The 60,948-nt window shown below is 44.9% G+C and overlaps 1 protein-coding gene across 1 annotated transcript; it reads right to left on the bottom strand.

The window, feature by feature from the left end:
- Positions 1-2,752: 2,752 nt before the first annotated feature.
- On the bottom strand, positions 2,753-34,986 carry IP6K2 (inositol hexakisphosphate kinase 2). Its single transcript, XM_088454013.1, has 6 exons — positions 34,910-34,986; positions 15,400-15,690; positions 13,004-13,229; positions 10,839-11,011; positions 8,595-8,770; positions 2,753-4,885 (listed from the first exon to the last, which is right to left on the bottom strand). The coding sequence occupies exons 2-6, from the start codon at positions 15,599-15,601 to the stop codon at positions 4,373-4,375; spliced, it is 1,290 nt and encodes a 429-aa protein (XP_088310139.1). The 5' UTR covers positions 15,602-15,690; positions 34,910-34,986; the 3' UTR covers positions 2,753-4,372.
- Between the last annotated feature and the right edge of the window lie 25,962 nt (positions 34,987-60,948).

The following is a 60,948-nucleotide window of genomic DNA, read 5'->3' as shown; positions in this document are numbered from 1 at the left end:
TGAACATTATAAAGCGAATCACAGAATGTGACACACACAATGGGTAAATTGACAGCTTTTGCAAGCCATCACTTCCAACCCCCAAATTGGAAACTTCAATGATATTTAAAGCATTTTTCTTTTAAAATCATTGCCATTTTAGATTTCTGGGCTAACACCGCAGGAGCAAGCCGCCGTTTGGTAAATTATCCCTACAGTCTCCAACATCCTTTGGAATGTAAGCACTCACGAGCAGGGCCCTCTTCCGTCATGTGCTTCTCCTTTCCCTTACTTATACCCCTTTTACACCAGAGCTAAAACCCGGGTTATTGCAGGGTTAACCCGGGCAGCTCCTTGGTGTAAAAGGGGTGAGGGTTGGATCGCCGGGTCGAGTGACCCGGCAATCCAACCCAGGTAAATAGCAGGGTTTAACACGGGAGTAACCCGTGAAACCCTGCTGTGTGTATGGCACACTCCGGGTCTTGATGACCTGCAGTGCGCCACAAGCTGGCCGATTGGTCCGGCTTCAGTGGCGCTTGGAGATGACGTCATCTCCAAGCATCCACTTTCACGCCGGAAAAGCCAGGTCTATGCAGACCCGACTGGCGGCGCTGACTCGGGAATATCCCAAGTTGGCGCCAACTAAATTTCGGGTCTGATCTGGATAGGAACCCTGTTCCAACTCCGGGTCGGACCCGGAATTTTGGTGGAAAAAGGGTATTATACTATCATATACTTCCTACAACGGCACTTACTCTGTGTGCTACCGCCCTGCTGCTTATTAGAGTATTATAAACCATGCCCTTGTCATACATTGTTTTGTACTGTAAGTCCGTTTTCTTGTTTTGCTCATTTGTAAGGCGCTGCGGAACCCTTGCGGTGTCATAAAAAAAAAAATAAAGGATATCATCATGGGGGACATGACCAAATTAGCTATAAACTATGGCAATAAAAAGTCTGATTATAGCGGTCATTACACAAACTGGTTGCTATGGGTTACATTGTACTCAGTGGGCTAGTGGCACTATAGCAGTGATTCCCAACCTCGGTCCTCAAGGCACACTAACAGTCCTGGTTTTAGTGATATCCATGATTGTGCACAGATAGTTAAATCAATATAACTGAGGTACTAATTAAGTCACTTGTGCTCAAGTATGGCTATCCCTAAAACCTGGACTGTTAGTGTGCCTTGAGGACCGTGGTTGGGAACCCCTGCTCTATAGTCACCAGTAGGGGGTTGCTGGAGTTCAGAAATGTTACATACTTGGCGGTATTAAACTCAACGCAAATTGAATAGCGCCGGGAGGGAGCTCCCAGAGCTTTTCAACTCAGCGCGCTGTTATGTTGGAGAGTGGCGGTTCTTGCATTTAACCTGGGTGTTTAGGCGCGAGAATGGCATTTTCTGACTAAAGTGCCGGGCGCGTGGCTGTTAGCGCCGCACTAAGCAGGAAAACTGCTGCGCGCCTGGCACATTTGTCTAATTTCTCCTCGCATCCCCAGGGGGGTGCGAGAAGAAATCCTTAACCCGCCCAAACACCGTGTTGAATTGAATAGCTGCGGGAGCCCCCTTCTGCAGCTATTCAACATCGCTTTGAATTGAATTCTCCCCACTGAATAAGAAACCACCTATAATTAAAAGTTAGCACTAGTGCCAATTACTCTTACCTTTAAAAGGTAAGAAGTAAACATCTTAAAAAACGAGCAGTCTTATTTCAAAAGATAATTAAATAAAAAAAGTTTTGTAAGAGACTATGAATTATTTTTTGTTAAATTAAGCGAGCATAACATTGCAGTCATCCAGTCAGTGTACGATTAACGGAGCACTGACCAGTCAGAATCTGCAAGCACCACCTACGGTGCATCATACACAATTACCCAAGACCTGCTAGTGTATTCGAGACACTGAGAATACCTACGATGGACTCTGGGGGTAAAAGCCTACTTCTGACAATTCTACTCTGCAGTAATAATTATGGTTTAAAGGAAACGGCACTAAATCAGCCTGGAAGAATCTATGGCTCACCTGCTGTTATTTGAACTACAAGGCCCAGTGTGCTTTAACTTTTTCTAGCTGGAGTGGAAAGCTGGAACTTGTAGTTCCACAACAGCTTTCAACCTCTGCATCAGATAGACTGGCAACCTCTGGGGAAAGCCATAGAACAGGCAAGGCCAACCTGTGGCTCTCCAACTGTTGAGAAACTACAAGTCCCAGCATGCCTTGCAACAGTTTCGCTGTTAGGAAATGCTAAAACAGTAGCGGGGAATGATGGGACTTGTAGTTTCACAACAGCTGGAGAGCCACAGGTTGGCCAGGCCTGCCATAGAGACTGCTGACCATTATTTGCAATAGGGAAATGTAATGGTTTGTAATTTGCAGACCTGAAAGTTGACATCCAACCAGTGCACGCTTGCATGAGCTATATCTGAAGCTATATGCAACTTAAGGATGACACGAAAGTGATGACACTGTTGATGCAGAGCTATAATTTCAATGTTGCATGTCCTCCTACTTGTTACATTTATATATGAATCATGAAAATACTGTTCGTGGGTTAGACATCACAGAACAGCACCAGGAGTGGCAAGGATGTCTCACTCTAGCAAATCTCCTGTTTGTGCATATATTTATCTATGGGACCTCGTATGACGTATGGAATAAGACTGGTGAGCAAAATCTCTCAGTAGCACGGACAGCACACTCACATAAACAGGCCGATGGGGTAGCCTGAAACACGAGCACGTTGTGAGAGCCAAATAAGAGCCTTAACAAGAGTTACAAGTCATAGAAGATATTTTATTATTTTCCGAACACAAAAATGTATCCATTGCTGATTCATTAACGATGGGTGGCGGTAACAGGTAAAGCAATATTATTTCAGCAGACATAATGAGTTAAACAGCGCCTTGGAGACTGGAGGCCATCAAAACAATTTGCAGAAAATGCAACATATTAATTCACTATGAAGTACACGACCCTAGTTCCTATTGATCAGCTGCATTCTCATGAATATTGGTTTTTGGTCCTTCCAAAATGGCTTCCTCCTCTGTACGTAGGCGCTGGCTGCATTTAACCATTCATTCTGGACGTTATTGATTTTTACAGCAGCTGGTGGGGTCCACAAGGTACCTTTTTCTGCCTTAGGAGAAAACTCGCTGGAATCCAGTGGGCTGGCTGGAACATTTCGTGGTCACACATATTGCTATTAAAAGACCCATCAACAAAAGCGAGAAATCTAGGGAACCTAAAGAAATTGCCTTTTTTTTTTTTACCTCCAAAATAGGATGATCGTCTCCCTAATTTAGCAAATTCCGCAGGTCAGCTAGAGCAAAAAGTTGGTAAATATACTTAAACCAAAACCAATTCCTTATTTTACAGTATAATAAAAAACAAAACAAAACCCAACACATTCTTTGCAAGAACTAAAATAGGATAGTCAGTAAATGTTTCTTCAAAAGACTTTTTGCATTTCAGACCTGGGATCGAATGCTCAAACAACAGGTACCCGTTCTACTGGAACTAAGCCGGTCTTTGCTGTTTTTTTTTTTCCACTTTTTTTTAATTTATATTATTATTTTTCTGTTGTTCCCCAGATACATATCACAAAATATAAGTATTTGGTTTTTTGATATATTTAAAGAAGCAGAGAATAGTGCACATGGCGTGGAACGTAGTTGGGGTAAACTCAAGGACCCTAATCCAATGAAGACATCAATCCATTGCACCCAGTAATGGACCTTTTGCGGACAGCAGTTGGCATTTCAGATGTGTATGATTAAAGGCACATACGTTTATGAAGTTATATTATAGTGCTCCACTGCTATCGTAATCAGGCCGATGCCCAATAAATAGAAATATTAGATTTCAATGCTACGTCAGGCAACGGTATCCAATATAAGTTGTTCCTTTACAGTAGCTATTTTCTATATATAATAATGGATAGTCTGGTGTGAATATTGTAGTTCAGCCAAACATTCGAGGCCTTATCTATGTAACAGAGGGCCAGGCTACAACGCCCGCACATGGAACACAGTCCATTAGGTTTCCACAATCGGTAGTCACGCCCCGACAAAGTAGGGGGAGAGGGGAAAACGGCAAAAGAAAGGGAGTTTTATTTTGGGGGGAGGGGTATCACAAAACATACACACAGGTGTAACAGAGGTATTTGAATCATCAAATATGGAATGTTTTAGAAATATTTAAAATAAATAAGTATCACAATAATAATCAGTGCTCTGTCCAGCACAGCTAAGTAAATGCCCTCTTTTAGAACAAGTCTTCCGACGGGTGAGACCCGTCCAGTCCTGTAATGAATTTTACCACCACAAAGTGGCCATCATTTTGGAAAAGACATATTATAGTGCTTCATACAAGTCTGGATAACAAATGTCTGTTTTATTCGCTGTTTTCATCTCTTATTTCTTTAATAATAGCTATTAAATTCTGAAGTCCAAAAATGTAGCCTGTATCTTCCCCTTCGTGCACGACGCTGTCTTCCCTGTAAAACTTGCAGGTCGTGTGCGCAAAGTCTATCATTCGGACGTCTACAGTGCTAGTGGCGTGTTTGTTACTAGAGGGTTTGTAGGCGTAGGCCCCGGCAGATTCGTCCGAGGACTCCTCCGACAGATCCTCTGAATCTTCCGGGTCCGAGTCCATAGGGACCTCCTGTAATTCTTTCCCATCATATATAATAAGCAGTGAGCTGGAATAAAAACGATAGGACTCCTGTTGTTCTAAAACCATTTTAAGTTCGGTTAGTTTTTTGATTACAGGGTCGATCAGTTCCCGGCGCAGATTTTTCCCATTGTGAAAAAATTGGTAAAGTGCTTCTTTGAAACCCTGGACTGAAAGTTTCCTGCCGTGATATTTGTTCATGAACATTAGTTGCCCAGTACCGGTTTGGTAGACCTGAAAAAAACAAAAACAAACAGGAAATGAATTACACGAGCATTTGTGTCACGATAGACCTTCACGACCAACCATATTTCCAAGCTAAATTGACATTATAACAGCATTAGTTATTATATCCCAGCCAGTGGCGTAACTAAGGGCGTGTGCCCTGGGCCCGGTTGCACCTAGTTAGGGGGGGGGGGGGCGCGCTACTGCTGGGGGCACTAAATACCGAGGACCACTACAGGGGGCACTGTATAAGGGGCACTGGATGGGTGGAGGGAGGGTGTCACCGCTGGGGGCCTGCATAAGGGGGACCGCTACTGGAGGCACTGCATGCGGGGAGGACTACTGCTGGGGGCACTTCATAGGGGGGGGGCACTACATGGGGCACTGCATAAGGGAGACCACTACTGGAGGCACTGAATAAGGGGAACTAATGAGGGGCTGCATAAGGGGGACCACTACTGGGGGTACTGTATAAGGGGCACTACTATAGGCCTGCATAAGAGGAACCACAACTGGGGACATTGCATATTGGGGGTACTGTATAAGGGGCACTACTGGGGTTAAGGTGCATATGGAAAGGAATGTTCAGAGTGAAGATAAAGGGGTGTGTGTAATTTTAACAAGCCCCATTTTCAAGTGACCATGCCCGTTTTTCGCCCATTTGCCCTGGACTCCAAATACCCTAGTTAAGCCACTGGTCCCAGTACCAATGAAATGAGCTACAGCACACGTAGTGTTCCCACTAGGCTGTTTCAGCGGGGCGCCGCACCCTGCCATATTTCTTAAGGGCAGAAAGCACCCTGCCCTCTGGCGCGGCTGAAAAAGCCTGCGGGTTCTGTCTCCTCCCACGGGCCGCAGTGTCCCGCGGGTGGGAAAAACTGCGGTGCAGCGGTCAATGGCAGTGAATGGATGCCGGGCGCATCACAGTGACCGCAGCACTTGAGGGCTGCCCGACATGTCCGTAAGTGCCTGGCACGCCCCCCCCCCCCCCCCCAAGAGTGACAAAAAGGGGACGCATCATAAAGACTTGGCCGCGCCCCCTTTCTGGGCGTGCGCAGAAGAGCCTTTTGGCGCCGGTCCTAGAGTGAACACTAACATGTAGTGTTTGGTAAGTCCCCCAATGAAAGAATACATGGGCACATATTATTATTAACCGTTACTTATATCGCGCAAGACTATTCCGTTGCGCTTTACAATTATATTAAATGCCAATCACTTCTATACTCGTATCCAACAGGCCTGAAAAAGGACAGAATATCGCTATTAATATTTTAGAGTTTGGAAATATAACATGGCTAGGCCTAATATAGCATGGCTAGGCCTAACCCTTTAGATGCCCAATGGCTTTGTTACAATACGCTGTTATCAAATATTATACAGTGGCTGTAAAGAAAGCAGTTTCATTGTGGTAAGCGGCAAACATGCTAAGGGCCAGAAACCTGGTGTATTCTCTAACACGGGAACATTGTGTAAGTACACAATGGTTTCTCTTAACGGTGAATATAAACGTGTTTGCACAGGGATTTAGTAAATACGCTACGCACAATCCTAGTGCTGACAGATTGCCATCTGCCCTGCACAATACCAGACGTGAGCAAGAATTTGTTCTGAAATCGTCCGGGATGAGTTGAGCTACAGTCAGTCCTTTCACCTTGTTACATAAAAGAGTTTGCACTTCAAGACATAAATAGCAATGATATATCTATGTCTATCTATATACTAGGCTGATCCCTGTACATGGCACACATTGCTGCCTTATCCCACGCCAAGGGGTCGCCCACACAAGCAGTATCCCAAGTTATGCTCAAAACAGATATCTGCTGTGGAAATAGTGCAGCTTACAGATCCTGTCATTTATCAGCAGAATTCCTTACAGATCCTGTCATTTATCAGCAGAACTCGGTACAGATCCTGTCATTTATCAGCAGAATTCCTTACAGATCCTGTCATTTATAAGCAGAACTCGGTACAGATCCTGTCATTTATCAGCAGAATTCGGTACAGATCCTGTCATTTAGAAGCAGAATTCGGTACAGATCCTGTCATTTATCAGCAGAATTCGGTACAGATCCTGTCATTTATAAGCAGAACTCGGTACAGATCCTGTCATTTATAAGCAGAACTCGGTACAGATCCTGTCATTTAGAAGCAGAATTTGGTACAGATCCTGTCATTTAGAAGCAGAACTCGATACAGATCCTGTCATTTATAAGCAGAATTCGGTACAGATCCTGTCATTATAAGCAGAATTCGGTACAGATCCTGTCATTTAGAAGCAGAATTTGGTACAGATCCTGTCATTTAGAAGCAGAACTCGTTACAGATCCTGTCATTTATATGCAGAACTCGATACAGATCCTGTCATTTATAAGCAGAATTCCTTACAGATCCTGTCATTTATAAGCAGAACTCGGTACAGATCCTGTTATTTATAAGCAGAATTCCTTACAGATCTTGTCATTTATAAGCAGAACTCGTTACAGATCCTGTCATTTAGAAGCAGAATTCCTTACAGATCTTGTTATTTATAAGCAGAACTCGGTACAGATCCTGTTATTTATAAGCAGAATTCGGTACAGATCCTGTCATTTATCAGCAGAATTCCTTACAGATCCTGTCATTTATCAGCAGAATTCGGTACAGATCCTGTCATTTAGAAGCAGAACTCGTTACAGATCCTGTCATTTATAAGCAGAATTCGGTACAGATCCTGTCATTTATCAGCAGAATTCCTTACAGATCCTGTCATTTATCAGCAGAATTCGGTACAGATCCTGTCATTTAGAAGCAGAATTCCTTACAGATCCTGTCATTTATAAGCAGAATTCGGTACAGATCCTGTCATTTATAAGCAGAATTTGTTACAGATTCTGTCATTTAGAAGCTGAATTTGGTACAGATCCTGTCATTTAGAAGCTGAATTTGGTACAGATCCTGTCATTTAGAAGCAGAATTCCTTACAGATCCTGTCATTTATCAGCAGAATTCGGTACAGATCCTGTCATTTATAAGCAGAATTCGGTACAGATCCTGTCATTTATAAGCAGAATTTGTTACAGATTCTGTCATTTAGAAGCAGAACTCGTTACAGATCCTGTTATTTATAAGCAGAACTCGTTACAGATCCTGTCATTTATAAGCAGAACTTGTTACAGATCCTGTTATTTATAAGCAGAACTCGTTACAGATCCTGTCATTTAGAAGCAGAATTAGTCAGACAGGAGTCTAGGGTCGCTGCCCAATAGCGTCAAATCAATGTTTTGCTGCTCAAGACAAAAAAAATTGGCACTACTAAACCAGTATCCCCAGCAAAGAGTAATGCAATTAATCGCTGGTGGACACAAGACTAGGGTTTAACAGGGCCCATTCCGCAGTGTGTATTTTAAAAGCATGACATTGCGATCTGAGTGACACTCGGGAGTGAAAAATGCCATTTGAAAACTTTGCCAATAGGATTAATGATCTGTATTGTCCTGCAATGCTAAATGAAGCATAGAGCAAAAAGCTAGAAAATACGGCTTTCTCGTAAGTTACCAAAATAGTAGACTGTGTGAACTACACGTGTGCACCTCGGGGTGTGAATCAATGCTCGTTACGCCGGAGCAGAGGGCTTATCAAGTCATTATACCATAAGGGCCACAGTAGGAGCAAAAGGCAATTAAAAAAAGGCAATTAAAAACAAATCTAGTCCCATCTATTTGGTGCTTGTAAAACTCACCTGCATACCACACACCCGGACCCCAATGATGGCAGAAGTGCTTTGCTGACACTTCTGAATTTGATTGGCTTTCTTTTCTTCCGATGCGTCATCTCCGTGCTGCCGTGTCCCCATCTTCAGATCCAGGACGCAGGGCACCTGGTACCGACAGGTCAGGTTTTCCAATAAGATGAATTCTAACAAGTTAAGGAATATACATTTTTCCGGTTGTGTTTATTCGTCGCTGTGAATAGGGAGGGGCTTTATTTTCAGCGTGTCGTTTGCACTGCTCAGCGGCTGCGGCAGTCTACGTAATGAAGCGGACCGGCAACTTCACAAAGTAAACATTCTGCCTTCCGTAACAATGCAGATTAATGGCTGGTGTGGGTGAGAACATAAACACACATTGTTCTCGGGGCATCACAGGAACGATAACATTATTCTGTTATACCTTAAGAGTGACACCACTTTCTAAAAGGGATTACCAAAACTTCCACTGTGTATATTGGTAAGGGATAAAGGCTCTGCTAGTGTAAAGTTACTGGCTCCCAGTATTATCACTAGAAGCAGCCGGAGGCTCTTTCATTGGAGTTTGAAGGGTGCAAGAAACACGGGAGATCTTTGTTCTATTCAAAGAACAAGATGCGCGTTTGAGAGGACGCTGGGTATTTACAACTAATCAGCTTTCACTTCCTAGAACATGTCTAATCACCAACCATGCTTAAGATCTGATAAGCACAGATTAAACTGGCTGTGGTGTCACCTTTGCTAAAGAGAAACAACCTTTGCTACGTGCAAGACATGAGCTATATAGTGCAATAAATTCAGGATACAGTGGCACGCACTGACAGCAATGCCCACAGGAAGCCTGACGGCTATGGCCCCTTTTTAATTTGAGGCGAAGAGTCCTGGATTTTTCGCCTGCCAGACTTTCCGCCTACATCGAGTGTTTTTGGAGAAAACACTTCCCGCGCGCGCTTGTCGCCCTATCCAATTTCAAAGGACGCGAAAACGGCACCTGTCGAAACTGAAACAGGCGAAAAGTTGTCAGATTTGGGGAAATCAGCCTGACATTCCCCAAAAGATGCACTGGCATGGGGGATTACTATGGATACCCTTGAATAGCCCTGCTGAAGGTATTTGGGGTATTTAAATGTTCTGAATAGGTTCTAATTAGCGCCTTTGCATAAGTGGTGAGGAATAGCATTAAGCAGTTTTTTTTGTGAAAATAAGTAGTCCCAGCAAATTTGGGGTAACTGAAAATGGGGGGCATATTTCAAAGTTTAAAAAAAAAAAACTTGAAAATTCCACCTGCCGCAAGCACCTGCAATCCAAAAAAAACACCTGGGGCATACTTGAGGACCACCCTGGAGTCTATTTCACTAGTTTTTAACTTTGTCCCCCAACTTTGGGTTTTTTCGCCCCCAAAAGTACTTTTTTGGGGGTATTCTTAAGTGTTTTTTTTTGTATTTCTTTGACACCGTTTACCTTTGGGGGACTGTCTTAAGGCTGCACGGAGGTTTCCGCAAAGTTGCACCCCAAAACCCCAAATATGCATTTTTTTCCGCCTGCTATTAACTGGCGAAACTTTTCCGCCGGGTCCATTGCATTGACTCTCCGCCTAGGCGAAAAGTATTTGAAATTGAATACGGCGTAAAGTTTCCGCCTGGCGAAATGACGTCGCCCGTGATACTTTTTCCCAAAACTGACTTTTCGCCTCAAATTGAATACGGCCCTATGGCGGCAAGCAAAGGCAAGTAGTTTGATCCATCTCAACAGATTTTGAATACAGTAAAACTGGTTTATCGCCATCCCACAGAGTAAATACATCGGACAGATTTGTTCTTTCAGCTATGCAGTTAGAACAAACTGAAGCTGGCCAAACCATTGACATCTTAACGATTGGCCAATGGTTCTACTGGTGCCGCAATTGCAAGATATAAGCGGATGATAAAACGGCTTCTTTCTGGCAAATCAGAAGGCACGACAAGCCAATGGTGATGCTATTCCATCGTTCCTCTAAATGTGGCAACATGCATACAATCCAGTATAAAAATAAGATAATGGCTAACCTATGTATAAAATTCATAGCCAGACTACAAACCCCTGAACCCACTAAACCTGCCAAATATAAAAGTACTCGGAATAACCTTCTGCAGGGAATTCGTTACAAGCTGTTCAGTACAACCTGTCAGAATGTTATGCGAGGCTTCAGGAGCAGAACACGGATACATGCAGCCTATTTATATTAGCAGCAAAGGATACTATATTGGTTCCTGTGTTTAGCATTTTCCTTCATACGCTGGAGCTGTTGCTGGTGGCACTTCATGCTCCATGGGTTGTGCTTAAACTGTGAGCCCACGTTCCCCTTCTTCTCCACGCTGTAGTACAAGACCTCGGATTTCTTTAACCATTCAAATTCTTCTTCTAGCTTGTGGCTGGGAGAGTAAAGAAAAAGGGGTCACCATAAAGATAAAGACTTTTGCTTTCCTAATACACATATACACTGAATAGTTACATGGTTGAATAGCCTGTAGAATTCATCACCGTGTACAGAATGTACAGTGTGTGTATTATATTTCCGGGATTAATGTGGGGGGCTAGGGGGTGGATTAGGCACCAGCAGGTGCTAAGGTGAAACTCACGGGGAAGCTCAGAGCACTGGTGGCCAGATAGAGGAGGAAAATCAGAAAAAAGGAGCAATTTTCACCTTGGCAAAACCACGCTGCACGGTTTTCTATTTAAATTTATAGTTTATGAGGTTTACCTCCTCTTTCAACCATATTGCTACTGATCGGATTGATCCAACTCTCCAGTGCCCGGGCTATTTGTGTTTTGCACGGCAGGTGGGGCTGATTTACAAAGTGCAGAGGGAGTTATGCCGCATATCCACTACGCGATTAAACAGAATGATAACGACATCGTTATCGTTCAACCACTTGTTAATCGGCTGCAAATCGCGCAGTTTAATGTCAAAGATGACCAGAGCTGCGCGCGCCCGCTGGTCGTTTTTGACATCTAACGTCGCCTGAACATGCTGGTCAACCCGACGACGTCATCAGGTTGACCATGTTCGGTGATGATGGATGTGCGCTACACTGTGCGACTGAGCGCTCAGTGTAGGCACATCGCAGACTGTGAAACAACTGCAGTGTCGCTATCCTGCTCTCGTTTCAGTGTCGCCTAGTGGATGTTGCGGCATTAGAGTTGGCATATGGCGTGTCCAAGCTTAATTCTACATTTCAGTGTAATAACAAAGCCGCCCAGTATTTGTTCACTACATGCAAAAGCAGCCAAGTATTTAGCTTGCATTAAAAAAAAAATCAGAAATGCGTTTGCACCCCCGTTACACTGCAACGTGGTCTGTCCCAGGAGCAAATTGCTCCTATTTTTTTTTTTTTTCATTTATTTGCTCCTAACTCTGAATCGGGACCCGATTTGTGGAACGAAGGGACTGTCACCAATGAGCAACAGAATTTTTGGATATAATAAAGTGTTTGGTGCACATATAGAAAAACACCATCCCTCTGCCCAGGAAAGGGTCCCATAATTAGCATGCCCAGAATGCAAAGAGAAAGCTATGTACCCCTCTCTTCCCGGCAGGATCACTGCCCACATCTCATGGCTCTCAGTTGTGGCCAATGTACATTTCTGAGCGGGAATCAGAACACAGAGTCCTGATATACAAGTAAAGGTCCAGCCCCAGTAACAGCGGTTGCACCATCAATATTAGCTCAATTTGGGGGCTCTAATCAACTATTAACATACCAATCACTCTACTTTGGAAATCTTTTCCCAGGTGATTGGAGGTTGGTTGTTTTTGTGTTGTTTGTTAACATCTAAAAATAAAAACATCCAACCCCACATGACATGCAGGCACAATGGTGCACCTTACTGAAATATATTTTATTTTGTTGCCTAATAGAAGCAACAATTAAATAGCTCCGTCAGGTGCGAGGGGGGGGGGGGGGGGGGGACAGTTGCCTGCGCCAACAATTGAATATCGCCCTTGCAATGAAAAATCACTTTTTATTTTATGAATACTTGGATTTCCAACTTGTTTCTCACATCTGGTTTGGTCATTTCGCAATCAATTTTTTTTTTAAATTGGAAAACACACAGTAATTTCCTAACTTGTAGCAACAAACTAATTATATTACGTCAGGTGTTTTATCTACTCCAGTGTACCGCTCCTTGTAATAAAGGAGTATAACATCAAACTGCATCGATGTCCAAAGAATACTATGTGCATGGTCTTTAAATGTGAATTTGTTCAGTTACATGGAAAAGAAAACCGAAATGATGTCAGACAAGAAAGCTGGTCAGGAATCACTATAGACCTCTGATGCAACAAGGTCTCTAACCAGGTGAATGACTGCCTGTACACCGCTGAGTAGTCAGCGACCGTCAATGTCTCCTGCAAGACTCACCTTTTCATTTTCTCCTCCTTTCTGTGCTGTCGGACGCGCTCCTTGCTCAGGTTATCGTTTTCCAACAGATGAGTTTTTTTATTAGACCACCTGATCAGTTTACTTTTGGTCTCACTGCAGTCTGAATAGTCTACGTTTTCCAGGTGGTCTTGGTCCCGGTTTAAGGGATAGGCTATTAGGCATAAATTCCCATCTTCGTCTTCTTCGAAGCTAACGGACACCACACCTGCGGAGGTAGAGGGGAGTGTGCATTTAGTAACCAGAGGTGGAAGCCGAGACGCAACGTAACGCAGGGTTACATCGAGATCGGTTTTTTTTGTGTCTTACCCAATCCTTAGTATTTATCCTGCCACAGGCCAAATCTCATCTGCCAACCTAACAGATAGCAAAACAACTAAACATAGAAACACCCAGACACAGAGAGACAGCGTTTATATCAATAGATCTCAAGACAGACAAAAAAAAAAATGCTATATGTAAATTGCTGGCACCGATATACAAAAAACACTGACAAAATAATAACAGGAGACAATTTCAATTCATTCAAATATTTATTGAAATGAAATAAATATTCTTTATTGATTGCAATGAAAGAAAATAAGATGTAAAACAATTCCTATTTACATCTTTTCAGCAGAGGGGGGTTTGCATTTATGCAAAGCAAAAAAAAGCATTCAGTATCACAAAACTATGAAAGGGTTCATGGCATTTGATTAAGTGATGTGCAAGCATAGCAAAAAACAAAACAAAAACAGAAAAGAAAAAAAAAAGGATGTAAACAATATAGCAATCGCTACCTGGAATGGTTCTGCTCAGTCACCAGGCTTTAAAATATTGGTGTATTGTGACAACATTCCTTTTGCTGATTCGCAGTGATATTAATTACGAAGCAAAACACATATACAAAACAAGTGTTATATTCTTCGCGGTGAATGCTTTAAATAAAAAAAAAGTACCTTTGGCTGCACATACCAGACTCTCTAATGCACTTTCCTGATTTTTTTTTTTTTCCCTAATATATATATATATATATATATATAGTCTTTAGCATATCTGAATGTTTCAGCTGTTTTCCAGGAGTGCCATAAAAAGTCCTCAAAGTCCTTAACTGTCCCTCTTTCCTAGAGTCTGCTTTCGTGTTGCTCACATCCCTTAGGCCAGCTGAAGAGAGTGGCAGATGGACCTGGGACTTACTTACAGGATCTCAGGAGGGGGTGCAGCAGAGGTGCTCGGACAGTCTTGCTCTCAAGCACAAAAATGGAAGGACTAGGAGGATATAAAGGGACAAAGCGAGCTAGCAAACAGCCTTCAGATTTATCTCCGAGGAAAGCCAGTGTGCATCGCGGCCACGGGTGTTTGCCCAAAACCCTCCACCAACACATTAAAAAGACTAAAAACACCAAAAATTAGCGGAGATAAAACAGTAACAGCTCACAAGGTGACACGTAACATTTCAGTAGGTGCTTCTATAGTCTGTACACGTTTGTTAAAACATTTGCAATCAGCGTGAATACATCTCATGAAAAACACAAATCTGTTACCTGTACACTTACCATGCAGGAATATGGGAAAACATGGCTGACAGCCATGCTTAGGACACAATGACAGAGGAGTTATTATCCTAAGTAACTTCCCAAACTACGAATCGCCTTTCACTTGCAGTTAACCAAAATGGCTTAAAGAACAAAGCATAAGGGACTCAGGAATGCGATGCCCTTGAGAACTGGCATTTCCACTCGCATAGTGCTGGTGACTCATTCCAGCATTTGGTGCGGTTCTTTCATCCAAAAATACATTTCCCATTTCCTGTGAAAGGGAAAGGACCTGGAGAGTATAGGGCAATACTCTTACACCATGATGTGTGCTTACCCTTCCGTTTTACAGGCATCGTCAGACTCTAGGTAAAGCGAATCTGTTAAAATGTAACCGAACATCCCCGATCCCCAAAAAATATATATTATAAAAACCAAACCTTTTGTCGCAGCGAGAGGAAAAATAAAAAAAGTGTAAGGATGAGAGAAAAGAAAAATAGAAGAAAAGAGGAAAAAAAAATAAAAAAATAGCTGAGTCTGTGTGACCAGGTAGATTTAAACAGCGGTCTGGTCAGGTTCCACTTACCTACTGCAGTCTAAGGGAGACTTAGGGCCCACAAAAGCACAGCTTGTCTAAACTCTAATGCTTTTAGCCGGCCAAGACACCCAATGGTGATCTCCAACACAACGCATCTCAGCCTGTCCCTGACAACATCAACATATGTGAAAAAAAAAAGGCAGCATTCCCAAAAACCGCTTCTATAAAAGAAGTGTTTAGGGGCAACAGGTAATGGCAAGACAAATACACAACTAACAAGGCAGGCAGGCCCCCACCCCACCCCGCTCTCTGGAGCGAGAACGTACCTTTATACTGAGGCGTAAATTTCCTTATTTCGGTCGGGAGTGTTTCGTAGAACAGGTGCTCCCTTTGGATGAGGGGCTTGCAGATGGTCTTGTCGTTAAAGCGAAGGACACAGGAATGCCCTCCGACCTGGTGTAAAAAAGGTTCGAGTAGAACTCCCTTTGCGTAGTGCTCCACTTCCATGGCTCCGAAGGCTGGGCTCATTGTTACCGCACATTAGACAGGGCAGAGCAGCGCAACAGCTTCTCAGATGCTGTCCTTGAAAAGCGGCTTATCCCGTTTTTCTCAGGTCTCTGTCAAAACAAATGCAAACAAAAAGGTTCCCTCCGTTTAGACAAGTAGCAATGCTCAGTTTGTACAGGTTTGCGATAATCCCTTCCTCATGTCCTAGAGCCCTAAATGCACCGTGCGTCTGTCCTCTGCCAGGAACAATCCTCCTCTGAGCTCTCAGGCTCACAGCAGCCAGACAAATACGGTGATGTCACACACAAGAAAAACAATCTTCCCAGCTCCTCCTGCGAGGCAGCCGGCCAATCACATCCTACCTGGGAGGGTCCTGGGAGGAAAACTGGAGAGACAAAGGGAGGTGGTGGAGAGGGGGGGGGGGGCAGAGCTGCTGCTCGCAGTTGTTTTTGTCATAAAACGTTCACATAATACAGCAAAGCTCAACTATAAAACACTCAAAACAACAACGTGCTGCCTTTACAGGACACTGCAATCAGTCTGATCGTAAAAGGCATAAAGTAAGAACAGCCTCTGTATGCAGATATACAAGCAATCAGTGACACAGGATTATTAAATAAGCAATTAAAATAGATTCAGTAATAATAGCAAGTGTCTAGTACACAGAATTAATTAGAAGAGGGCTATAAAAACACCCTCTTATAAAATGGATTATTGCTAGCACACGCATAGTCACTATTTGTAAATTGTGCACTGAAAAAATAATAACACAAGTCCGTTACTTTCACTTAAACATGGTTTAAAATAAATAAATAAAAGAACCCGTAAAGCATCTCATGAATCACCATATAAACTAGAATGTGCCCACAGACCAAGTGTAGAATATTATGTAGTAGGAATACAATATACCTCTGATCACGTTGTCAGCCTGCCTTACACATGTGAATCTCAGTGCATATAATATATTATATATATATATATATACATACATACATACATACACACACATTGTTACTACACAAGTAGCACACAATGGGCGGAATTCAATTGATTTCGCGGCCCGCATCTCCCGTCTAAAGTGACAGGAGATCGCGGACCGCTATTCAATGGTGCCAGAATTTCACGCTGATCGTGCCCATAGAGGTCAGGTTTAGCCGCGTAAAGCAGCTAAACCCGACCAAAGTGCTGGGCGCGATCGCGAAAAGTGATGTTTGGGCGCCCAAATAGGACACTTTTCGCCGATTTCAGCCTGCACCCCTCTGGGACTGTGAGCTGAAATTGAGCGCTAGCAGCTGATCGCACCCAACAGGAGCAACAATAGAATAGCTCCGTCGGGTGCGAAGGGGGGAATAATCAATTGAATTCCGCCCAATGTTGTATGAGAAATGAGGGAAATCTACATGATTTAGATCCAGGCTTCTGGAAGAGCGTTTGGCACCTCTCGGTAGCCGCAAATCACCACATAACGTATTTACCAGTTTTACCATAAGTGTCAGAAGGACACAGGAAACAATCAAAGAGGATTTCATTCTAGACATTTACCAGCAGGGGGAGCTCTATGCTGTAATTCCGCTCACACACCTTTGTTTATATCGTGCAGAGTGGTGCTAATGATCAGATCATGTTGTTTTCTCTAAAAGAGCTACCAAAAAACCATGATCTTATTTACCATGGATTCCCAATGCTGAATACTAAAGGTGGGTACACATTAGACGATATTTCAGCTGATCCGCCGGATCGGTCCGATCTATTGTCAATATCGCCTAATGCTGCCCCATCCACTAGGCGATTAAACCTAGCGATGGAGCGATAACGACGGTCGTTATCGCTCCATCGCTTTGTAATCGCCCGCAAATGGGGCAGTAAAAGGTTAAAAACGACCAGCGATGCGCGCGCCCACTGGTCGTTTTTAACATCAATCATCGCCCGAACATTACGTTCAACCTGACGACCGCCGTGTTCGGGGATGATTGATCTGCATACACTGAACGCCTGAACGTTCAGTGTATGCAGTTCACCCCGCGGGGGACGACGGCGTCATAATCGTGTCGTCGTCCCTGCATCGTTAAATGGATGGGCAGCTTAATGTGTATGCACTATATTGGGCCATGCGCGCTCCCGTTTGGTCGTCAGTCTCATCGTCAGGTAGTCCCTACATGCAGCTCAATCTGACGATGCGACCGACGACCCCATACAGCGGAATGCGACAGGGGCTGACATATCGGGCGGTCGGGCACCGAATCGTTTGATGTGTACCGGCCACTCGATATGTCGGCCCGTCGCGTGGCTGGCTACAGACATTGTCCGATGTGTACCCAGCTTAAGTCGCAGGGTGTATTGTGCACATTAGTGGCGGGGAAAATACACCTATTAGCTAGGATACGTAAAACAAAAACCAGTGGACAAACCATAAAATACCCTTTCACGTTGCCCTCCCATGTACATAGGTTAGTTTCCATGTCTAACCAGGCTTCCAGATGTCTCATAGCCTCACCACCATCAGCCCTTGCTTCCCATTTAAACATGAGGATACAGCATAGTGGATTGCATTAGACCCTTTCCGCACTACTGGGATCTCTACCACTAAAGGCTGCCCATAGACAGCCCTATCGCGCCAGGCAGTTAGATCACATTGGACCCAAAGGGCAGCCTGTATGTAGTCATAACGGAGTCTTTTCTAGTCAACGTGTGACTGGTATCTGGCAGATGCTTGGCTGAGGACCGCATCGGACAATAGATGCGAGTCATGGTCTGCCCACACTAACTGTGCCCATTAGGAGCTGTCAGCTTGGTTATGTGTAGCAATTCAGCACCTGGGCGCTTTACCCAGCTCTGCCCACGTACGAGACACTTCACTGTCATAAACACAAAGCCAAACTTTTAACGCTCATGTATATATACACGTTTATAATCCAGGCAGGTGTATATCCTTTAACTGCTACAGGCATAGACATCATACTATATAAACTTCAAATAATCCTAGGTGAACAAAACTCGTCTTCCAGGTCTTAAGGTGCATACACACAACGATTTTTTGAACGATTATCATTAAACGATATCGTTTAACGATAATCATTTGAAAAAATCGTTCACTTTCTGAGTCAAACGATGAAAGATTATTGTTCATGCGCGTTCACGTTTGTAGTTTGTAGTTCAGTCAGACTTGTCAACTCAACGATTTTCATTAAGTTGATATGCAAAAATCGTTTGTAGTTCATAAAAATCGTTCATTACATTTAGTAAATGAACAACTTTAGTAAACGATTTTAGTTAATTTTTTCAAGGGAAAAAAAATCGTTTACTAAAATCGTTCATTAATTAAATTGTTGTGTGTGTATGCAGCTTTATTGCTAAGCAGGTGCTGATTTATCACCTTGTATACCAGGGAAAGCAATGATGCCCCATTCACTATACTGCTTGGAAAGGCAAAGGGTTATCTGTTGTATGTATACTACTCACTGTATGTGTACCATACATATGGTTACACATTAACTGCATGCAATACTATTTAAAGTGTAAATATGAAAGCAAATGTCCTAATAGACCTTACATGTATTATGTGTGTATAGAAGTCATCGGCCAGCTACAAGGAGTTAACTAAATTCCTAACAGGCTGCCGGGATCCCAATACACCCGGAGAGGAAAACATGAACAAGACGCGGGGCCACACCCTACGGATTCTCAGATTTGCTAATTAGCAGACTCAGGATGACGTGACAATTTCTAGCCTTCCACCATCTCCACAGACAAAGGCCTACAGATCATTACGGATGCATCATAATATTTTTGCACTGGTAGCTATAGCATACTGCTGCTTTAATGTGGCACCTGCCCACAGACGCATCCAATGTGTGGGCTGAACCAGTAGGGAGAATGTGGATTTGCTGGGAACCAGTGTGACTTCCCCATGACTAGATTCATGTAATTCCAAGCTACCAGCTTTCAGATACAGAGCAATGATGCATCAGGAGGACAATTTGGGCTGAATTTGTAAATTACTAAAATAAAATAAAATGTTTTTATCCCTTTACATCCACCAGAAATAAATCGTACCCATTGTTCTTCATAAAAGCATACGTGTCGATTACACACAGTCATTTTGTGGATTGAGACTGCATAAAAAACAATAATGTCAAATCAGTTAAGAATTAGAGAAAGGATTGAGGCATGAGGCACTTTGAGCCTCATGCCTTGGCGATATTCCTAGTTCCTAGTAAACTGATAGGCTGAAAATCAGTTTTGCCCCCATACTGGCTGCCCCCAGTGAATGTAGGTGAAGGTTACATGGAAACAAGGGTACTTATAATATACAGTGTGGGCACGGCTGTAATGAGCAAATATCTGCGGGCGAGGACGTTCTGCTTTTCCCGTGTTATACTCTGTACACATCATTGGGGCTGGTCTGGAAGCCTCGCTGTGCCAGAGACAGAAAAACAGAGCACTTGGCAACACACAAATAAACATATTACTTCACGTAATGAGTACAGAGGTTTTTTTTCCCCCCTTCAAGAAAATCAACAAGATGAAGAGGAAGCAGATGATGGCGTTTTCTAGCAGGCCAATGGCACCACATCTGCTTTTCATTTCAGGCCGTCTGAGTTGTCAATACTGCGCCCTTTCTACATCTCGGCATGGAACGTTAGTGGAAATGAAAGCTCTCCAAGTACCACTGTTACATTTATCAGAGAGAGAAATCGCTGGGCAATGCTGAACAAGATGCGCAAAACGGTGCCACCGAACCCAAGAAGCTGCCAAGTGGATTTACTTTTTCATTATGTAAATTGTGCCAATTCACAATTCAAAATGGTTTCAGGAGTTTGTCAAAAATTCCGTGGTGTCTTTTTATTTCTTTTGGAGATAAATTGGAGCTTCTCGTCCAAAATACGCCCCTCTCCGTTCACTTTAATGAGACTTTTAAATAAAGCTCATAAATGACTTAACCTCAGGAAAATGACGTCTGACTAATATCCCTCACACCTGGAGAGGCCTGTGGCATTTCTATAAAAAGGGGTTGGTGGCTGGAATAGGCCTAGGGGGGGATAAACAAAACTTTGCGGGACATTTGTGAATTTGGGGAAAAGAAATACTGAAGGATAAGAGGCGTTACAGCAGAATTACAGTGTCACGGCTATGTAAACCTCCACAAGAATCGCTAAATGTACAATATTCCAAATAAGACAGCATTAAGGCTGCCTCATGCAAACATCTCTTGGTGTAGTTTTCATTCTCAGCTCCCAGCTCTTTGGCCGCTGTCAATTCAAATGTTTTATACCCATCATCTCCGCAAAAGCTCGGACTGGAGAGGACGGTCCATGCAAATGTCTAGTACCGCATTATAGGTGCATTTCTTATCCAAATATGAAATGCTGACTTTACGATGCACCTTTAGCAAACCTATCACACAGGTGCTTTGGGAATCCATGTTTCCTTTCTTTATAAAAGTAAACCGGTAACACCGATACCTTTAAAAGCTAGTATTGCTGACATTATATATAAGAAATATATAGCAAATTCAATGGTAATCCATATTTAAACATGCAAAGTAGCAAACAAATGTTCAACATTATGTAACATGTAAATATAGTCATGAAAATGCTGCAACAACAAAATGAAATAACAGTTAAGGATGACTAGTTCATAGAAACTTACAGTTATGCGATAGAGTGAACCTGCCACAAGGGGGCTCTCTGCCTCATCACTAATGATCCTTCCTCACACAGTAACCAGACACTATGTAGTGATGACAGAACCATGTGAAGTGTGACATCACAGTTTCATTGTGACTCAACAAAAGGCAGGGCCATGTCATACGGATCATACATACTGTATTGGCAATAATGAGGTAATAGGCCTCCTCTGTGTGATGCTGTAACATGTTTTTCCACATTCACACTATCACAATAAATTGTAGATAGATATAATCACTGATAGATTGTAATTGAGTTACATAATATGCCAGTATATAATATATATGTAAAAGAAATATAATAAAATAGGGGGAGATGACTCAATCCTTGGAGAGGGAAGTTGGCCAAAGCAACCAATCAGCTTCTGTCATTGTGCTAGATAACTGTCAGACAGAAGCCGATTGGTTACTTTGGGCCACTTCTCCACTCTCTCTCTCTCCAAGGATTGGTACATCTCCCCCGTAGTGTTTTAGGTCGGGTGCAGTCAGCTGGGTCAACGCTCAGCTAAGACTAGGATCTAGTCTCCTGTAACCTGAGAACCGTTCTGCAATAGTCACAATGGCTAATTAATGTATTATATACACTAAAGGCCAAAAGCAGTATTCGGTTTACGCCACAGGCCAATCTCGGGTCATGGGTGGGTTGTTTTTTGTTTGTAGAGTTTAATAGTCTATTAAAGTTTCATTATTTTGCTATAAAACAACAACCACCACCACCGGTGAGCGCCAGGAAGGGATATCTGGCAAATATCAGGAAATGTAACGAGTGTTTCATCATCCATGTAAACCAGTTCTCTATTAAGAGTATTGAACATTATCTGCTGTTGCTGGTTACCTGTCTTCTATCATGTTTACAACTTTGGTTGCTAGGTTACGGAGCGGTTATGACCACCCAGTTACCTCCTCTGGGACTGTATTATGTGCGAAACAGGAGTCTCTTCTAATAGTAAAGAACAGGATGCTATCCCCTGTGGCAACGACGTGGGACACCGGAACGTCACCTGTAACTATAGTAATGAATACTGGAAACTGCGGAGCAAACACCTTGTAAAAGTCTTAGCGTGTTGAGCGTTTTACTGGTGCGCTATACATTCAACATTTAACTAGCAGTTAGTCTTAAAATTAAACATAAAACTACATGCAGTGAATCCAGTATAATATGATACCAGGTGCCAGAATTTTACCGGAGTGAATTATTTAGTGAGTAAACCCAACACCTTATCAGCTACTTTATAGCAGGTCTCACTTAGAGCTCGTCCAAAGGGAATGAACTGTGACAACTGGCGTGGTAATACCTGATGCCTAATAATGTACGCTGTAAGTCCGTGGCACAGGGGTTACCACAACATAATGATATGTAACACACAAACGCAATCAGTTACACATGACAGCAAAATGAGATGAGCAAGTGATGGACAAAGTTTGAAAATACAATAAAACTAAAAATAAAATAAAACTGTAACTACAATCAAGGTTTTAACTTTCATTAGAAGCACAAGTACGAATTAAACCTTCAATAAACTCAAAATAACTTTCACCCTCAGGACAGACGGGTAACAATTGCAGTTGGATGAGTTTCTGAAACTCCCTGCCACCCAGAAATAATACCTGGCAGAGAACGCAGTGGAATTACTTTCCCTGGCTCTAATTACCTTGCCTAAGATGGTAAACACCAATATGTGATTGCCCAAGCGGGAGATTAAAAGTGATATATCTAGGGCATTGGAGGCTGGTATCGGCACACCTTCACCCCAGCCACGAGTGTGGAAAAATAAACGTTACAAGAACAGAAACTACATGCTGCTATCCTGTGGCTGACAAGTGGTTTTCTGCATTCATATGGAGCCGGGCTGCTCATTAACTCCCACTGTAATCTAACACTGGCCCCACAATACTCTGCACAGAGCGAAGATCCTCCAAATATTTAAAGATAAACTTTTAATAATACACAAACACTTAGGCCGGTATCCAATCAGAGTCAAAATATTTTTGTTTGGGGGGGGAGGGTTGGGGAAAGTGGATTTTCTCTGATAATCCCCGTTTTTCACCAATTTTTTTCATCACCCTGTCCTATTTGTTCAGGAAAACAAATAGGACAAATCGTGCAAAAACACATAGGATCCGTGATAGGTTCCTGAACTTAATGTGGCACTTTTCGGGGGTTATTTTTTGGGACACATCAAAATCCTGATAAGTGCCAGCGTCTGGTGATCTTCAGGGCTAATTGGATACCGCTCTAAGTTTCCTAATATACTAAATCTAATCATCTATTTTATTTTGTTGTATTTCCCAGTTGACCCATTATGTTCCTTGATAAATAGAATGAACCACAATCTAACAGAGAAAAATAGCTGCCCAAGACAAAGGGATTGTGTGATTTATGACATGTTTAAGACCAAAAATATTTACTACAATACACTCACATATTATTCTGGTCTGAAAATTTAAACTTTGGCTATAAATTCAATGAAGAGTGCATTCCATTATATGTGTGTGTGTGTGTGTGTGTGTGTGTATATATATATATATATATATATATATATATATAAAAAATATCTGTATACATACACATACAGTACAATGTAAGAGTTTCAGGCAGGTGTGATAAGAATGCTGCTAGGTAAGAATGCTTTCAAAAATAGAGTGTTAATAGTTTATCAATTAACAAAATGCCAAGTGAATGAACAGAAGAGAAATATAAATCAAATCAATATTTGGTGTGACCACCCTTTGCTTTCAAAACAGCATCAATACGTCTAGGTACACTTGCACACAGTTTTTGAAGGAACTCGGCAGAGAGGTTGTTCCAAACATCTTGGAGAACTAACTACAGATCTCCTGTGGATGTCGGCTTGCTCAAATCCTTCTCTCTTCATGTAATCCTATACAGGCTCAATGATGTGGAGATCAGGGCTTTGTGGGGCCATATTATCATTTCCAGGGCTCCTTGTTCTTCTTTACGTGGAAGACAGATCTTAATGACTTTGACTGTATGTTTGGGGTTGTTGTCTTGCTGCAGAATAAATTTGGAGTCAATCAGACGCCTCCCTGATGGTATTGCATGATGGACCCAAGTTCCTATGCTTTCATGCATAGCCGAGTCGCTTGGCCTTGTTTCCACGACGAAGGTATGGCTTTTTGGCCACATTTCTTCCATGAGGCCACTTCTGGCCAGACTTCTCCGAACAGTAGATGGGTGTACCTGGGTCCCACTAGTTTCTGCCAGTTTTGATCTGATGGCACTGCTGGATATCTTCAGATTTTGAAGGGAAGTAAGCATGATGTACTAGGTTTCCTTGGCCGACCACTGCGTCTATGTTCCTCAACGTTGCCCGTTTCTTTGTGCTTCTTCAAAAGCGCTTGAACAGCACAACTTGAAACCCCAGTTTGTTTTGAAATCTTTGCCTTGGAGAGACCTTGCTGATGCAGTATAACTACCTTGTGTCTTGTTTATGTGCTCAGTCTTGCCATAGTGTGTGCACCTGTGACATGAAACGGTCTTCTACAACCTCACCTTTGTAGCAGAGTTTGGCTGTTCCTCACCCAGTTTTAAGCCTCCTACACAACTGTTTATGTTTCAGTTAATGACTGTGTTTCAACCTACATATGAAGATGATGATCATTATCACCTGTTTGGTATGATGACACGACTATAATCCTATAAAATCCCTGACTTTGTGCAAGTGTACCTAGAAGAATTCATGCTGTTTTGAAGGCAAAGGGTGGTCACATCAAATATTGATTTGATTTTGATTTCTCTTCTGTTCATTCACTTTGCATTTTAATCGATAAAAATAAACTATTAACACTTCGATTATTTTTATTTAAAACATTCTTACTTTGCAGCATTTTTTCCATACCTGCCTAAAACTTTTGCACAGTATTGTGTATGATATATATATATATATATATATATATATATTTTACACACACATATATTGTATCCCCCGCAGTATTGTAATGATTCAAATACACAAGCCATTATAACATAAGCCGGATGGGCAATTAGTCAGGCGGTTCTTCTATAGCTCTATAAAAGGTAAGCTCCTAGAGATCATGTGATAATAGAGGAAATAAAGGGGCAGTGGTTAAGGTTTTAAGTTATAAATGTTCAAAGAAGGACTCTTTCCTCAATACATCATGTCACGTGACTGTGGTTGCCCTGTTAATCACATGACACCTTGTAAACTGTAAATCATTAATCGCAGCTTGGATCAACACCCTTAAGCTGAAAGAAACAACTCCATGTGGGTGTTGAGGTATAAGGATGCGGGGGCCAGTACTGCTTCCAATGCTTTCATAGGTGCTGCAGATTAGCTGTTGGGAGATGGGTAACACATACCCCACCCCCATAGATGTCAAAGAAAAGTTTACAGTGATATTAACCCCCCCTCCCCTTTTTTTTTTTTTTTTTACAGGTGCAGTCCCGTCTGAGTATAGAGTGTGTTTTATGTTAATGGTCCTGACCAGCATCCTTATGACAACGTCTGCACTTGAGTTTAAGAATCCCGGCCTTTTGTTTTTTTCCTTCTTCCTCTCAGCCTAGTGGAGAACTTGGCCACAGGGTGTTCTTTTTACCATAAAATAAGCCATTTACAATTTATTTTTTCTGGGGATGTTTAGCATAATTTTATTATTTATTTTTATTGCAGACTTTGAGGGGCATTCAATTTCTAGTGCCTGCAGCTGCTACTAAGGGGCGCCTGATGGAGCAATTCAATTGTTGCTCCGCTTTGGCAGGGATAGCCACGGGAACACAGTCCATGATTTGGGGCGTGCTAACCAGGACTTTAGACGGGTCTACCTGTTTTACACAGCTAAACCCGGTCTAGTTGGGCTCGGCAAGCGCAATAATTAATGGGTGCCCAAATACAATTGAATTGCAACATCAGGCGCCCGTTAATTAGCACAGCAAAATAAGCAATTGAATCGCTCCCAGTATGTTATAAGATGTAAAGGCGTATATTGCATTTTTGGGACAGATTTTATGTATATATATTTCTTGAGGATCTATTTAACTGTGATTCATAACGCACTCAGAAAGGGGAAGCTTAAAGCTTTCTACAATGCATTATAAAAGGGACTTTTTAAGCCGAAGCTTTTCAAACTTAATGAGAACAAAAAAATAAAAAAGCCTGAGAGAAGTGACGGGAACTCTTTAATCTAGATTGTGCTATCACAGTGCCCTACTAGAAATGTCACATCCAGACGCAAAATCCAGTTTTGGTGTAATCATAAATACAAACCAACACTTTACTTTGCAGTGATCCACCCAATGCGGCATGCTTCCCGATGCATGGCAATACTTGTGCAGACGCAGTCTCCGCTGTTGACAATGCCCTGCTTGGAAGAAAATGGGTGCCGCGGTAGGACTGAGACAAGCCTCTCCATGTCAGCTGCAGTCTAAGTAGTACTATTGCGCATCAGTGCTTAACTCATCAAATTACACACTAAACTGAATCAGCCTTTAAATACAGTGAGTACAGTGTATACTAAGGGCTCTGCCAGCAGCGACTACACTTACCACATGCAAAACAAACCCTAAACAGAGCAGGTATTGTTCTCACTGCACACATGTAATACGCAGTTATGTGCAATGCATTAGTATGTGACTAGTGAAAGCACAAGGGTATAGGGAACGCTCATACTGCTTTACTTTCAGTGCGCTATATATGTACTTAGCGTAGTCAAGCCACACACAGGCACAGCGCACTTCAGCAATCGAGCCCCGACATTTAAAGTTACTCCGCAGTGAAAACGGACATTGGTTTATTACCAAGACAGCAACCGACCCACAAGTAGCGATGGTTTAGGGTAGCGAATCTCAAAGCCAGTCCTCAGGACCCCAAACAGGTCACGTGTTCCAGGTCACCAAGCACAGGTGTATTCATTATTCACTGACATTTTAAAAGATCCAGAGGTGGAGTGAATTATTTCACTTGTGATTTCGAGGAGACCTGGAAAACAAACTGTTTGGGGTCCTGATGACCGCGTTTGAGAACATATAACTCAAAAATGGATAGCCTTTAAACTTGGGACTGTAATGGCAGAATTTGGGAAACTGTCTTATGGCAATGGTCCTAAAATCTGGAGAACAGTAAAGTGTTAGGACAGTGTCTTCAAAGTACAGTCCTGAGGGAACCCTAATGGCGCATACACACGGTCAGATTCATGTCAGATGAACTATTTAACGATTTTTACCAACGATTTGAACGATTTTGCAAACGATTTGAACGACTTCAGACTAGTTAAATGAATGAAATCGACCAAATCTGACTGCAAACACATCAGATGTCAGATATCGTTATCTGACAATTGGGAACGCGCATCGATCATCGTTACAGGCTCACATGTCAGATTTTCTGTCAGATATAAACAATTTTTAAAATCGTTAGCGTTCAAATGTGACAGAAAATCTAACTGTGTGTATGCGCCATAACAGTGCAGGTTTTCTACAATTCCGCGTCAGAGTACAGTTGCAATTATTACTGATACATTTTAAGAAAAAGATTCACAGGTGGTGCTAATTTCACTGTCAAGGAGGAGACCTGGAAAACATGCACCATTAGGGAGCCACGAGTACTGGATTTGGGAACTGCTGCTTCCATAGCGTTACAGGCTCATACATAAGATTAGACGCTACAAGCAGATTGCCTGCTTAGATATTACTGCATCCGACTTTTCCTGTTCATTCTCGTCTCCATGGCGTTCGTTTATGAAGTCAGAGACCTGAAATCCTCCAGATGGAACCTTCGTAATGCTATTACACTGGCAAATGCCTATTTGTATAACTGTGGTTGTACACAGACATCGATTTAGGTCAGGAACACCCAGCACTAATACAGTAGCCTTCAGTGATAACGCAGGTCACTACAGAACATGCAATTACGTGGCACGCTTAGTACTGCAATCCTGGATCATGACAATTTTCCCAACAGGTTTGATGGCTTGTCCATTTTTGGATAACTAATATTTTTCTGTACATTTCAGCCATGTACTTATATCATCGTGCAGAATTATTTATGCTCAGTTCAGTCTAGGAAATAATATGAAATAAGGGTATACATATAAAATACAATGCAAGTGTTTTAACAGATAGTTGAAAACACTCTGGGAAAGAGTGCCCCCAAAGACCTTACAAATTGAATGCTATAAAATTGTATTCTGAAAAGCACAGAAGGAAGCTAAAAAAAATGAACACAAGCAAAATATTCAGTCAACATTGCAGGGCAGTTATATATGAAGCTTCCTAATTTTTTATATATATTAATTATGAACGGAGCTTATTATGGCAGTATACAACTATTTCTGTGAATAACTGTACGGTAATCCCGTTCAGCACCAAGTTACCAGAATTACCAGCATAAATGTCTGTGCAGTTTTATTGTAGCATTCAATCAGTAAAGTCTCATACCCAAGTATCTACTTTTTTTTTTCCTTTTCTTAAATATGTTTCCAGCATTTTGAAATTAACATAAACCCCATAAACCATACTTCCGGGTATTTCCAGACCTTCCTTGCGTCGTGGTAGCGTTTCTCTGAGCATTGCTTGCACCGTTCCCCTATTTTTCTGTGTTTTAAGCCACTGGAAAGCTTGCAAGCACGAGTTTAATAAAGAGGATGTAAAATGCTGCCGGGTGCGTCTCCTTATACTCCAAACACATCCAAAACCCATGAAAACTAAAAGAAAAATGACCCATACCTGTAACGGCTGCAGATTTTTAGTGGAGGGTGCAGCAATACAACCTGCCACGCAGTGTAATCTGCATTCTATGCTCCTGGCCCTACTACCGGCTTACAGAGCAGACGCTGCTACTTTGCATACTGAGACATTTGTGCAGAAGTGAGTGAAAGTGGAACAGGATAGAGGCGGAGGAAGTGTTTATTTGAATGTTCTGCATAGGGGCCCCAGCAGATCAGAAACAGGAAGTCGCCGATCTCGCCATTAACTCTTTCACGTGTTACAGGGGCCTGGGCTGGGCGCGCTCACAGCTGTTTTCTGAGTGTATTTTTGGCACCTTGTAAATGCAAGCTTTAGAAATTCATGAACTGGCAAATGTGTGTAATCAGTAACAGATTAACCATCAACCTGTTGTTTAATTTGATCGTAGGCTAACCACAGGCAACGTTAACCCTCTCCTGATTCCCTTGCTCCACAGTATCTGTATAACAGCAAGCCACCTAAAATATTGGGGCCTAGTCAATGATATGTGCGGCTGGGCGCTGCGCACATAGCCTATTACTGTAGTGCTGACAGCGCAAGCAGAGATGCAGGTAGACGCAATGTGCCGTTACGGAATTACTCCCCACAGAGCAGAGGTTCCCAAACGCGGTCCTCAAGGCTCCCCAGCAGTTCAGGTTTTAGAGAGATCTGTGGTTGAGCACAGGTGGTTAAATCAAAATGACTGAGGTACTAATTAAGTCACCTGTGGTCAAGCATGGATATCCTTAAAACCTGGACTGTAAGGGTGTCTTGAAGACCCTTGGGGCGCAATTCAATTATTTGCGCCAGCAGCTGAACCCCCCACCCCCATCGAGCCCGTCGGAACTATTCGTTTGTTGCTTCTGCCGGGCACGATCAGCTGCTGGCGCCCACATTTCAGCTCGCACCCCCTCGGGGGTGGAGAGCTGATGCGCAAAAAGTTACCCGTTTGGGTGCCCAAACTGCACTTTTCCTGATCCTGCCCAGCACTTTGGTTGGGGTGAGCTGTTTTACGAGGCTAAACCCGACCTCTATGAGCGCGATGATTGGCATCAATTGAATAGCACCCCGCGATTCCCGGTCACCTTGGGCGGGAGATCGGGTGCGCTAAAACAATTTAATTCTGCCCTTGTACAGAAGAGATAGCAAATCTCCTATAAAGCCTAATCAATAAGACAAATATAAGGTATATGGAACTGACCTAGATGCGGACTGTTGGCACACCCTGTACCCGTGGCTCTCAGCTACATACACAGACTCTACTGTAGTGTTCTCCTAATAGGATGTGCCCTGTAGGCATGAATGTATTCCCAAACCTATCATTGAAGTGGTCAAACCTAAAACACGTTGCTAATGTTTATTTTTTTTCATTGCTATCATTTATATGTATGTGGTTTACCTTTTGCAATGCTAGCGTTCCCTCAATATCTATTTTCCAAACAAGGAAGGTCACAATTAAGGGTGGACTCTCCGGTATTTACAAGCAAAATAATAGCATTATACAGACACAGTAATACCTCTTTTCCACCAAAACCCAGGTCCGACCTGCGTTTTCAGACATGGTTCCAACCTAGGTCAGACACAGTTTACACAGCACCAATCTTGGTTATTCTCAGGTCAGCCCCGTTCACACTGAACCTGGGTCTGCCCTGCTAAACTTGTGAAGTCATAAAAAGTGGGAGGTGACTGCTCCACAACCACCAATCAGCTTATTTTAGGCATAACCCAGGTCAGATAACCCAGGTTGTGCCGTTTACACTGCACCATTACCCAGGTCCACCCTGGGTCCGACCCTGGTAGCTACCTGGGTTGGATTGCTGGGTCACTTGACCCGGGTTATTTTTCAGGGACCCTTTTACACTGAGCTGCGACCCGGGTAGACCCAGCAATAACCCAGGTTTTTGTTCTGGTATAAAACGGGTATAAGTGGCCCTTTCCAATGGATGTGTACAACAAGCAATGCTGGCCAAACAATTGCTCATTTGTTCCACAAATTTGATTACTTCACCAACAGCAAGATCATGTCGTGATATAACCAGGCAGATACAGATTGTAAATCCAGAGCATTTTGCTTTAAAAGCAATTTAACAAACATTCAGATCTGGCCAATATTGTGCAGGCCCAAATTGGGTCATTTGAAGATGGTTCATAAATGTTTGAAAGATAAAGCCAATTAAGGACACAAATCTAATCAAATAACTGCATAAGCAGCCAACATTATTTAGGTTTATTTTTTTACTTATAAAGAGCTATATAGAAGAGTAACTGAACAAAAAATTGGAAATAGAGAAATATTGGGTAAGACCTGTCTGTCCTGCAGAGCATGCAATCTAATCGGATTCTTGCAGACACATTATAAAGGGAATAGGTGCAATACAAGTTGAAGCCAGTCATGTTAGTAGAACACCTGAACACACAGATTATCTAAACTACAGTTTTTACCCTTGCTGTACATTATGCTATAGAATCTTTGTATATACTAAATATCCGATATACATTTACATAGGATAGACACATATACAAGAGCGCTCCTGCTACAGAGACTAGATGTTTCCATTAAAATGCATTCTGACACATTATGTAATAGTAGCACTAGTAGCACTATCACCTACAATGCAGCGACAGAGCGTGTTATACACATTATCGACCATTGGCAGTGTTTTGGGCCAATGATTAATACTGTCTAGCTAAGGACCCACATGGCAGGTCATTGTCCGATCTGGCATCCATCCAGGGGGCACGTTTCCAGGACCTCAGACGGGGTTAGGACGGGTCATGATGAAATGGGATTTCACGATGGGACTTGATTGGCAAAGGTTACGGAAAGCCTGGAATACGCATCAGGACATGGACAGAACAAGCCATCACCACCCAGGGAGCACATAGCTCCTAGAAGCGGGCACACTTGATGCCAAGAGACGTGTTCTCATAACACAAGCTGTGCCGTCCTCGGGCGCCCTGTCACACCATACCGATAGTCTACATTATGTAACAAGTACTTATAACTCACCTTCCACATATGGCCATACATAATGCATTCGTTACTCAGTTAATGATGTAACACACACACAGACATATATAGACAGGCGGATCTCACGTCATCTTTAAATATTGCTATAACATGAATAATCGTAAATATTGGGCTATCATCTGACTATATTGGTTTATTAGAACATGGATTGCCGTGTGTGTATATATACACACACACAGTGGGGCAATAAGTATTTGGACAGCCACCGATTGTGCAAGTTGTTGCACTTTAAAATATTAGAGAGGGGTCTTTAATTTCCATCGTAGGAACACTTCAACTGTGAGAGACAGAATCAGAACAAAAAATTCCGGAAATCACATTGTATGATTTTTAAACAATTTATTTGTATATTCTTGCGGAAAATAAATATTTGGACAATCAAAAAGTTTAACTCAATACTTTGTAAAGGAACCTCGGTTGGCAATTGTAGAGGTCAAATGTTTCCTGTAGTTCTTGACCAGGTTTGCACACACTGCCGCAGGTATTTTGGCCCACTCTTCAATGCAGATCTTCTCTAGATGTGTCATGCTTTGGGGCTGCCACCAGGCAACACGGACTTTTAACTCCCTCCACAGATTTTCTATTGGGTTGAGGACTGGTGACTGGCCAGGCCAATCCAGGACCTTGAAATGCTTCTTACGGAGCCACTCCTTAGTTGCCCGGGTGATGTGTTTGGGGTCAATGTCATGCTGGAAGACCCAGCCATGTTGCATCTTCAATGCGCTTACTGAGGGAAGGAGGTTTTTCTCCAAAATGTCACGATACATTCATCCTCTCCGTAATACGGATCAGTCGTCCTATCCACTTTGCAAAAAAGCATCCCCAAAGCAGGATGTTTCCACCCCCATGCTTCACAGTGGGTATGGTGTTTTTGGGATGCCACTCATCATTCTTCTCCCTCCAAACACGGCGTGTGGAGTTTATTTAGTTCTGGACTGATCCCTCACCATTCTCAAGATTATTGATACCCCACAAGGTGAGATCTTGCATGGAGCCCCTGGTCGAAGGAGATTGTCAGTGATCTTGTATGTCTTCCATTTTTTTTATAATTGCGCCAACAGTTGATCTATTCTCACCAAGCTGCTTGCCTATTGTCGAGTAGCTCATCCCACCGTTGTGCAGGTCCACAATTTTGTCCCTGGTGTCCTTAGACAGCTCTCTGGCCTTGGTCATGGTGGAGAGGTTGCAGTCTGACTGTTTGAGGGTGTGGACAGGTGTCTTTTATACAATTGACCCAGTGATTCCCAACCTCGGTCCTCAAGGCACTCTAACAGTCCTGGTATTAGTGATATCCAAGCTTGAACACAATTGGTTAAATCAAAATAACTAATTAAGTCAACTGTGCTCCAGTATGGCTATCCTCAAAACCTGGACTGTTAAGCTGGCCACACACTAGACCAACTTACATCCAACCGGCCAACTTGTTGATTGGTTTGAATGAAAATCTGGTAACATATGGGAGTGAATGATGATCAGCAATTTGCTCCTAAATGCCAGAAAACAGATGAAAATGGTCGTCAGACAAGTTCGTTAAATGTTTGATCTAAACTATTTGTTCAAAACACAGTTTTGGTCCATTTTCCAGCATTTGGGAGCAAATTGCTGATTGTATACCTTACCAGATTTTCATTCCAGCCAATCGACTAGTTGGATGAAAGTTGGTCTAGTGTGTGGCCAGCTTTAGTGTGCCTTGAGGACCGTGGTTGGGAACCCCTGAGTTAACCAGTTCAAACAGGTGCCATTAATACAGGTAACGAGTGGAGGATAGATGAGCTTCCTAAATAAGAAGTAACAGGTCTGGGAAAGCCAGAATTCTTGCTGGTTGGTAGGTGTCCAAATATTTATTTTCCACAAGAATATACAAATAAACTGCTTAAGAATCATACAATGTGATTTCCGGAATGTTTTGTTCTGATTCTGTCTCTCACAGTTGAAGTGTACCTATGATGGAAATTACAGACCTCTCTCATCTTTTAAAGTGCAACATTTGGTTTATTAGAACATGGAGTGCCCAGTGTATGTGTAATATGTAATATATAATATATATATATATATATATATATATATAAACAGAAAACCCAGCACTCACCATGTTTAAACACTCACAATGATGTATAAATAAGTAAATAAATAATGGGGATTTAGTTCATGGATTGATCAATGCATTTAAGCCCGCAGCCCACATCACGGGACCCCACTTTCTGCAGGTCCTACACTATCCGTCACACTGATGAACTAAATCCCCATTATTTATTTACTTATTTATACATCACGGTGAGTGCTGGGTTTTCTGTTTTTATTTATTTGAGCAATGTGGTCACAGGCCACTTGCACCCCAGTCCTGGGAATGGCGAGTGCAGGTCTGCACCCCAAATCTAGGAGTGGCGAGTGCAGTGGATTTCTGACATATATATATATATATATTTTACACACACACACTGCGCAATCCATGTTCTAATAAACAAATATAGTCAGACGAGTGCCCAATATTTACACATATAATATATATATATATATATATATTTATAGCTAGCTATATTTAAAGATGACGTGTGTTCCGCCTGTCCTAATATATATTTATAATGAATAATAGTAAATATTGGGCACTCATCTGACTCTATTGGTTTATTAGAACATGGATTGCCCAGTGTGTGTGATATAGATATATAGATATATATATATACATACACACACACAATCTGAGGTCCCTGCATTCCCTGACAGCCTGTATCTCAGCCCACGAAGGCCCACTGCAGTCCCCAAATGCCAGTGCTCCCCCTCCCCCAACACTGTAATACCGTATCACCCCCCCCCCCCGTCTCCTCTCAGTGACACCCTAGGTCCCCAGCACCCGGTTTGGGGCGTGTGGTGCCCGGTAAAGGTACGATTTATTTGGCCCGGTGAAGTTACCTGAGAGAAAACACGATCCGGCTCCTGAGCTGTCTCCTCTCTTTTGTCAAAGCGAAACCAAAATGGCGACGCAGGCCTCCCGGCCTGTCTGCGCATCCGCCTCCCCATTGGACGGACCGGCCAGGCCGCCGCTGATTGGCTGAGGCGCCGGCTTGTGTTGCTAGGGAAGGCTGGTAACCGGGGGGTAGAGTGATGTGTTTGTGTCGGGCCTAGCAGCTGAGGCTGAGGTGGGGGTGGGGGGCATGTTTGGGGAGGGGGTGAGGAGGAGGTGAAAGAAGCAGCAGAGGGGACAGTTTGGTATTATTATCATTACAGCAGCTCAGTGCTTTGTGTACATAGACAATGGGAGATGGCTGTAATGCACCTGTGTTTCCTCACCAGCAATGCCTGACAGGGACAAGTGTTTACTCAGCCTGAGGAAGGTGAACAGTTTGTAGGCTGAGGAGTTAGGAGAGCAAATTAAGGGATTAATGCCCCTAATAAAGGCCTTACACCTGAATAAACTGCCCTTTTGTGCTTCCAGTCTTGTAGAACTGCATTGCTATCAATGCCATGTAAATAGACACTACTGCCCCTTTTCCACTGCCCAAAAAAACCTGGTCTACCGGGGTCAGGCTGGCTCCCAAAAAAATAACCCAGGTCAATTTACCCGGCAATCCTACCCAGGCCTCGACCAGGGTCGAAGATGGGTAGGACCCGGGTTACGTGGCTGTGGAAACGGACCCTACCTGGGTTAGGCGTCCCGGGTAACATTTCTAGATGGTGATGGGAGCTTCTGAGGCCCTTTTGGGACCTCATCTTTATGTGCCTCAAAAAAGACAATTTTTAATGACATCTATAGGGTTTTACAGGGCCAACCCGGGTTTAGTGGAAGTTGGGCCAACCCGGGAATAACCCGGGTCGAAGTGCAGTGGAAACTGTGTCTGAAGCCAGGTTGGACCAGTGTTCAAAATCCTGGCTTCGATTTTGGTGGAAAAGGGGTATAACACTAACCTTAAGTACAATTACCTCAGCTAAGGTAAATTAATATATGTTGTATATTTATTTAGTCACTATTTAATAGACATGCATTATGCACACAATTTGTAGCTGGCATAGGAATCGTTCGTATAAAGGCCCCCATACATCAGCAATTGATTGCAGCAATCGTGCAATTTGCAATCAATTGTGTATAAAAATCTTTCCCTTTTTCAATCGATTGCAGAATTGCCACAATCGATTGTGTATAAAATCTTTCCCTTTTTCAATCGATTGCAGAATTGCCGCAATCGATTGAAAAAGGGAAAGATTTTATACACAATCGATTGCAAATTGCACAATTGCTGCAATCAATTGCTGATGTATGGGGGCCTTTACACATATCCATTGTTTTGATATTTCCACCATTGGGGAAAATCTATTTTCACTACTGAAATAATCGATTTTTGCACGTTAAAAAAACATCTAAATCTATTCATAAATTATGTCAGTTTCGCCTCCTATGGTCTGACTGTGACGAATCAAGTGATGCCGCAAAACAATGTTGCGTCAGTGAGTGTGATGTGTCTGCTATCTGTGAGGATGGATATCCGAAAGCAATGGTTGTCAACCTTCGATGTCCCCGATTTGATGCATATGGTTTTTCCATTCGGTATCGGGTTTGCATAAGTTGTCGCCATCACATGACAGTTTATTAGCAGACCCCCCTATGCCAGGCCTGGTTCTCGAGCTGTTGTGAAACTACAAGTCCCAGCATGCTTTACCAGCTGATTGGCGGGAGGGCATGTTGGGGCTTGTAGTTTCACAACAGCTGGAGAGCCACAGGTTGGCCAGGCCTGCCCTATGCTGAAGGTCCCATGTCAAATGCCCCTTTATGAAAAAAAAACAGCACGGATTTTAGATTGTAAATATATACTGCTTTTGCTCGCCCCTCTAGTCCAATTGCTATAGATTTGGTTGAATAAACAGATTGCTTTAAGAGAAGGCCCAATATGGACTGGTAATTGAGTATCACTTTACCTTTCAACCGCCTTAATTACGAGGGATAGCAGCTGCGTTTTTGGAGAATTGCTCCTGTATCAAAGGGCCTGATTCAAAGCTGAACGCTCTGGGCCTGATTCAGAGACGCTCGTAAGCGGCCGCTCGTTCGCTCCGAGCGATGTTTGCCCAACTGCGCATGCGTACGGATCATTATACGCATGCGCGAACTAGTCAGTGCGGTCGAAATTCATGTGCTCGCAAAATAGCGAATGCCTGATAATTTGAGTGACAGAATGAGGCGTATGTGGGTGGTAACAGGGGAAGAGGCTTGAAAACGGGGAGTGGAGATCCGAACGCAGGCGTGCTTAAAGGTCAAAACGGGCGTTTTATGGGTGTGCATAATTAATACAGCAGCGTCATTAACCACGTCACTGGGTTATTTTCTAGCCAGAACTGCTCGCAAGATTGTGGTAGCAAAAACCAACCACAAGAATAGCGAGCAGTTCATACGCTGGTCGATGTACTCGATTAATCTAATAAATAGCGGACATGACATAGGATGCGAGCGGCCAGGGGGCGTATTTATCCAAAAAAACGAACGCAAGTTTTGTTTGCTCGTTCAGACCTAGAGGCGTGAACAGACCACAAAGAGCGAACGGTTCATTTGAATACCCACCCCTATTTTCTGGACGAGCGAGCGCTAATTGCGTCCGGCTCTGAATCAGGCCCTCTGACCAGAGCGCTCGCTCTGAATCAGGGCCCTCCTACCTTTTTTTGGAGCATCCTCATGGACGCTCGCATAGCTGTGGGTTACCACCCACAGCTATAGCGAGCGTCCATGATGATGGTCGCGATGGTCTTGACCATCGCGACCATCGGGCTTGCGACGGAGACCCTGCGGTAGGGTCTCGCTGCCGCAAGCCCTGGAGTGATTTGTGCTCTATCAGAGCCAAAATCACTCCCACTGACATCACTAGTGATGTCAGTGGGGCCGGCTTGAGACGGTAGGCGTTCCCATGGGAACGCCTCCGTCTGGCAGGCACGCCCACCAAAGGGGGCGTGCTGTCAATCAACATCGACAGCACGCCCCCTTTTGTGCGAGACCCGGAGTGATGGTGAGCCCGTCGCTCGCCGGGTCTCGCGCATGCGCACGACGGAGCTCCCTCCATCGTGCGCATGCGCAGTGGGGAACATCGACCCGCTTGCGAGCGTCCCGCCGCTCGCGAGCAGGTCTGAATGACCCCCAAAGTCCAATTTTCCCATATTCACTTTAATAGGAGTTGTCGATAATAGCAAATAGAATGCAGCACAGGATCTTGAAAAGAAAAGAAGTGTAAAAACCAATTCTATTAAAACAAAGAACATACTGTAGCAGAAATTTGCATGAAGGAAACAGATGTGATATTTTGTTGATAGCACCGTTAGTTGTGCAACACAGATTGCTAGAGTAGTTGTAGCCAATACTGTCAGTTCTGCCCAGGTTACTGCAGTTCGAAAATAAATTTGAAAAGCAGGAGTATAATATTATCATAGAGCTCAGGTTGGCACAGATACATTATCACATCAGTGAAATTTTATAGTGAAGAATTACCAGTGTTTTATAATTAATTTATGGCTATATGGACTTTTTAAAAATCATTGCAATCATAGACATTAAGGCCCTCATTCAGAGCCGTACGCTCTGAGCAGAGCGCACGCTCTGAATGAGGGCCGTCCTCCATAATTATGGAGCATCCTCCTGGACGCTCGTATAGCTGTGGGTCACCATCCATAGCCTATACGAGCGTGCAGTTTGATGGCCGCGATGGTCTCAACTGCGAGCCGGAGCCTGCAGTTGAGTTTTTCAACCGCAAGGCCCGGAGTGATTTTGGCTCTATCAGAGCCAAAATCACTCCCACTGACATCACTAGTGATGTCAGTGGGCCGGCTTCTGACGGTAGGCGTTCCCTTGGGAACGCCCCCGTCAGGGAGGCACGCCCCCGGCACGCCCACCAAACGGGGCGTGCTGTCAATCAACATCGACAGCACACCCCCTTTGATCAGACACAACGAGCGAAGGAAAGTCCTTCGCTCGTCGCGTCTGGCGCATGCGCACGACGGAGCTCCCGCCGTTGTGCGCATGCGCAGTGCACAACATCGACCCACTTGCGAGCGGACAGCCGCTTGCGAGTGGATCTGAATCAGGGCCTAAATCTTTAGGTGCATACACACAATGATTTTTTGAATGATTATTGATAACGATATCGTTTATCGATCAATCGTTGAAATAATTGTTCACTTTCTGAGTTAAAACGATGAACGATTATCGTTCTTACGCGTTCACGTTTGTAGTTCAGTCAGAGTGACCAACTCAATGATTTTCAGTAAGGGAATATGCAAAAATCGTTTGTAGTTCATTCATTTTTCCCTTTAAAAAATGAACGAAAATCGCTTACTAAAATCGTTCATTTACTAAATCGTTGTGTGTGTACGCACCTTTAAGGTGCATACACACACAACGATTTTGTTACCAACGATTTTATGAACGATTTTCTGTCAGATTATCTGTCAGATTTTTTAAAGTGTAATGAACGATTTTTTTAAACTACAAACGATTTTTGCATATTCCCTTAATGAAAATTGGTTCGTTCAGTTGGTCAGTCTGACTGAACTACAAATGTGAACGCGCATGAACGATAATCATTCATCGTTTTAACTCAGAAAGTTAACGATTTTTTCAACGATTGAACGATAAATGATATCGTTATCGATAATCATTAAAAAAATCGTTGTGTGTGTATGCACCTTAAGTATTAAGGCGCATACACACGTAAAGATTTTCTGTCCAACCATCCAACTAGTTGATTGGTTGGAATGAAAATCTGGTAAGGTATGAAAGCAAATGACGATCAGCAATTTGCTCCCAAATGTCGGAAAATGGCCAAAAACTGATGTTTGAACAGATGGTTTATATCAAACATTTAACAAACTTGTCTGACGTCTATTTTCATCTGTTTTCTGGCATTTAGGAGCAAATTGCTGCTCATCAGTTAAGCTGGCCACACACTAGAACAACTTACATCCAACCAGCCAACTTGTTGATTGGTTGGAATAAAAATCTGGTAAGGAATGGGAGTAAATGATGATCAGCAATTTACTCCTAAATGCCAGAAAACAGATGAAAATGGTCGTTCAGACAAGTTTGTTAAATGTTTGATCTAAACTATTTGTTCATACAACAGTTTTGGTCCATTTTTCAGCATCTGGGAGCAAGTTGCTGATTTTATTCCTTACCAGATTTTCATTCCAACCAATCTACTAGTTGGCTGGTTGGACAGATAATCTTTAGATGTGTGGCCAGCTTTACTCCCATACGTTACCAGATTTTCATTCCAACCAATCAACTAGATGGAGGGTTGGACAGAAAATCTTTACGTGTATATGCACCTTTAGTCATTGATGTAGGTCTCCCAATTGTCCCATTTCCCCAGGTCAGTCAGTTTTTGTTGCTTGCATTCTATTAGAATGTCTATTGTTCACTGATTGTAAATATAAGGAAACCTGGAACTGATTCAGAGCCGCTCGTAAGCGGCCGCTCGTTCGCTCCAAGCGATGTTCGCACAACTGCGCATGCGTTTGGGTTGTAATACGCATGCGCGAACCAGTCATTGCGGTCAGAAATTGTGTGCTTGCAAAATAGCGAATGCCTGCTAATTTGAGTGACAGAATGAGGCGTTTGTGGGTGGTAACAGGGGAAGGTGCTTGAAAACGGGGAGTGGAGATCCGAACGCAGGCGTGCCAAACGGTCAAAACGGGCGTTTTAAGGGTGTGCATAATTAACAAAGCAGCGTCATCGACCACGTCACTTGGTTGTTTCTTAGCCTGAACTGTTCGCATGATTGCGGTAGGAAAATCCAACCACAAGCACTGCGAGCAGTTCAGACGCCTTTCGATGTACTCGATTAATCAAATAAATAGCGGAGATGACGTAGGATGCGAGCGGCCAGGGGGCGTCTTTACAAAATAGCGAGCGCATATTTCGTTCACTCGCTCAGACATAGAGGCGTCAACAGACCGCAAAGAGCAGGCGCTCAATTTAAATAGCCGGCCCCTTTTTCTGAACGACCGTTCGCAAATAGCGTCCGGCTCTGAATCAGGCCCCCTGTCCCCAGATTGGGGTGTCTGAGGAAGCCGGGTGGGGATTTGTGTAAGAAAATTGACAGTAAAAAAAATATTTTCAAGCTTCCTGAGTGACTGACCCCCCTCTCTGGGGAACCGACCTGTTTCCCCCTCATTTCCCACTTTTTCACCCATTGACAACACATCAAAAGTGATTCTGCCTCGGCGATGTGAAGCATCAGCAAGGGAGATGGTAATTGTGGTTCTAATTTAATGTAGTTAGGGGCAATTCCAATAATGTGAGGGTGGGGCCTAATCATTTAAAGGTGTAACTATTAATTTATTGGTGGGGGGCTGGGGACATATATCTGATTTCAGTTTATTTAATTTTATAATGGGGTCATTATGATGCCTAGTAATTGAAATGTGAGGCAATGGGATTATTAATTTAATGCAGGGGTAGATTGGAGGCTGGTAATTGAATGTGGGGCTCAGTTTGGGGAGGAGGGCTGTATATGATAAATATGAATACTCACTTTTTAATGTTGGGAATATTTTGGGCATATGTTAATTTATAAAAATGATTACAATTAATGCCATGTCTGACAGGATAGGGGGTATTAAACATGAATGCTATTAATATGATTGCGCCTTGTTGGGGGACAATAAATACATTTAGTAAATGTGAAATATATTAAATGCGGGCACTATTGATTTAACATTGTAGCTGGTTGGCATAAGAGAGGTCAAGAGTGTTCACTCACTGCTAGGCTTTCCATATTTCAAGTACCGACCCTTTTTCCAAACAGGGTCCCAACATGCCAGGATCCAGACGAACAGCAACACGAGCAACAGTAGCAGCAGCATGTAGTGAACGTAGTAGTAGCAGGTAAATGAGATTAGGACGTTGCCTGTGTTTTTGTAGGGGATGGAAAGGAACTGCACTTTCTAAAACCATAGCCAGACCCCTTTTCATGCTGGTCGTGCCCACTCTGGTGCCGTGCAGTCCAAACCGCCTACGGAATTTTTGTGCTCATGTGGTCATTGAACGCTTCTGCCACATTGAAAATAAAGATGGCGTGGGGTTCTGAGGGGCTCTATGTACTACCTCATCTGACCAGGAGAATACAATTTCTAGAAAATGGGAGACATGACCTGTCTGCACTGCTGAAATAGAGGATGTTGTCTCCGATGCCATGTTCCGTTCTCTCATAGTTACAATACTGTGTATCTTAGGCTAATTCCGCATACGTTTTTTTGCATCTTATACTTTGTACAGGGCCGAAACTAGGATATCTGTCACCCGGTGCAAGGTAATAATTTTGCGCCCCCTCCCTTCCCGTACCTGGATTTTGTTTTTGCTCCTCCATAAGGCAGTGCACTAGTCAGACGTCCCTGGTATAGTGACTTACATTATTCCACACACAATAATGCCCATTACACATTATGCCACACACTGTAATGCCTATTACCAAAGTGCCACTTGCATATTTGCCCGACACCATTTATGACCCACAGTAAGGCTTCTAATTACTTTAAACTTACCTGCTCGTTGTCAGGGGTTTTATGCTCATTGCCAGGGGGTTTCATGCTCATTGCCAGGGGGTTTCATGCTCGTTGCCATGGGGTTTCATGCTCGTTGCCATGGGGTTTCATGCTCGTTGCCATGGGGTTTCATGCTCGTTGCCATGGGGTTTATGCTCGTTGCCAGGGGGTTTCATGCTCGTTGCCAGGGGGTTTCATGCTCGTTGCCAGGGGGTTTCATGATCGTTGCCAGGAGAATTTCATGCTCGTTGCCAGGGGGTTTCATGCTTGTTGCCATGGGGTTTATGCTCGTTGCCAGGGGTTACATGCTCGTTGCCAGGGGGTTTCACGGGAGAAGATGCAGCTTTCAGCATCTTCCGGCACTTGTGCTGGCCTAACAGACACTAGAGGTCCAGTAAGGACCTCTAGCATCTGTCTCCTCCTTGGCAGCGGCCATTTTTGGATGGCCGTTTTCTGACTGTCCAGCCCCCAAGCCACCGTAAGTCATCCCTTTTTCACCCCCTGCATTCCGGTGCACGTACACCTCTAGCCCCCCCCTAGTTGCGGCCCTGCTTTGTATGTGTAATATGAGCACTGATACCCTCTGTGGGGCGTGTTTATCACATTCTCCTTCTATAAAGTGGTTGAGATGTAAAAATATCACCCATAATTGCAACGGGTAATCGGGTTGCGCATACATCAAGGGGGGGGGGGGGAGCAAATACAATGCAACACAGGATACCGAAAAGAAAAGTAGTGTAAAAACCAATTCTATTACAACAAAGAACATACTGTAGCAGAAATTAGCATGAAGGAAACATGCAATTTTTTGTTGCTAGCACCGTTAGTTGTGCCCACAGATTGCTAGAGTAGTTGTTGTAGCCTATTGGTGCATACATAGGGTCAGATTTTCTAGGACGATATAAACGATCACGATATCGTTAAATCGTTTATATAGTCCATTTTTTGTCCCCATTCCAACCACTAAACGATGGACGATGAGCGGGCACGGATGGTCGATAACGATAATGACCATCGCCCGTACATGCAGTCCAACCTGGTCGATATCGAACAGGTTACTATCGTTGATCACGGGTCGTTTAGTCATTTGGGGGTTGGTGGTGCACTGGATGATTGATATCGATAACGATATCGTTGTCTGATCCGACCGTGTGTATGCACCATAATACTGTCAGTTCCGCCCAGGTTAAAGCAGGAGTAGAATATAGAATATTATCATAGAGCTCCGGTTGGCAGATACATTATCACATCAGTGAAATTTTCTAGTGAAGAATTACCAGTGATTTATAATTAATTTATGGCTATATGGACTTATATTGGGCATGCATTAATGGGGGGGGTTGGGGCGATGGAGAGGGATCCAGATAATCCCTACGAAAAAATCTGTGATGTAGTAGTCCATAGGATACAGGGGGTCATTCAGACCCGCTCGCGAGCGCAGGACGCTCTCAAGCCGGTCGATTTTGCCCCACTGCGCATGCGCATGATGGAGGGAGCTCCGTCGTGCGCATGCGCGAGACCCGGATAGCGACGGGCTCTCCGTCGCTCCGGGTCTCGCACCAAAGGGGGCGTGCTGTCGATGTTGATTGACAGCACGCCCCCTTTGGTGGGCGTGCCGGGGGCGTGGCTGCCAGACGGAGGCGTTCCCATGGGAACGTCTACCATCTGAAGCCGGCCCCACTGACATCACTAGTGATGTCAGTGGGAGTGATTTTGGCTCTGATAGAGCCAAAATCACTCCAGGGCTTGCAGCAGGGAGACCCTACCGCAGGGTCTCTGTCGCAAGCCCGATGGACGCGATGGTCTTGACCAACGCGACCATCATCATGGACGCTCGCATAAGCGGTGGGTGGTCACCCACAGCTATGCGAGCATCCAGGAGGACGCTCCATTTTCATGGAGGAGGGCCCTGATTCAGAGCGAGCGCTCTGGTCAGAGCGTTCGGCTCTGAATCAGGCCCACTAAGGGCTAGTGCTGTCTGAAGATGGCGTTAGCTAGTAAGGGAAAAGCTTGCAATTTAGTAGCCCCCTTAGAAACCCACGAGGGCAGCTTTTGTGATCGGAAACAGGGGGGACTGCAGCAGATATCTCCCATATCTGCGGTCAGCCCCTAGATGCATTATTGTGATGCTTGAAAGTTGTGGATAGCCCCCAAAAATGCCTGTTTTTTTAGGGGCTATGGGATAAATTTACTAAGTGAGAGTTTTTAGAAGTGAGTTTTAGAAGAGATGTTGCCCATAACAACCAATCAGATTCTTGCTATTATCTTCTAGAAGGAGCTAGTTAAATGTTAAGTAGAATCTGATTGGTTGCTATGGGCAACATCTCTTCTAAAACTCACTTCTAAAAACTCTCACTTTAGTAAATTGACCCTAAAGAGTGGAGGAGTTGCCCATAGCAACCAATCAGCTTCTACCTAGCATTTCATGGAATGTACTTGATAAATGCTAGCTAGAAGCTAATTGGTTGCTAGCCCCTAACCTCCACTTCTACACTCTTTAGAAGGTTTGATACATTTCCCCCTCAGTAACTGGAATGTGCAGGGAAGCACAACCCATAAGCACTGAGTTCCCTATTTTAAATGGGTGCAGAATGCACCCCATGGCTATTAGCTTACATACATTAGTTGACAACGCCGTAACTGGGTGTTACGGCACCCTGTGCCAGCCAGGCTCCGCGGGCACATGACGTCATGCAGAGGACGACGAGACCTCCTGCGCCTAGAGAACTGCAGTGGGGCTGTATAGGCTGCGTTGTCCATGTCTGCAACCGCAGCAGCAATTCTGGCTGCAGGGTACCATTCCAGGCACCCTGCTAGCCAGATGCAGGGGCCGTGGGTAAGCAATGGTGGTGCCGCAGGGCTTGCACACTCCTAGTTACAGCATACTTGCCTACTCTCCCGGGACTGTCGGGAGCCTCCAGAAAATCGTGTGCCGCTCCTGACACCCCGCAAGACTAGGCAAGTCCCCCGGAATAGATGCCGGCTCCCCGCTAACCCCCGCGCCAGCCGCAAAAGTGGGCGGTGCGGGGGTGTGATGACGCGATTCAGCGCGAATCGCATCATCGTAACCCCGTCCCGTTTTATAATGCCAGTAATATTGGCATTATAAAGCGGGGCCACTATGACGCGATCGCGTCGGCACGCCCCCGCTCCGCCTCTTTGACCCGCCCCCATCCTCCCTGCTGGACGGACCTGCCATCCCCCTCCCGGATTCCCCTGCCGAGATGTCGGCAAGTATGAGTTACGGCCCTGTTCGTTGATGAAGTGGGTAATACCGATTTAACTGAAAGTAAGATGTGACTTACATAAAACATGAGGAAATGGGATTATCACGCTCTTTATAGTTAATGATAAATTATCTTACTGCATCTGCACCTGTATCTTTCACATTGTACAAGTCAGTTCTATTCATTGGCACGGCATGCAGAGTAACATCATAATTACCATGACAAGCCGGGTGCCATAAAGCAATTTGTAATCTATTTGTAAAATGTTTATACTCAAGGGCGTAAACAGGCCATGTCTATCATCCGCTAGTAACATGCTGAGACGGATTTCTGCCCAAAGATTTGACTAAATACTTTACCATTGTGAGTACTATTTGCTATCTTAAAAATGTGAACACAATTAGATGAGCACAATAATAACCCCAGTCACCGCAATTTCCAAAGAGTTTCCAGGGACACATTACTACAGAGTCTGTGGGGTATATTTACTGAAGTGCAGGTTTATAGAAGTGGAGATGTTGCCCATAGCAACCAATCAGACACTAGCTATTATCTGCTAGAAGGTGCTGGATAAATGATAAATAGAATCTGATTGGTTGCTATGGGCAACACCTCTACTTCTATAAAACCGCACTTTAGTAAATATTCCCGTGTATCTTAGCACTTCACAGGCTACATAGGCCCTCATTCAGAGCCGTACGCTCTGAGCAGAGCGCACGCTCTGAATGAGGGCCGTCCTCCATAACTATGGAGCGTCCCCCTGGACGCTCGTATAGCTGTGGGTCACCACCCACAGCCTATACGAGCGTGCAGTTTGATGGCCGCGATGGTCTTGACCATCGCGACCATCGAAACTGCGAGCCGGAGCCTGCGGTTGAGGTTTTCGACCGCAAGGCCCGGAGTGATTTTGGCTCATTCAGAGCCAAAATCACTCCCACTGACATCACTAGTGATGTCAGTGGGCTGGCTTCTGACGGTAGGCGTTCCCTTGGGAACGCCCCCGTCAGGGAGGCACGCCCCCGGCACGCCCAACAAAGGGGGCGTGCTGTCAATCAACATCGACAGCACGCCCCCTTTGATCAGACACAACGAGCGAAGGACTTTCCTTCGCTCATCGCGTCTGGCGCATGCGCACGACGGAGCTCCCGCCGTCGTGCGCATGCGCAGTGCACAACATCGACCCACTTGCGAGCGGACAGCCGCTTGCGAGTGGGTCTGAATCAGGGCCATAGTGTGAGCCGTCCTTGGAGTACCACTGTCCTTATCATATCATGTTTCCGTAATTTGATTATATATATTTTTTGCATTTTAAATACTAATCTATAAATGTAAACATATACATCCCATATAATAACAACTAGCATGTCATGAAAAACTGGGACATTTCCAAGGACAAATATTTAAAATCTGGGATTCTCCCTGGAATTTAGTGATATTTATGAACTATGGGGCTACAGTAATTCAGCATTTTCACGCATGTGCAGTGCTGAATACAGATTCCCGATTACCAGGAATCTGCGCATGACCTATTCTGCGAATGTGCAGGACGGTTCCTGCGTGATCGCATGCAGCCACCTCTATGCCTGTGCTTGATTGACAGGCAGAAGTACTTAAGGGGCGGTGAGGGGGCAGGGATGGCGAGCGTACCCGGAAATGGGTCTACTCCGTTTTCTGGGAGTGGCAAGGCCAAGGGCTGCGTCCGCGGATGCAGTTTCCTGGCCTCGCAAGTCGGCCAGCTTGAGTAAGCTGAGGCTTACTCAGCTGGTCGGCACCATCCACTCGCGATGGTTTTCCCAGCCTGCATCCTCGGTTGCAGTGCTAGAATCGCAAATGCAATACGGGGTGTCATTCGGAATCTGTATGATATGCCGGCATCTGGAAGCCCGCATGGTGCAGAATCCCAACAGCAGTAGGTAAGTACTGTAACCTCCCCCTTCCCCCCCCAACCCTCCCTTGGTGGTGCCTAACCCTAACCTCCCTCCACAGTGGTGCCTAACCCTAACCCCCCCCCTTCCCGCACCCTAAACCTAACCCTCTCAGGGGGTGCCTAACCCTAACCTCCCCCCAGTGGTTCCTAACCCTAACTCCCCCTTCCCTAGCCTAACCCTAACTTCCCCGGGGGGTGCCTAACCCTAATCTCCCCCCACGGGTGGCTAAACATAAACCCCCCTTCCCCGGGGACAGAGCAGTTACTTACCCGTCCGGACTATCGGGATTCCAGCGCTTCGAGATGCCGGCGTCGGTATCCTGCTCACCTTCGGGATATCTGCGTCTTCAGATTGCCAAGCGTCGATATAATTATATCGACGCCCGGCATTCTGTCCGCCGGCAATATGATTGCATCCCGTGTCATACACCTTCTGCTGCATTTGTGTGCAGCTGTGCAATTTTGTCTACTGCTGTACTGAATCAGGCCCTATGGGAACACCACCCAAACTGAGGGGCCTGTCCCACCATCCTGCTGGTTGGCATGTTTACTCTTACTAATGGGAAGTTGGGAGGTTCCCATGGCGCAGCACGGAAGTGTCTTTATTGTGTGCTGCAATTATCCAGTGTTTAACGTGAAGGGGAGGTGACAGCAGCCTAGCTTTCCTTATATGAGGAAGTGCCCAATGTGGTGTGAGTAAGCAGAACCGTAACTAGGGCTGTGCGGCGATAGGTGCCGTTGCACAAAGCGCAGGGCTCTGTGGGCGGCACTGTCGCTGCCCCACGGCCCCTGCATCTGGCTAGCAGAGTGTCTGAAAAAACATCCTTGGGACGCTCCAGGCATTCGGTATAGCCATCTAGAGCGTCCGGAGAATACTCTAGGTAGTGTTGTACTTGCCTGTACTTGGGGGCCTGCCCCCTCGGCACGTAGTGATGTCATGTGTTCAGGGGGCGGGGCTGGCACACTGCGCCACTGCGAGTAAACCGCTTTTTTGCTTGTGCGGTGCCACTTTGCGCATTGAATTTGTCCCAATTACCTTGCGGAAATGGATACATTGGGAGGTATTGCTATGAGTGACTGAATTCTTGATTGCTGTTTTAGTACCATTATAATGCATCCACACCCAGGCTGTACCATTATTTACACTATAAATTGTTGTTTTGGTTAAACCTTTCCAATTTAACTCTGTTCAGATATCCCTCAACACCTTAAGTTGTTTTGGAGTGTGTCCTATTTACACTGGCGCGTTTGGAGTTTATGTTAATCATTAGTTTGACAATCATCATAGGTACATCTGCAATGAGGAACACCTGACTGATTTACAGTGAATTCCTTACTTTTAAGTGTTTACAAAGCAGCTTGGTATCTTTACACTATCAGTTATGGTCAGGGCCGGTTGTAGCCTCTGCTGGGTTAATAATGTTTTGCTATTTCCAAATGAGAAATGTGTAAATCGTTTTCCTCCCCTGACATTGGGCCCAAGGTCTCTGACCTTTGCAGAAAAAAAATAATTGACAGTGGGCCTGATTCAGACCCGGACACTATTTGCGTCCGATCGCTGACTAAAAGGGGCCGGCTATTTAAATCATGTGCTCGCACTGCGTTGCGTAAAGCCGCCCACTGAGTAATAGCAAGCGGCCGCACTATGCGCTTGCACCTGTATAAAGACGTCCCTTTGCCACTCGCAACACACGTCATCTCCGGCAGTTGTAGGATTAATCGGGAACATCGAGAGCCATCGGAGCTGCTCGCAGCGCTTGTGGTAGCCTTTTCCCACCACTACATTGCGAGCAGTTTAGGCTAAAATACAACCCAGTCACGTGTGTAATGACGCTGCTTTGCTAATTATGCACGCCCATTAAACGCCGTTCTGACGGTCGGGCACGCCTGCGTTCGCACATCCACACCGTTTTCAAGCACCTTCCCCGTTACCACCAACAAACGGCACTATCTATCACTCAAAATAGCGGGCCGACTGCGGGCTACGGGCGAGCACTTTCCCATCGCAATGACTGGTTCGCGCACGCGCATTGTGACTCATACGCATGCGCAGATTGCGGAAAATCGTTCAATGCGAGCGCAGAATAGCGTCCGGGTCTGAATCAGGCCCAGTGTGCAGTACACCCGGTTACTATGGATAACATACATTACTTTAGTTAGTTTCTTATTGAGAAATTCAGCAAAAAATATTATATTAAGAAAATTGTGTTTCCATGTCTTCCTTAGGTCCAGTTATGTGGTGGTGGACTCTGGTTGCACTTCTGCTTGACCTCATACAGTATTTAGAATTGGTAGCCACCAGCTCTGGTTTTGCCTGTTAAGGCCCCCATACATCAGAGATTGATTGCAGCGATCGTGCAATTTGCAATCGATTGTGTATAAAAGTCTTTCCCTTTTTCAATCGATTGTGACAATTCTGCAATCTGCAATCGATTGTGTATAAAAGTCTTTCCCTTTTTCAATCGATTGTGACAATTCTGCAATCTGCAATCGATTGTGTATAAAAGTCTTTCCCTTTTTCAATCGATTGTGACAATTCTGCAATCTGCAATCGATTGTGTATAAAAATCTAACCTTTTTTCAATCGATTGCAAATTGCACGATTGCTGCAATCAATCTCTAATGTATGGGGGCCTTTACATGGACTGTAAATAATTTGCTTTGCTTTTGGACCACCAACCTGTGGCACCCCTGCATGTGCCTCGCTGCACCTCAGGGTGCCATGGCAGCCAGTTTGGGAACTACTGTGCTATACAAAAGCTGTTTTGAAATCTCATCTTTTTTTTTTTATATATATATATATTTGTCAGTACTAGAAATTATTTTTATAACACTAAAAATTTCAATCGGCAGCTGCATTACTTACCCACCAGGAGATCCAGGGAGAGGGAGAGACGTCTAGGTGGGAGGTAGCAGTGAATTGCATCAATTGAGGACTTCTTTTGCGGGAGGCAAGCCACGATGGCGCAGTACATAGAGCCAACTTCACAGTAGAAGTGGATTGGATTCTGGGGGGGTTACCCACTATCCCGGGCGCTGGGAAAAATCCCATAAATTCAGGAGTCTCCCAGAAATTCCAGGAGAGTAGGAAAATATGAAGCTAATACAGCTATGTTTAGTGTATAAAGTCTATGAAGGAATTAAGGGCCTGACTCAGAGCCGGAGGCAATTAGCGCTCGCTCGTCCAGAAAATAGGGGTGGCTATTCAAATGAACCGTTCGCTCTTTGCGGTCTGTTCACGCCTCTAGGTCTGAACGAGCGAACAAAACTTGTGGTCGTTTTTTGGGAAACTACGCCCCCTGGCCGCTCGCATCCTACGTCATGTCCGCTATTTATTAGATTAATCGAGTACATCGACCAGGGTATGAGCTGCTCGCTATTCTTGTGGTTGGTTTTTGCTACCACAATTTTGCGAGCAGTTCTGGCTATAAAATAACCCAGTGACGTGGTCAATGACACTGCTGTTTTAATTATGCACACCCATAAAACGCCCGTTTTGACCTTTAAGCACGCCTGCGATCAGATCTCCACTCCCCGTTTTCAAGCACCTTCCCCTGTTACCACCCACATACGCCTCCTCCTGTCACTCAAATTATCAGGCATTCGCTATTTTGTGAGCATATGAATTTCGACCGCACTGACTGGTTCGCGCATGCGTATAACGAACCGTACGCATGCGCAGTTGGGAAAACATCGCTCAGAGCGAACGAGCGGCCGCTTACGAGCGGCTCTGAATCAGGCCCTAAATCTATTCGCAGGGACAGCACATTATTATAAATCGCTGCATTATACCGAACAGGCTGGCTCATGTTATGTGGAATGTACACTCTGTTTAACTGCACACATTTACAAATACATTTCATTTTTCCAGAACAAACGGAGTATTTAAAGTTTAATATCTATGTTAGTACATTACAATAGTCTCTTAAATTTTGCACAAATAAAATATTGTGGCGGAACTGGCTACTTCACAGACATGAGAAGTAGTGGAGACTTCCAGCTCTGTAAACTAGCCTCTCCTGCTGCAAGATTCGGTTTCTCATCTCTACATTTGGACGTGTAAGGAAGACATCTGGGTGAAGAGATGACAGGGGAATTCCAGGTGAAACAAAAGTAATCAGGGGAATTCCGTACAGTACACCGAGATAATGGGACATAACGGGATCCTCTGCTGTAACATACTAAAAATCTTCTCTTAATGCTTTTATTATTACCATATGATAAATCTGCTGTTACCCTTGAGATAGACTTGAGTCTATTTGTCTTTTGTAAAGACCTATCATGCTTTGAAGTGGGAGATATGTTTCCTTACAGTAAAGGTCCCCATACATCAGCAATTGATTGCAGCAATCGTGTAATTTGCAATCGATTGTGTATAAAAATCTTTCCCTTTTTCAATCGATTGCAGAATTGCCACAATCGATTGAAAAAGGGAAAGATTTTTATACACAATCGATTGCAAATTGCACGATTGCTGCAATCAATTGCTGATGCATGGGGGCCTTAAGACTTTGAATGTACTCCATCCCGCAGGTAATCTTTAGTCCATATGCAATTGCTATGCATCATTTATTTTCACACTGTGCACCGCTGGCCCATCCGATCATTTTGATTGTTGTCTTTCCATATATTGATTAATCACGGCAAAAGTTATGTATTTATCATTCATTATCTATTATTATAAATTGATCACCTAATTATATTTAACTTTATGGATCTGTCCTAGCCTGAGATTTACTATAATGCTGGTAGTTAATATTTGTTTGACCTGACTGTGGGCCTGATTCAGCTTGGACCACAACTGCTGAAGCGTACGCAGGCGGTCGAATGTTGCGTACTGCGCATGTGTATGCATCGAAATCCGCGTGCGCAAATGCCACACTGCGTTTGGAACTGCGATCGCAGTGAGTACGCAGACCCACCGCAGAGTGATTGACAGGAGGTTCCGTTTGGGGGTGGTGACGGGGGAAGGGGGGTAGTCAGAGAAACACAGGCATGCCAGTGCGTTTGAACGCCATTGCAGGGGCGTGCATAAATCAGCCACTGCGATGGCATACGCAACCTGAGCACTGACTGCGTGCATGACTCGTAGCAATTTAGTGGTGGGGTCAGACCTGCCTTACATGTGCGTGTGGCTCCGATTTACTTCAATGTTACTGATGTTTTGGCTGGTTTGCAAGGTATTACGGATGTGCGAGAGGGGAAGTGGGCGTCTGCATGTTGTCTGTGCGATTGCAATTATTAGCATATTTTCGCAGCAGAATCGCGTGCATGATTGCAGCCACGATCCTCAGGGCCGTAGAGAGCTCGTCCGGGCCCAGGTAAAGAGGGCGTGGCCACGCCCCCTTGACATAAAAATCACTTTTTGCAACACGCGGGGAGGGGGGCGCTGTAAACCCATCAGCCCGGCGCTAAGCCGGGGGGGGGGGGGCGCGATCAGTGTGTTAGCTCCCCCCCACAGCCATGGGAGACTGCTCCGGCTGCTGCTAGAAGCCGTGAAGAGTCTCGCACTGCAGCCAAGCACACGCTGTGTGCTGAGCTGCTGTGAGGGAGGGGAGGTGGCGCTGGGCCCCTCTAGCAAAAAATCGGGCCCAGGTAAATAGTACCCGCTCCCCCCTCCCCTCTCGGCGCCCATGACAATCCTTGCTGAATCAGGACCTATATGTATGTGGCAATATTGTCTTTGTAACAGCTAGGGTGATCTCACCTACAGTACTTCTGTTACATGCCTGCTCCTGAGGTGGGTTCTCTCTTTGGGTGTAGATCTTGGTAAGTTCCACCGGGGGGTTGACTTGGGAAACCCTCGCCCGACGCTTTACAAGTGACTGGTGACAAATCACTCACACACTGCAGGAAAAGGGGATAAGGCACTTGGCACAATTATGTGCAAGACCTGTAACCTGATAAGTAATGGGAGATGTGTAACGAGTGTAATCTCTGATAAAGGTAATAAGGTGGAGATCAATGGAACTGTGAAATGAAAAGTCATATAATAATGACTGGGATACAATTTATGTGTATATGAGGATTAACTGAACAATGACATAAGGCAATATATAAAATGATTATAATTGGGACAATATCGGATACCGTCCCTGATTCAGAGATGTACTTATTGCCGATATTTACGCAGTTCAGCGATAATCGGTAAACTGCGCATGCGTCTTAACTTAAGTCGCACCTACATGCATCAAGGTACATTGCCGTAGTCTCTTGCAGTGACTATTTACTCGCAGTATATGTGACCGTTAGGGGGAGGTGTGTCACATCCTGCGTCTGCGATCCCGTACGCAGCGAAAGTGGCTCCTGCATCACATTTCCAGCAGCCATTGTCAGTAGCCTTAGGGTTACTCAGAACTGTGATAATCAAATGATCTTGCGACCGATGCTACGTCTTTGTACGCAGATGCTTGGATTTGCAATGCCGCCGACGGGCGTCTCTAGACAATCCTCAGCATCTGCGACATTTGCATATTTTCGCACAGCAGCTGCGTAGGGGATCGCAGCTGTGATGGCGTTAGCGCGCGTCTCCCAATCATGCCCAACATTACAATAGAAAAAGAGCGCTAACATTTGTGGATGAGCGAGTCCACAGTCGTGATTTTTCTGTCGCAATCAGCAATACATACTGTAGGCATCTGGAACGTGACTGCGCACTGGCGCCGTGGTGAAAGTTGCACTTTGGTAGTATAGGTGAAAAGTTAGCTTTAAAAGAGGCGACAAGCTTTACAGGTACCTACTACGGGTGCTAATCCTGAAATGTATAGGCATAAATTCAGATGTGATAAATGAGATGGACACACTCCCACCTGCTAAGTGTACATTGTGGACCATGAGTAGTTCCCTAATTAGGGGTGTATCTAGGGGTCTGGGCCCCCATGGCAAAATAATGGACTAGCGCCCCCCTCCCTCCATGTTTTCTGAATAATTACATTCTCTCTCCCCAGCCATCCCCCTTCTGTCTCCCCAGCCAGCCCCCTTCTGTCTCCCCAGCCAGCCCCCTTTTGTCTCCCCAACCATCCCCCTTCTGTCTCCCCAGCCAGCCCCCTTCTGTCTCCCCAGCCATCCCCCTTAATTCTCCACGCCTTTCCCCCTATTGTCTCCCCAGCCATCCCCCTTAATTCTCCACAGCCTTTCCCCTTTCTCTCTCCCCAGCCATCCCCATTCAATGTCCCCAGCCATCCCTCTTCTGTCTCCCCAGTCATTAGCCTTCCCCTTTCTGTGTCCCCAGCCATCTCTTTTCTGTGTCCCCTGCCAACCCCTTCTGTGCCCCCAGGCATCCCCCTTCTACTCCTCCCCGCACATCCAGCCCCCGCAGCCCACACAGATACTTACCGTATCTTACTGCTGTGGCTGCGGCAGGCTCCTCAGTGAGAGCAGCAGTGCGGCGCGTGATGTCATGTCAAGCGCCTTGTGTAAAAAAAAAAATATTAATCATCTGCTCATACTAGACAGCCGACGGCAATCGGAAGCGGCTACAGGGCCCTAAACATCTGCCCAGGTAGGAGCCAGAGGCATGCCTGGGTACCGAGACTCCAGTCCTGGCAGTCCCGGCCTGATTCTACCCCTTGTGAACGGGTGGCACCACAGGATGGTACCCCCCCCCTCGGCCGGCTCCCCTGGCGAGTGCCATCCTGGCCAATGGGTAGATACGCCCCTGGCCTTAATTCTGAAGAAGATAAGGTATTAGCAACATATATCGTAGACTAGCTTTACAATACTGTTGATAAAGATGATGGCTAAAGAATAATGATAAGTCTCTTAAGGTTAATGACATTGCTTCTCAAACCTGGTCCCAGAGACATGCTAAGCCCATGATTTAAGTACTGTATATTCATGCTTGAACACAGGTGACATAAACAGTACCTCATTTTGATTTAACTATCTGTGCTCAAGCATGAATAGCTCTAAAACACGAACTTATAGTATTCCTTAAACACTGAGTTTGAGAAGCACTGGTGTATGGTGCTGGGAGGTATAATGCAGGTTACATTTGCTTCCAGCGAACAATGACCATTTTTCATAACCTGGAGAGCTCTTTAAACATATTAAATGCCTGGATGGTTCTACAGTTCTCTGAGTGGTAGTATAGTATGGTTGTACTTTAAACAGCAGCAGCAGGAATCGGTGAATTACGGAAAGCTAACAGGACAATCTGCAGCCACTTGGAATAATTGTGGACTCTTATTGAACCACTGAGCTTTATATGGACCCTGGAAAGCACATGGAATTTCTCTGTTTCTCTGGGTTGAGACGAGACTCTTTCCGTGCTCTGGGCTGGACCTGGACTTTCCCTGGATTCCTGCAGTGCCTCTGGCAGCTTGGATTGAAATTTTTGCAGATTACTCTCTGCCAATGACAGACTCCCCTGTGGGATTGGCAGTTCCCTCTGTTCATTTGGCAGCTCTTCCTTATGGTCTGGCGGCTCTTCCTGATATACTTGCAGCTATTCTGGAAAGGTTCCCCTTATCTGTAAAGGTGGCAGCTCTTTCTGTCAGGTGCAGCTTTTTTCTGTGTATAAGGTATACATTGCCTCTCTTATCTCCCACAGTCTCTTAGTTGTGGTTTCCTTTTGTGTATTTGCTTGACTCTGCAACACTTTCACAATGATTTGCTTCCTCTCTCAAGCTCAGCGGCTGTTGAGCGTTGCCTTTGGTCCAGGGTATGGCTATGCTCCCAGCAATGGCCTTTCCTACCTACTTCTCTGTATGCATTTCTTCACGATTTTCCTCCTTTTTATCTCTCTTTGGTGCTGAACACACCTCATTTGCTGGGATCTGATGTCACTTCTGTGCCCTCGCTCCTCTGACATATTGGGATATGCCGGGCCAGCCTGAGCCAAAGTTTTTTGGCAAGCGGGAATAGATTTTGGCGCCCCTCAGTGGACCTTCATCCTAGCTCACTCATTCCCCCCCCCCCCCCCATGGAGACCATCACAGCCCAGCACCCCTCATCACAGCCCCTCACAGCACCCCTCACCACAGCCCCAGTCATCACAACCCCCCTCATCACAACTCCTCAACATAGCCCCTCTCACTCACCCTCATCAGTCACCTCCATAACAGCCCCTCCATCTCAGCACTTCCATTACAGCCCCCCTCCATCACAGGCCCCTAATATCCCCTCTTCACAACCCCTCTCACTCCCCCTCATCACAGTCACCTCCATCATAGCCCTTCCATCATAGCCCCTCCATTACAGCACCCCTCCGTCACAGCGCCTCCATCACAGTCCTCCTCCATTACAGCCCCTCCATCACAGCATCCCTCCATCACAGCCCCTTACTCAGACTTACCTGCTGGCTCCAACAGCAGCAGAGGACTGAAGGTGGGGAACAGGTCTGGCTGGCAGTGACGTCATGGGCTTCCTCCTGAGAGCTGCGGCGCGCCTGCGCAGGCAGCTGTGTCACAATGACACAGTCTGCCCGGAGGTACATGTCCCGTCACCCGGCCCCGCCCCCTCCCGCGTAGGTCTCAGTGCAGCCAGCACTGCTCGGATCGGATTACCAAAGTGATGATCCGCGGCCACCTGCTGGCATCGTATCATCACTTTGGTAATCCGATCACTTCATCGCTCTATAGAAGAGAGGGGAGGAGAGCGGTCCCTCTTCCCCCTCCAGCAGAGACTCGAGCTTCCGGCTGGGTGACTGCCGCGGCAGCCTCCTCAGTCTGGCGCTCTATGCGGCCGCGTATTCAGCGTATAGGTTGGGCCGGCCCTGGGGATATGTAGTTTTTAGCACCCGAGGCAGCGTTTCATTTCTCTGTCACTCCACTCCCAGGACCTGGTCTCCTATTACAGGTGAGCGCTGTTCCCGTGGTTACACACAATATATTTCTAAACGACACTATTGAATTTTCTTTACGATTGTAACACTTTCAAAACCTGCCATAGAATTTAGGAGAAGCAAGTATGCAGGGGTGTATCTAGGGATCCGAGCTCCCCTGGCAAGGCAATGGATTGGTGTCCCCCTCCCCCCATAATTTCAGGAAGTGCCCCCCAGTAGTTTTCCCCCCTATGCAGTGCCCCCAGCCCAGTAGTAGTCCCCTGTATGCAGTGACCCCTGTAGGAGTCCACCCTGTGCAGTGCCCCCAGAAGAAGTCCCCCCTATACAGTGCCCCCAGTAGTAGTCCCCTCCTATACAGTGCCCCCAGTAGTAGTCCCCCCTATACAGTGCCCCCAGTAGCAGCCATCCCCGCCATAACGTGCCAACAGTAGCGGCCCCCACAATACAGTGCCCCCAATAGCAGCCATCCCCGCCATAACGTGCCAACAGTAGCGGCCCCCACAATACAGTGCCCCCAGTAGTGGCCATCCCCCCCATAACATGCCCCTCAGTAGCAGCCTCCACAAGACAGTGCCCCCAGTAGTGTCTGTCTCCCCCATAATGTACCCCCAGTAGTGGCCACCCCGAATACAGTGCCCCTAGTAGCCACACTCCCCCACTGTGCTGTGCCAGCAAAAACAAAAAGCAACTTACCTTATCCCCGCTCCTGCCGATAACCGCCGCTGTCCACTCCTCCGGACCTGCTCTTGCTCTGCACTATGGGTCACCCACTGTGGGGGGGAGTCGGAAGGTGGAGCTCATGAGTGAGCTCCATCTGGCTCCCTTTGTGGATGCAGCAGCCAATGAGTCTGTCTGACTCTCATTGGCTGGCTGCTATAACAAACAGACAGCCGCCGCTGGCGGCTGTGTGTGTTTGTAAACTGTGTAGGGCAGACTGCTCTCACTGCGGTCTGCCCTACACTTGGGGCCCGGCGGACTAGCAGGGCTAGTTCAAGCCTCTGGAGTAGTCCACCCATTGGCTGCCCTTGGCACTGCCGGATGGCGCCCCCTCTTTGGACGGCGCCCCTGGCGAATGCCATCCTGGCCAATGGGTAGATACGCCCCTGCAAGTATGTAGTTGTTTGATGCAAGCGATTCCTAAAAAGTCCTGCTTTTGTGCATTAGAAACCAATAGAAAAAAAAGTAAAAATAGGATACATGGACTTCACTGTGGCATACGTCCATGTTGCAGCCTTGGGGGCCTATTTAAAAAGGTAGATAACTGAGCAATCTAGCTAAGGGTAGAGCCCACTGGAGAAGCTAGACAGGTTTCTTTGGTGTAGCCTATTTAAGGAGGATTGCGACGGTACAGATTTTTCTTTTCTGAATATTTATAAATATATATTTATATGGAACTGGAAGCACAAGTCAGGGTGTGAACCAGCAATCGTAGAGCTTCTCCCTATTTGTTATAGGGTAGATCCCACCAGAAAAACTATTCATGTTTCTCCAGCTAATTTAAAGCATGGGGAATCCTATTTAATCTGTGGATGGTGGCAGTAACAGATAATCTCATTTAAATAAAGCACTTTTTCTTTTCATATTATTTATACATACTAGGGGTGTGCACCGGCCACTTTTCGTGTTTTGGTTTTGGATCTGGATCTTTCTTCGTGTTTTGGATCGGGATTGGTTTTGCCAAAACCACCCTTCCGTGTTTTGGGTTCTGGGTTTTGTGTTTTGGATCTGTATTTTTTTGAAAAAAAGCATAAAAACAGCTAAAATCACAGAATTTGTAGGTTTTTCTGCTCCTATGCTATTATTAACCTCAATAACCTTAATTTCCACTCATTTCCAGTCTATTCTGAATACCTCACACCTCACAATAGTGTTTTTATGTCCAAAAGGTTGCACCGAGGTAGCTGGATGACTATGCTAAGCGACACGAGTGGGCGGCACAAACACGTGACCCATCTAGGCGTGAAACTGCAGTGGCAGACAGGATGGCATTGAAAAACTAGGCCCCAAACTGTACATAATGCAAAGAAAAAAAAGAGGTGCAAGATGGAATTGTCCTTGGGCCCTCCCACCCACCCTTATGTTGTATAAACAGGACATGCACACTTTAACAAACCAATCATTTCAGCGCCAGGGTCTGCCACACAACTGTGGCTGAAATGATTGGTTCGTTTGGGCCCCCACAAAACAAGCTGGCAATTTATCTGTCCCTGCACAAACTGGCTCTACGGAGGCAAGATGTCATCCTCATCCACCGATTCCTCACCCTCTTCAGTGTGTACATCCTCATCCTCACAGAGTATTAATTCGTCCCTGCTGGAACCACAGGTCCCTCTGTACGTTCTGGAGGCTGGTCTCCCTGGAAGAGTTGATAATTCATTTTATGAACATCATCTTCTCCACATTTTGTGGAAGCAACCTCCTACGCCTTTCGCTGACAAGGTTCCCGGCTGCACTAAACACTCTTTCGGAGTACACACTGGAGGGGGGGCAACTCAGGTAAAATAGAGCCAGTTTGTACAGGGACCTCCAAATTGCTTCTTTTTCCTGCCAGTACAGGTACGGACTGTCTGACATGCCTACTTGGATGCTCTCACCGATGTAATCCTTTAACAGACAGACGCACGCTTGTCGCTGCTGCTTTGAGGATTCAAGTGCGGCTACAGCCCACACAATTCACAAAGACAGAAAAAAGAAGAAGAATATTTTTATTGTTTGTGTAGCACACTTTGAGGGTGTCACCACCCTTTAACAGACAGACGCACGCTTGTCGCTGCTGCTTTAAGGATGCAGGTGCGGCTACAGCCCACACATTTCACAAAGACCGAAAAAAAAAGAACAATATTTTAATTGTTTGTGTAGCACACTTTGAGGGTGTCACCACCCTTTAACAGACAGACGCACGCTTGTCGCTGCTGCTTTAAGGATGCAGGTGCGGCTACAGCCCACACATTTCACAAAGACCGAAAAAAAAAGAACAATATTTTAATTGTGTAGAACACTTTGAGGTGTCACCACCCTTTAACAGACAGACGCACGCTTGTCGCTGCTGCTTTAAGGATGCAGGTGCGGCTACAGCCCACACAATTCACATAGACAGAAAAAAGAAGAAGAATATTTTTATTGTTTGTGTAGCACACTTTGAGGGTGTCACCACCCTTTAACAGACAGACGCACGCTTGTCGCTGCTGCTTTAAGGATGCAGGTGCGGCTACAGCCCACACATTTCACAAAGACCGAAAAAAAAAGAACAATATTTTAATTGTTTGTGTAGCACACTTTGAGGGTGTCACCACCCTTTAACAGACAGACGCACGCTTGTCGCTGCTGCTTTAAGGATGCAGGTGCGGCTACAGCCCACACATTTCACAAAGACCGAAAACAAAGAACAATATTTTAATTGTTTGTGTAGCACACTTTGAGGGTGTCACCACCCTTTAACAGACAGACGCACGCTTGTCGCTGCTGCTTTAAGGATGCAGGTGCGGCTACAGCCCACACA

This window comes from Taudactylus pleione, unplaced genomic scaffold (genome assembly GCF_031769625.1).
Source record: "Taudactylus pleione unplaced genomic scaffold, aTauple2 ptg000607l, whole genome shotgun sequence".
Classification (NCBI taxonomy): domain Eukaryota; kingdom Metazoa; phylum Chordata; class Amphibia; order Anura; family Myobatrachidae; genus Taudactylus; species Taudactylus pleione.
Note: the sequence above shows the minus strand (reverse complement) of the source record. Positions and strands in the feature narration are given on the sequence as shown.

Excerpts from the sequence above, each read along its gene's own strand:
- IP6K2 (XM_088454013.1), bottom strand. The coding sequence starts at position 15,601 with ATGAGCCCAGCCTTCGGAGCCATGGAAGTGGAGCACTACGCAAAGGGA. Across the intron at positions 11,012-13,003 it reads AAGGAGGAGAAAATGAAAAG|CCACAAGCTAGAAGAAGAAT; the intron begins GTGAGTCTTGCA and ends TTACTCTCCCAG. Across the intron at positions 8,771-10,838 it reads TAAACACAGGAACCAATATA|AATTCATCTTATTGGAAAAC; the intron begins GTATCCTTTGCT and ends TTAACTTGTTAG.